The sequence below is a fragment of the Hemiscyllium ocellatum genome, chromosome 30 (assembly GCF_020745735.1).
Source record: "Hemiscyllium ocellatum isolate sHemOce1 chromosome 30, sHemOce1.pat.X.cur, whole genome shotgun sequence".
NCBI classification, from domain to species: Eukaryota; Metazoa; Chordata; class Chondrichthyes; order Orectolobiformes; family Hemiscylliidae; genus Hemiscyllium; species Hemiscyllium ocellatum.
This window is the reverse complement of record NC_083430.1, coordinates 52702554-52774642: the sequence shown is the minus strand read 5'-3', so window position 1 is coordinate 52774642 and position 72089 is coordinate 52702554. Positions and strand designations below refer to the sequence as shown.

The following is a 72089-nucleotide window of genomic DNA, read 5'->3' as shown; positions in this document are numbered from 1 at the left end:
ATTTTCTTATCCCTATGCCAATTGGCACGGGGCTTGGGCAGTAATCAGGAGATTATGACCCTTGAGGACCTGTACTTCAATTTCCTTCCTAGTGCTTGATAATCCCCAAACAGGTCCTCCACCCTAGCTTTGCCTATGTTGTTAGTCCCAACGTGGACCACAACAACTGGATCCTCCCCCTCCCGCTCCAATATCCTTTCAAGCCGGTCGGAGATGTCCCGCACCCTGGCACCGGGCAGGCAACACACCATGCGAGACTCCCGATCCGGCTTGCAAAGGATACTATCTGTCCCCCCTAATTATAGAATTCCCTATAACCACTACTTGTCTATTAGCTCCCCCCTCTTGAATGGCCTTCTGCACCATGGTGCCGTGGTCAGCTGGCTCATCCTGTCCAGAGCCCTTTTCCTCATCTGTACAGGGAGCAAGAATCTCATACCTGTTGGACAAGGTCAAGGGCTGAGGCTCCTGCACTCCTGAACTCAGGTTCCCCCTACCTGCCTCACACTCTGATGTCCCTGATCACTAACTGACTGTGAATTACTTAATCTCCCAGGTATGACTGCCTCCTGAAACAAAGTGTCCAGGTAACTCCCCCTCCCGAATGTGCCGCAGTGTTTGAAGCTCAGATTCCAGATCATCAACTCTGAGCCGGAGTTCTTCCAGCAACCAACACTTGCTGCAGATGTGGTCACTGCCATTCACAATGGGATCAGCCAGCTCCCACATCATACAGTGACAGCACATCACCTGCCCAGCCATCTCTGCTTAGTTAATTACTTTATTACTTTGTACAGGTTTGAGTTAAAATACTTTCTGATACCTCTCTGCTATAGTCTTTTCCTAAAAAAGAATTAATATATATATATATATATATACACAAAAACAAAGTTAATTTTTAACCAGTCACTGGTAAAGAAATAGAAACTCCTTACCCTAAAAACCAGAGTAGTTAAGGAGGTTAGAGGAGGAGGGTGGGTGGGAGATACTACAGGTGTGGAGTCTCGGGTTTAGCCGCCTTCCTGATTTATATACTCACTCCTTTCCTTCCCGGCTGCCCCTCTGGTCATCGTCACTTCCCCTGCTGCTCCCGCTCTTTCTGTGAAGAGAGAGAGAAAGAAAAACACCGCTGCCCGCTACAGGTAAGTAATTTTAAAACAAACTTTCTTACCTTAGCTGTAGTCTTCCGGGTTCATTTATACTCAGTCGCTGCTCCCACTCCTATATACACCACATCAACCGGTTTACTCTCATCTAACTGTTTGGTCACCTTCTCAAAGAACACAATAAGGTTTGTAAGGCATGTCCTACCCTTCACAAAACCATGCTGACTATCCCTAATCAAATTATTCTTTTCTAGATTATCATAAATCCTATCTCTTATAACCTTTTCCAACACTTTACCAACTGAAGTAAGGCTCACTGGTCTATAATTACCCGGGTTGTCTCTACTCCCCTTCTTGAACAGGGAAATCACATTTGCTATCCTCCAGTCTTCTGGCACTATTCCTGTAGATAATGATGATTTAAAGATCAATGCCAAAGGCTCGGCAATCTCTTCCCTGGCGACCCAGAGGATCCTGGGATAAATCCCATCCTGCCCAGGAGACTTATGTATTTTCACACTCTGCAGGATTTCTAATACCTCTTCCTTGTGAACCTCAATCCCACCCAGTCTAGTAGCCTGTATCTCAGTATTCTCCTCGACAACATTGTCGTTTTCTAGAGTGAATACTGTCGACAAATATTCATTTAGTGCTTCCCCTAGCTCCTCTGACTCCATACGCAACTTCCCACTACTATCCTTGATTGGGCCTAATCTTACTCTTGTCATTCTTTTATTCCTTAAATACCTATAGAAAGCCTTAGGGTTACCCTGATCCTATCCACCAACAACTCCTGGCTCTTCTGAGTTCTCTCTTTAGGTCTTTCCTGGCTACCTTGTAACCCTCTAGCGCCCTAACTGAGCCTTCACATCTCATCCTAACATAAGCCTTCTTCCTCTTGACCAGAGATTCCACTTCCTTCATAAACTATGGTTCCTGCGCTCTACAGCTTCCTCCCTGCCTGACAGGTACATACTTATACATACTTATCTAGGACACATAGTAGCTTTTCCTTGAATAAGCTCCACATTTCTTGCCTAATTGCATTATAATTGCCCTTCCCCCATCTATAACTCTTGCCCTGTGGTATGTTTCTGTCCCTTTCCATCGCGAAACTAAATGTGACCAAATTATAGTCACTCTCTCCAAAGAGCTCACCTACCACTAGATCAAACACCTGGCCAGGTTCATTACAGAGTATCAGATCCAGTGTGGCCTCCCCTCTTGTTGACCCATACTGTGTCAGGAAACCCTCCTGCACACATTGGACAAAAACTGATCCATCTGACGTACTAGAGTTATAACATTTCCAGTCAATGATGGGGAAGTTAAAGCCCCCCAAAATGACCACCCGGTTCCTTTCACTCCTGCTCAGAATCGTTTTGCCAATCGTTTCCTCCACACCTCGAGAAAACCCTCCCAGCAGTGTGACCTCCCCTTTCCTATTTCTAACCTCAGCCCATACCACTTCAGTCGATGAGTCTTCGTCAAATGTTCCTTCAGCCACCGTTATACAGTCCTTGACTAACAAATTCACACCTCCACCTCTTTTACTACCTTCCCTCATCTTAATGAAAGATCTAAACTCTGGAATCTGCAACATCCATTCCTCACTGTGCTCTATCGAATTGGCCACAACACGGTCCCAGGTATCTATCCATGCTGCAAGCTCACCTACTTTATTCCAGATCCTCCTGGCATTGAAGTAGACACAATCCAAATCAACTTGCTGTCTGCCAACACATTCCCCTCATCTCATCCTCCTGTGCACTGGAACTACACCACAGGTTCCCATCCTCCTGCTGAGCTAGTTTAAACCCACCCGAATAACACCAGCAAATTTCCCACTCAGGATGTTAGTACCCCTCTAGTTCAAGTGAAGACTTTCCTGTTTGTAGAGGTCCCACCTTCCCCAGAATGAGACCCAATTATTCATGTACCTGAAACCCTCCCTCCTCCATCATCCTTGCAGCCATGTGTTTAGCTGATATCTCGCCCTGTTCCTCACCTCGCTATCACATGGCATGGGCAACAAACCAGAGATAACAACTCTGTTTGTTCTAGCTCTCAGCTTCCACCCTAGCTCCCTGAAATCCTGCCTTACATCCCTATCCCTCTTTCTACCCATGTCGTTGGTACCTGTGTGGACCACGAGTTGGGGCTGGTCACCCTCTCCCTTCAGGACCCAAAAGACACAATCTGAGACATCATGGACTCTGGCACCTGGGAGGCAACACACCAACCGCGAGTCTCTTTTGTTCCCAACAAACTTCCTATCTGACCCTCTAACTATTGAGTCCCCAATGATTACTGTCCCAAGGGTGTCAGAAGGTGTGAGTGAAGTGTCAACAGCTGAATCACAACTGAAGGGATGATTTATAATCTGAATAAATAGGGCAGAGAGATAATTACAAAAAAATAAAAAAGAATGTGGTGCTGGAGCCAAACCAAATACCTGCAATAACGTGGAACACAAACAGAAACTGCTGGAAATAAACAGCAGCTCCAGCAGCATCTGTGAAGAAAAACAGAGGAAGGGGCACCGTCCCGAAACGTTAACCTTTCTTCACAGGTGCTGCCAGACCCACTGAGACCCCCACCCCACCCCCTTCCCCCAACAGCCCCTGCCCCTGCTCCTAATTTACAGCATTCGCAGTTCTTTTAGATTTGATAAATTGTTATGATCTCTCCACCTTAATTAGTTTGACAAAGTTAAAAATCACACAATACCAGGTTATAGTCCAACAGGTTTATTTGGAAACACTAGCTTTCAGAGCACTGCCTCTTTATCAGGTGACTGTGGAGCAGGATCTAGGACACAGAATTTAGAGCAAAAGAAGTCTTAGCAACTGAAGTCATGTAATGAACAAACCTAGATTGTTGTTAAGTCTTTCATCTTCTAGAATGGGTTGCAGGTTTCAGTTCATTAATATGTCATTCCCACAATTTCTTTGAAGTCACATTCTCAAGATAATAAAGTTTTACTTAAAAAGGTGACATCTCAGCTCAGACAATACATTGATGATGTGAGGTAAGAGACTGTCTGTATCCCAATCATGAGTTCAGACTGGTTCTATTTCCAAAGTGAAATTTATAAAATATTACTACCTGCAGATTGTGCACCTTTTGAGCAAAATAGTCTGTATCTGCAAATATAACTCTGCAAATGCAAATTTATGTGTGTGTGTCCATGACAGTGAGAGAGAGAGCGTAAGTGTGTGCATGTGAGTATGTGCATGAGTACGCATGAGAGAGTGTGGGTTTGCGTGTGTACATGCTTGGTAAAATGTGTGTGTACATGCTTGGTAAAGTGTGTGTATATGCTTGGTAAAGTGCATGTGTACACACTGGGTAAAGTGCATGTGTACATGCTTGTAAAGCATGAGTGTACATGCTTGGTAAAGTGTGTGTGAATATGCTTGGTAAAGTGTGTGTGTACATGCTTGGTGAAGTGTGTGTATACATGCTTGGTAAAGTGCATGTGTACATGCTTTGTAAAGTGTGTGTGTGTACGTGCTTGATAAAGAGCGTATGTATATGCTTTGTAAAGTGTGTGTACATGCTTGGTAAAGTGCAGGTGTACACGCTTGGTAAAGTGTGTGTGTACATGCTTGGTAAAGTGTGTATATGCTTGGTAAAGTGCATGTGTATACACTGGGTAAAGTGCATGTGTACATGCTTGTAAAGCGTGTGTGTACATGCTTGGTAAAGTGTGTGCACATGCTTGGTAAAGTGCATGTGTACATGCTTGGTAAAGTGCGCATGTACATGCGTGGTAAAGTGTGTGTGCACATGCCTGGTAAAGTGCATGTGTACACGCTTGGTAAAGTGTGTGTGTACATGCTGGGTAAAGTGCATATGTACATGCTTCGTAAAGTGTGTGTGTGCACGCTGGGTAAAGTGCATATGTACATGCTTCGTAAAGTGTGTGTGTGTACATGCTTGTAAAGAGCGTGTGTATATGCTTTGTAAAGTGTGTGTACATGCTTGGTAAAGTGCGTGTGTACACTCTTGGTAAAGTGTGCGTGTACATGCTTGGTAAAGTGCGTGTGTACATGCTTGGTAAAGTGCGCGTGTACATGCTTGGTAAAGTGCGCATGTACATGCGTGGTAAAGTGTGTGTGCACATACCTGGTAAAGTGCATGTGTACACGCTTGGTAAAGTGTGTGTGTACATGCTTGGTAAAGTGAGTGTATATGCTTGGTAAAGTGTGTGTGTGCACGCTGGGTAAAGTGCATGTGTACATGCTCGTAAAGTGTGTGTGTGTGTACATGCTTGGTAAAGAGTATGTGTATATGCTTTGTAAAGTGTGTGTACATGTTTGGTAAAGTGCGTGTGTGTACATGCTTGGTAAAGTGCGTGTGTGTACATGCTTTGTAAAGTATGTGTACACGCTTGGTAAAGTGCATGTGTACACGCTTGGTAAAGTGCGTGTGTACACACTTGATAAAATGTGTGTGTACATGTTTGGTAAAGTGTGTGTATATGCTTGGTAAAGTGCATGTGCACACGCTTGGTAAAGAGTGTGTGTACATGCTTGGTAAAGTGTGTGTATATGCTTGGTAAAGTGTGTGTGCACATGCCTTGTAAAGAGCACATGTACATGCTTGGTAAAGTGTGTGTACACGCTGGGTAAAGTGCATGTGTACATGCTTGGTAAAGTGCATGTGTACATGCTTGGTAAAGTGTGTGTGTTCATGCTTGGTGAAGTGTGTGTATACATGCTTAGTAAAGTGCGTGTGTACATGCTTGGTAAAGAGTGTATGTATATGCTTTGTAAAGTGTGTGTACATGCTTGGTAAAGTGTGTGTGTGTTCATGCTTGGTAAAGTGTGTGTGTACATGCTTGGTAAAGTGCATGTGTACACGCTTGGTAAAGTGCGTGTGTACACGCTTGGTAAAGTGCGTGTGTACACGCTTGGTAAAGTATGTGTACATGCTTGGTAAAGTGCGTGTGTGTACATGCTTGGTAAAGTATGTGTACATGCTTGGTAAAGTGCGTGTGTGTACATGCTTGGTAAAGTATGTGTACATGCTTGGTAAAGTGTGTGTGTGAATGTGATGGAGAATAAGGGTATGTGTGTGGGGTGAGTGTGGGGGTTGTACATGTGTGTGAGAGAGAATGTGTGTATGAGAGAGGGTCTGCATGAGTGTGTGAATATGTAAGAGTGTGTGTGTGTATGTGTGCTTGTGTTTGTGTGCATGTATGTGCGAGAGAGTGTATAGTGTAGTGGAGTCACTTGTAGTGTGACATGAACCCAAGGTCCCAGTTAAGGCCATCCTCATGGGTACCGAACTTGGCTATTAGCCTCTGCTCAGTCACTCTGTGTTGTTGTGTATCCCAAAGTCAGCTCTGAAGGATAGTCACACAAAGAGCAGAGGCTGAATGTCCCTGACTGCTGATGTGTTCCCTGAGTGGGAGGGGCCATCCCTGTCTGGCAATTGTTGCACAGTGTCCCTTCATCTGTTGTCATAGCATCTGTTGGTCTCGCCAATATACCATGCCTTAGGGCATCCTTGCCTGCAGCATATGAGAAAGACTTAACAACAATCTAGGTTTGTTCAATATATCATTTCATATGCATGACACTGTATTCTTTTGCTATAAATTCTGTGACCTATGATCCTGCTCCACAACTACCTGATGAAGGAGCAGCGCTCCGAAAGCTAGTGCTTCCAAATAAACCTGTTGGACTATAATCTGGTGTTGTGTGATTTTTAACTTTATAAATTCTGTATCTGTGCGCTTCCCTCTCACTTCACCTGATGAACAGGTAATATTCTGAAAGCTAGTGCTTGCAAATAAACCTGATGAACTATAACCCGGCGTCATGTGATTTTTGACTTTGTTCTGACTCTGGAGTGAGATTTGTAACACATGCTTTTTATTTGAATGGGGAATAGTAGGAAAAAGAATTAATCATTGAAAATGATCAGAACACGTGGGGCACCCACCACACATGGACCTAATAGAATATTTGTTAAAGAAACTACACACCTCATGTAAACCATGCAATTATATAATGTATTGATAGATCTTACACAGATATGAAGCTGGAAATGTGGTTTATTGTTCTGTTTTATGCCAATCAATCTCATTACTCCATTTAGTGATCCACTAACAGGTTTTATAGATCAGGTTATAAAATAATACAATTCTGCTGCCAATACTCTATTTTGTAATAAAATGTTATTATAAAATATAGCAAATTATTACAATATGAAGTTAGGAAAGTACATCTGGTGTAACAACAAGGAATGAATAATGAAAAGCATGTATTGAAGCAGGCTTCTAACATTTGAAATGCAGTAGTCTGACTAATATTTTGCTAGCCTGGAGCTATAATGCGCTGGCATGAATTTCAATCGGCACTTAATAAAACTTAAGTATTCCCGTGCACTGCTACCCTGGTAAAAGATAGCATTACAATAACACCAATTACATAACACTGTACATCTTCAGACCCACAGCCACTCTTCTAAAGTATTAATTAATCTCCTTACATCAAGTGCAATCTTCACTCATCACCAGATGAAGGACAGTATTGAAAAGAAAAAGCAGTGAGCAGCTAAAACTCCTTTCAGTAATAAATATAAATATTATCTTGTGCAAACTATAAAAGGGTAGGAAATGGCAGGCTGAGGTATAATTTGGGTTCCGATGAAGTTGAAAACCACTTGAGTTTCACTGTGGTGATTATAACATCCAGTGGAAAAGTCATTCAAAAATGTGACGACCACCATGGGATTTCTGTGTGACACTTATTGTTGTAGTTCAAGTTTAATTTTAATTTAACATCTGGAGGTTTCAGAACATGATACCTTCTTTATCCTATTTTACTATTCAAATTCATAATGTCTGAACAGTGCCCACCCCCTCCCCAAACCATCCCTCAATCTTAACCACAAGTCCCAACATCAAAGAACAACAGCACCCTGGGGGAAAACAGCAGAGGTACAGGGTTGCTAAGGTGACAAGATTAGCTAACTCCACAGAAACCCCACCCACATCCCAAATGTCAATTCAAATCCCTGCAATCTGCCACACCTCTGAATGTGTCATCTGCCAAACAAAATTTTAATCATTTCTGAGTTATATGCAAATGATAACACTGTATGTATGCAACCTAAGAATGGTGTATGTGCTTTTGTCAGCAAGTCAGTGTGACATTGTATAAGAATTAATTGGGTGATGATTTCTGTCTGCAGTTTAACATTACATTCCTTCCAGTGCCTCAGTGGTAATTCATCAAGTTTACACTGAAATTACAGTTCCATTTTAAGAGTCCCTGATTGCACTGTCAGTGAGGTATTGCATATTAAAATATGTGTCATTCACTTTTTTTAAAATCAGTAAACCAAATTCATGGAAAATATGGATGCTGCATTATGATAAATTCAGTATGGTTCTATAAAAATATAAATATAAATAAAATGGACAAGTGAATAGTTAATAATTGATAAACCCCTCCACTTGGTGGCTTTACAACTTGCTAAATCATTGATGACTGAGCTGAATTTTTGAATGCATTAAACCCTTAATAAACAAACCATGTGCCTGCAGCCAAAATGCAGATACCTTGTTAAATAATAGACAACAGGGTCTGGCAATGTAACTCCACAGAGAATTAAATTTACTTTGCATATTTCAAAATATGCAAATGTTATGCACAAACCAACATTGTCCAGAATCATTTCTTTTAGATTTTGTAACAGTGGAATTAGAAAATATGCAGAACATTCTTCATGTAAAATATTGTGGTTAGTGTTCATTTTAGTAAAACCTATGTTAGTTTAAAAAAGGTAAATTCAAATATCTCATCCAAACTCACTTTCACCAAATAACCTTTCATCTGTTTCGATTGCAAATTGAAATGAACAAACAGTAGCCACATAATTCCCTTCCCATTGTTTTCAATCAGCTTTCCCCTTCAGACTGGTCTTTTTTTTTGTCATTGTGTGCACCAGTGTCCTCAGCCTAATGGCCATGTTTCATGCGGGAGTTTTTAAAGAGAGTGTCAATGGAATATCTTCTCACTAGGGACATCACATTGTCTCTGTATCAGATATTCGCTATCTCTGTATCAGCTAGTATACTGCTGAAATATCTTTCGGGAGAGATTTGACCCAGTGACAACCCAGGAACAATTGTATTAATCCAAGGCAGGATTGTGTGAGACTTGAGAAGTAATTTGGAGGGGCTGGATTTCCTTTTGATTTGTTGTCCTTGTCCTTCTACATAGAGGGGTACACGGGTGTGCAGAGGTACTGTCAAAGATATTTGAGAAGACAAACATTCTGCAAATATTTCCCATAAGACATTAAAAAAAAATCAATGAAGGAATCAAGGGTCACAGGGAAAAGCCAGGGAAGTGGAGTTGAGGATTACCAAATCAGCCATTGAGTGGCAGAACAAACTGGATGGGCTAAATGGCCTACATCTGCTCCGAAGTCATATTGCCTTATGGTGACAGAGTCAGAGCATCCTGGACTCAACCCCCATGCCAGGGTCAAAAGCAAAATACTCCAGATTTGAAATAAAAACAGGAAGTGCTGGAAAAATTCTGAAGGTCTGGCAGTAGAGAGTGAAACAAAATGAATGCCTCAGGTCAATGGCCTTTCAATAGAAATTCTGCAACATGTCCACACCAACCTTTCAAAGAGCACCCCACCCAGACCCCTACATTTACCCCTTCACCTAATACGACGGGCAGTTTAGCCAGCCAATTCACCTATCCTGCACATTTCTAGTTTAGCCAGCCAATTCACCTATCCTGCACATTTTGGACTGTGGGAGGAAACTGGAGCAACCGGAAGAAACCCACGCAGATTGTTGCCTGAGGCGGGAATTGAACCCAGGTCTCTGTTGCTGTGAGGCAGCAGTGCTAACCACTGTGCCACCCATAAAATGGAGGTGATTTATTCACTATGGGGCATTAAATCAAAGCTCTGTCTGCCCTCCAGGTGCACGTAAAACTCCAGGACACTGCAGACTAACTAGAGTTTTCTCCTACCTGCCCTGTCCAATATGCATCTGAAAACAAGCACACTAAAATAATGATTATAATGATCAGCTGATCAGCATCAAATTGCTGTCAGTTGGGGCTTTACTGTGTCCAAATTGGCTGCCCTCTTTCCCATTTTAGATTTCTTCAAGAAGTACTGTATTAGCATAAAGGTCTTGGGAACATTGTGAGAAATGCTTTGTAAATACTGTATTATTTTATATTTTACAATCTATTGGTCTGCAGTGTACAGGAACTAATCAAACCAGCCCTTCCACACTTTCGGATCTGTCGCCTCTGGCCATCTGCGTTCATTGGACAATCTTCCTCATCAGTTTCCCAGCAACACATATTTAACCAACTTTTATAAATCACATCTATTGAAAAAGAGTACAATTTCTACATCTTATTGCCATCCTCATGGGCTTTGTAACTAACATTGCCCATTTAATGTAAAACAGTATTGTCTTCCAATAACCAGGCTGTCAACTAGAATGTCTTCTGATGCAAATGCAATATTTTATCCCCAACTGTGAGAGGAAATTAATCCTGTGAGGCAGTGAAAACCTGCCTCTCCTCATTACCATGGTGTCTGAGAGTCACTCCCATTCTCAGTAGATGTACTGCTTTGTTTTTTGCATCCCGTCCTTCAGCAGGGATGAAGGAACCATGTTTAAAAAATGAAACATGTTTATGGAAAGAGCCTGTGGGTCCATGCTCAGGGAAACATGGTTTCTGATCAAAAGCAGGAGCAACAGTATGGAACGTTGTTAGGTCCTGTCACACGTGTACTCAGTTAAGGCAGGGGCTGAGGAAAGTCGGATGCCATCTTAGGAGCAGGACACCTACCCTGCTACACATCACAGAGGAGCAGTCACAGGCTCCCTGCAGGAGCAACGAGAACTCAGTGTGTAAGAAGCAGCTGAGAAGGGCTGAGCTCTCAATTGGTCACAATAAAAGGTTTAACTTGTTTACAGCATGAGGCTGTATCTCTCTCCAATTAAAATATAGTTAACTATTTTATTGCAAGCAATAGTTACCAGGTTTATTTGAGTTAAAGGAAGAGAACTTGTATTATTATAAGAAAAATAATAAAGATACAATATCAAACACACGGCTTTCATTGTGCAGTTATTTGGGTACTCTCACAGTCACACACATACACAGAGATACACACACACACATTGACATGAACATGCCCACGCATGCATACACTGAGACACACAGGCACACACGCTCTCACAGATTGACACAAATACACACAATCTCAAACATAGACACATAACGGTACAAAAAGAAGACAGTTACGAAGTGATGTAATCCAAATATTGTTTTTTACAAAGATAACGCAGATCCATATAAATATATAAAGGACTTTCTTTTAACAAAGGGCACATTGCTAAAGAAAAGTACTGGTTACAAACCCAACAAAGTTGAATCTCCACAGAGATGGAAACCCAGAGACAGTCACCAGTCTGGCAAATTGTGGAAGACATGCGTGCGATCTGTGAAGGGAAGAATGTAATAATATTTTTTAGGGCAGTACAGTGGCTCAGTGGTTAGCGCTGCTGTCTCATAGCACCAGGGTCCCTGGTTCATTTCCAGCCTTGGGTGACTGTCTGTGTGGAGTTTGCACATTCTCCCCGTGTCTGCGTGGGTTTCCTCCGGGTGCTCCGGTTTCCTCCCACAGTCACAAAGATGTGTAGGCCAGATGAATTGGCCATGCTAAACTGCCTGTAGTGTCAGGTACATCAGTCAGAGGGAAATGGGTCTGGATGGGTTACTCCTTGGAAGGTCGGTGTGGACTTGTTGGGCTGAAGGGCCTGTTTCCACGCTGTGGGGGATCTAATCTAATCTAAACTCAGGGAAGCTTTGACCTGTCTGAAAAGAAACATCCGACTGCTCCCTCATTCTTTGCAATTCCTCTCAGCAAAATGTATGAACTGAGAATCCACCAGAGGCCATCTGTACAATTTGGGGAAAGTTCCTATAGAGGATGTTCTTGGGAACTATCCCACCATCTCTACTAAAGGGAATTCAGCTCGCTATAACTGTTCCAGGGAAACAGCCAGTGCTAACAGTTCGTGTGCAGAACAGCTTTGGACACAGGACAATCCAGCATTTATGTTTCTCAGGAGTTTAACTTTTCCTTGACCAAAATCCTTGTGTGCACAATGTCAATATGCAGTTATTTATTTATTTATGTGTATCATCCAAGCTGTTCTTCATTTATCTTTGCACATTTGTTTGAGAACAAACAAAGTTTTTGTTGTTGATTAGAAAAACCTGCTGACTAGCCTTAACACTGAAAAAAACCCAGAAATTGCTGGAAAAGCTCAGCAGGTTTGACAGGATAAATTACGTATTTTTAGGTCAGCAATTCTTCAGATCCTGGAGGCATTTGGAGAGGTCACAAGGTTACAGATTTGGGCTGTTGCTTTACCCGAAACGGGACAACTCTAGTAATTATAGGTTAGTGAGCCTTACTTTGGTTGTGGGTAAGGTATTGGAAAAGGTTATAAGAAATAGGATTTACACTCATCTAGAAAGGAATAATTTATTAGGGATAGTCAACATGGTTTTGTGAAGGGTAGGTCATGCCTCACTAAGCTTATTGAGTTCTTTGAGAAGGTGACAAAACAGGTGGATAAAGGTAAAAAATGAGGTCTGCAGATGCTGGAGATCACAGCTGCAAATGTGTTGTTGGTCAAAGCACAGCAGGCCAGGCAGCATCTCAGGAATAGAGAATTCTTTTTTTTTCTGAGATTTTTCTATTCCTGAGATGCTGCCTGGCCTGCTGTGCTTTGACCAGCAACACATTTGCAGGTGGATAAAGGTAAACTGGTTGATGTGATGTATATGGACTTCAGTAAGGTGTTTGATAAAGTTCTACGCAGTAGGCTATTGCACAAAATACGGAGTTTCGGGATTGAAGGTGATTTAGTGCTTTGGATCAGAAATTGGCTGGCTGAAAGAAGACAGAGGGTGGTGGTTGATGGGAAATGTTCATTCTGGAGCTCCGTTACCAATAGTGTGCCACAAGGATCGGTTTTGGGGCCACTGCTGTTGACATTTTTATAAATTATCTGGGCATAGAAGGATGGGTTAATAAATTTGTGGATGACACTAAGGTAGGCAGAGGTGTAGATAGTGCCGAAGGATGTTGTAGGTTACAGAAGGATATAGATAAGCTGCAGAGCTGGGCTGAGAAGTGGCAAATGCAGTTTAATGTGGAAAAGTGTGAGGTAGTTCACTTCGTAAGAAGTAACAGGAATGCAGAGTACTGGGCTCATGGTAAAATTCTTGGCAGTGTAGATGAACAGATTGATCTCGGTGTCCAGGTGCATAAATCCCTAAAGTTGTCACCCAGGTTGATAGGGTTATTAAGCAGGCAAATGGTGTGTTGGCGTTTATTGGTAGGGGGATTGAGTTTCGGAGCCACGAGGTCATGCCTCAGCTGTACAAGACACTGGTGTGGCCACACTTGGAGTATTGTGTACAGTTTTGGTCACCACATTATAGGAATTTGCAGAAGTTTTGGAAAGAGTTCAGAAGAGACTTACTAGGATGTTACCTGGTATGGAAGGAAGGTCTTTGCCAACTTTAAGTACATTTAAGTCGTCATTAGACAAACATATGGACGCACATGGAATAATGTAGGTTAGATAGGCTTCAGATTGGTCTGACAGAGCGACGCAACATCGAGGGCCGAAGGGCCTGTACTGCGTTGTAGTGTTCTATGCCTTACAAGGAAAGGCTGAGGGAACTGAGGCTGTTTTCGTCAGAGAGAGGAAGACTGAGAGGTGACTTCATCGAGATGTATAAGATAATCATGGGGTTTGATAGGGTGGACAGTGAGAGCCCCGACTCCCCTTCTTAAACTAGGGAACATTTGCTATCCTCCAGTCTTCTGGCACTACTCCGTCGACAATGATGACATAAAGATCAAAGCTAAAGGCTCTGCAATCTCCTCCCTGGTTTCCCAGAAAATCCGAGGATAAATCCCATCCTGTCCTGGGGTCTTATCTATTTTAGATATTCCAAAATTGCTAAAACCTCCTCTTTGTCAACCTCAGTCCCACCTAATCTTGTAGCCTGTATCTCTGTATTCTCGTTTTTCCTTGGCTGGTGATGGCTAACATGAGGGGACATAAATTGAGGGGTGATAGATTTCGGACAGATATCAGGGGTAGTTTCTTTGCTCAGAGAGTAGTAGGGGCATGGAACTGCCTGTCTGCAACAGTAATAGACCCGCTGACATTAAGGGCTTTTCAATGGGCATTGGACATACATGTGGATAATAATGGAACGGAGTAGGTTAGATGGGCATCAGATTAATTTCACAGGACTGTGCGACATCGAGGGCTGAAGGGCCTGTACTGTACTGTAATGCTCTATGTTCAATGTTCTATCTGCAGAGAGAAATCAGAGTTAACTTTTAGGTGAGGTGACCCTTCTTCAGAATTCTGCCCAAAACGTTAACTCTGATTTCTCTCCACAGATCTGCCAGACCTGCTGAGCTTTACCAGCATATGCAGTTTTTTGGGGTTAATTTTAACACTAAACTCTTATAGTCTGAGATCTACACAATTGCCTATATCACCAAACTGGTTAAATATAAAATTTGTTGTGACCAGCAGAGGAATGGGACTAAAAAAGGAAAGACTAACCCCTCTAACCTATGGCTGAGCAGGCTACTGCCCAGTATAAAGGAATCCAGATGAATACTCAGTCCCTTGGTTATCTTTAAAGTGCAAGGCTTTAACCTGAGACCAAGGCTGGTTTGCTACTTTCTGCATACAGCACTTAAGACTGTTTGCTGCTCAACCAATCACATATTCTTTCCATCCCACTAATGAGGCTATTATCAGCAAGCACAGGGAAATACCAGCCTGTGATTGGAGGAGAGGTTCCTCATTATTTCCTTATATTCAAATTAAAGGAGAACTCTTCTTCAATTGGTTGTCTCAGTGAGGAATTTATTCCAAACAATTTTGGGAGTTTTGGAGGCACATTCCCCTAACACCCTCACGTGTTGCTCCCGAGTGTGATTTGCTCATTCTCTCACCTGGTGATGGCTTTGTAGTTTTAAGCAAACTGCAGGGTGGCTCAGTGCTTCTCAGTGCCAGGGACCTGGGTTTGATTCCAGCCTCTGACAACTGTCTGCGTGGGTTTCCTTTGTGTGCTCCGGTTCCTCTCACAATCCAAAGATGTGCAGGTTAGGGTGAATTGGCCATCCTAAATTGCCCATAGTGTTCAGGGATGTGTAGGTTAGATGCATTAGTTAGGGGAATTGGTCAGGGTGAGTTAATCTTCAAAGGGTTGTTGTGGACTTGTTGGGCCGAAGGGCCTGTTTCCATACTGTAGGGAATCTAATATTGCCTCAGCTCAATTTGCAATAGTTAAAAGCTTTAAAAATCAAATTTTTAAAGACAAAAGGGGTATACACCTCATGAGAAGTGGATTATGCTGTAGGATGGATGACAACTTTATTCATGGAGTTAAAGTGACCAATGCCTGGAATTCTATTAAGCTGGGTTTTTATGTCCAGTTGGGTAGTTATGTTCAACAGCAACATCAGTCATTTTGCATCAGTGAAAGATACAGGTGACCGGCTGCCTTGTTTGCTAGAGCAAATAGTTACATCAATTCTTTTCCATGGACCTCAGGAGCAGCAAGCCATGGTTTCTTAAAATGAGTCGGGTTTTGTAATGTTGTGGGGGGTCACTGATAGCACCCATTTACGTGGCATATTCAACCAAGTAGCAATTTCTCTTTTATGATCTGCAAGAATTTCTCCTCAATCAATGTCCAGCCTGTGTGACCATTAACATCAAATTCTGTGGCTTAATACTCGATCCCTGGGCAACATGATTTATTCATTGTACAACAGTGTTTGTTCAAAGTCGGCAAGTTAAAGACTGAATTCGGAGTGACTAGGAACACTTGCTGCTGCCTTGAGTTTCTGATTCCTATCCTGATGGAAGGGCCTGTGGACACTTCCTTCTACCTTATTTGCTGAGAAAAGGATACAACATAGTGAGCTGATCCTCAGGAAAATTTACTCCACAGGAGTTTTCAGCCAAACTGCTGATGTAGAACTTGACAGATGCAGCCATGTACACTTCAATGCTATTTGATTAGATTACTTACAGTGTGGAAGCAGGCCCTTCGGCCCAACAAGTGCACACTGACCCGCCGAAGCGCAACCAACCCATACCCCTACATTTACCCCTTACCTAACACTACGGGCAATTTAGCATGGCCAATTGACCTGACCCGCACACCGGAGCACCTGGAGGAAACCCACGGAGAATGTGCAAACTCCACACAGTCAGTCACCTGAGGCGGGAATTGAACCCGGGTCTCAGGCGCTGTGAGGCAGCAGTGCTAACCACTGTGCCACCGTGCCACCCTATTTGATCCCATTCAAACAATCACTCATATTGTTAAGGAGGACCTACTGACGAACCATGAGGGCAGGCTTAAAGAGCTATCTAGACACTAAATAAAAACCGAAAGATCTGCGGCTGTAAATCAGAAACAAAAATAGACATTGCTGGAAAAGCTCAGCAGGTGTTCTGAGGAAGGGTCACCGGACATGAAAGGTTAACTTTGATTTCTCTGCACAGATGCTGCCAGACCTGCTGAGCTTTTCCAGCAACTTCTGTTTTTGTTTATATCTAGCTACTGTCATGGTTATTGCTTGACTCTGTGACCGTGCACACGCTAAATTAAAAAAAAAAATATGCTGCGTGAATAAACAGAATGGAGACTAAAGGAAACGTGCAGATTCCAAACAGCAGTCAAAATCACAGACTCAAGGTGCCAAACCACCCAATCGTGCTCCTAGTTTGTACATTTGGAAGGTCATATTCAATCAGGTCACATCAACCACAATCTCCAACATCGCAATCACAAAGTTACACAGTGCAGACGCTCCGAAGATTTCAGAAAAGAATTGAAAAGATTGTGCTGAGATTTCAAAGGGTTAAATAAAAATTCAGCTAAATTGCTCTTCAGTCATTTGTTGCCTGTGGTTTTCTGTCTCCCTGAGCTCGCCCCTGTGGAATTAATATTCGAAGGCTACATATGGAGAGAGTGTGGGGCACGCTATATGCATCTATTGTGACGATATCTAGAAACCTGCGAGAGGAAATGCATTCCTTTTATATTTACCCAGTCGGCTGTGTCAAATAGTACTCTGTCTCGTGGTGCCAGAAAGAATGAGGAGGGATTTTTGGAGAGAACACTTACATTTCATGATCAATAAACGTTTTTTTTAAATGAAGAATCACAATGTCAATTCAATGATTAAACATTATTGCTATCTAAAACTTGTCTGTCCAGGCCACAAAGATGGAAATTATACATTTTTATTACATTTCCTTAAGAAAATATTGTCTTTATCAATACTGTGTGATTATATTTTTTTATTTAAAATACATTTTATTTATAAAAGCATCTATATGTACATACAAATGTTCTAAATCAGTTCTGTACAGTCCTTATAGAAAGAAATAACAAACACGACGTTGAAATTATGACATTTCTCAGAGCTTTTCAACAGTTGCACTGCTATCTCATAGTGCCAGGTGTGATTCCAGCCTCGGGCAACAGTCTGTGTGGAGTTTGTACGTTCTCCCCGTGTCTGTGTGAATTCCCTCTGGGTGCTCTGGCTTCCTCCCACAGTCCAAACATGTGCAGGTCAGGTGGATTGGCCATGCTAACTTGTCCATACTGTCCAGGGATGTGTAGGTTAGGTGGATTAGCCATAGGAAATGCAAGGTTACAGGGATGGAGTAGGGAGGAGGGTCTGGGTAGGATGCTGTTCATAGGGTCAGTATGGATTTAATGGGTTGAATGGTGTGTTTTCAAACTAGGAATTCCATGATTCAATAATTTTCTACTAATGCAGGAAACCACTTATGTTCATTTGGAGGCACTGAAAGGCTCTAACAGTTGAACAGAACCCTGTTATACATTAGTAGAAAGACCTCAGACAGTGGTCTTTCCCCACTGTGCCTACTGCATCCCTCAGCACGTAGGCCTGGACCTTAGAATGTGCAAGTCTGCAACACTCAGTCAAGGTCGACTCCTTGTTCTGGAAGACCAACAGGTTTCGGGCAGACCAAAAAGGGTTGATGGTCCTCCAGGGGCAGTCGATATTTGTCTCAATGTGCATCCTCAGGAACAGCACAGAGCCCTGCCCCACAGAGCTGCTCGGGTCAAACCACAACAAAAACCATGGCATCTTTCTCTAGGTTTTCTTTATAAAAGCATATTCCAGCGGGAGGTGAGTGACAGTCTCACCACAGCACAGCCACTTCGAAGGCAGCATGCGGTGGCACATAGAGACCGGGTTACAGAAAGGATCTAATGAGTAGTGCCCCTCTCACCACCAGCCATGCTATTCCTTGGTGCTTATTGGAAAGTTCTGGTGATGAGGCATTCTGCTAAATGACACATGTTCCTCTCCACTCCTTTGTATGATTTGGAGATGCCAGTGTTGGACTGGGGTGTACAAAGTTAAAAATCACACACCAGGTTATAGTCCAACAGGTTTAATTGGAAGCATATTACCTTTCAGAGCATCGCTCCTTCATCAGGTGGTGAAGGAGTGACGCTCCAAAAGCTAGAGTGCTTCCAATTAAACGTGTTGGACTATAACCTGGTGTATGATTTTTAACTTTGTACACTCCTTTGTAAGCATTCTGCAGGACTATTCTCTCTGAGACATCTTGGTCTGCTCCTCCTCCACTCGCAACCCCACCACCCCCTCCCCCACCACAATCCCATCTTTCCCTGCAATTGCAGAAGATATGACACCTGCCTGTTTACTTCCTGGCTCCTCATTATCCAAGGCCCCAGACACATCTTCCAGGTGAAGCAGTGATTTACCCACATTTCACTCAATCTAGTCTGCTGTACACTGGGGAGGCAAAACGTAGACTGAGTGACCACTTTGCAGAACACATATGTTCTGTCCACAAAAAAGACCCTGAGCTTCCAGTTACCTGCCACTTTAACAGCCCCACCCTATTCCCTGCCCAACATCTCTGACTCAGTCTTGCTGCAGTGCTCCAGTGAAGCTCATCGTAAGGTGGAAGAAAAGCACCTCATTTTTCACTTGGGGACCCCGCAGCCTTCAAAACTCAATATCGAGTTCAACAATTTTAGGGACAAACATAGAAATTATTGGAAAAGCTCAGCAGGTCTGGCAACATCTGTGGAGAGAAATCAGAGTTAATACCTGGGGTCAAGTGACCCTTCGTCAGAATGATTCATTCTGCCAGGATGACCTTTACCCAGCCCTTTGTCTGCCCAAATGCTTTTCTCTCTCTCTGGGCTCAATCTCCACCTATTGCTTACTCCTCCCACTGTCCCTTTACCTTACCTTCAGGATATGGACCAACCTTTACCAATCACACATCAGTACTGAAGAAAGGCCATTGGATCCAAAAGGTTAACTCTGCTTTCTCTCCACAAATACTTCCAAACCTGCTGAGTATCTTTTTTGAGCAATTTCTATTTTTGTTTCTGATTTCCAGCATTCACAATTCTTTGGATTTTTTTTTGTTTAGTTCTAAGACAGACATTTTAAACCTAAATAAAATTAATTATACCTAAAGTGAACTGGGAAAGTAGGTTAAAAGGTGGGACATTAGATTGTATGGTCAGGCCTTTAAGGAGATACTTAATAATACCCAACAAAGCTTTATCCCCAAAGAGAAAGAAACTCTTTGAGAAAGATGCTTAATCTATAGTTTAATAAAGAAATGAAGGATCGTATATAATTGAAAGGAAAACTACAATTCTGCAAAGGTTACTGGTACATCAGAAAACTAGGCAGATTGAGGACAAGAAAAGTTTAAATACAAAGTGGGTCAAAATCTTCAAATTCCCACACCACTGGGCGACAGCAATTAAAGGACAACTCAGCCACATTAGGGAGATTTAAAATAATTCTTGGATAAGCACATGGATGATGATGGGATAGTGTAGGGGGATGAGCTGAGAATAGTTCACAGGTCGGCGCAACATCACGGGCCAAATGGGCCTGTATTGTTCTATGTTCTAAGGTAGCTCACCACCACCTTCTCAAGACCTCCACACAGGGACGAGACCTCCATGCCGTGACAAGACCACCACTTCTCCTCCTTCAGGTACTTGGGCCTAACTGAGGACCTTGAGCCTTGGCCTAAACTCCAATTCCAGGCATGGGGAGTCAGCCCAGGACCTGCTCCTCGCTCACTGGGAGACCCCGGGCTGGGTGGAGCTGTGTCCGGCTCATCCTGGTGTTGCTGTTACTGCCACCAGAGGCCTCTCTTTTCACCTGTCCCTCTCCCCCGGAATTAAACGAAAGAAATCAAATGAAAAGAGAAAGAGCAAAAAAAAAGAAGGGGAAAGAAAGCCAAAGGGATGAGATGGGCCGCGGGCCCAGCCCAACTACTCTGCTGCGATATTGGGGAAAACAAATTTGGATGGGCAAGTTTCAAGATGGATACAAACAATTTCGGAGAGATATTGATAGGTTAAATAAGTGGGCAAAAAGTTGGAAAATGGAATATAATGTGGGAAAATGTGAAGTTGTTCATTTTGGAAGGGCAAACAAAAGAACAGTGTATTATTAAATGGAGAAAAGCTGCAGAACATTGCATTACAAAGGGGCTTGTGCATGAAACACAGAAACACTACATTGGACAAACAGGTGCTGAAACCAGAAAAGGGAATTGGATACATACTTGAAAGGGAAAAAAATTGCAGTTATAAAGGAAAGAGCTGGGGGTGAAACAATCAAGTTTCCTCTTTTGAAGAGCTGGCTCATGCACAATAGTCTCCTTACTTCTGTATCTTATCGAGAGGATCAGAGAAATACTACTGCATTGACTGTGTAACAACTATGTTTTGAAATACAAAATATAAATCTAACCTCAAGCATACTGCATACTTTTGATGAATTTCGGGAAGAAATTCTTATTTTCAATGTTATTTAAATCACATCTTGGTTTGTAGAATCACCGCACTCCATTGTAGCTATTTTTAATTAACTGGTTTGATCATGTTATCACACATCTCCAGGGAAGTCAGGAATTAATCTGGACCCTTTAGCCCAGAGAGGGGGACATTACCACTGAGTCACTAGACATTTTTTGCACTCCATTTACACTTCACCTATTGACAATTTTGACCATTTCAGGAAGTATTGGATTTGGCTCAAGTCTGCAGAAGATTTCTTCAGTTGAGCTGGATGGTTAGCAATTATGTGTAATATTATTATCAAAGATATCCAAGTTAATACTTCTTCACACATAAAAATACATAGTTTCAAATGATTCAAGATGTTTTGCTGCTTAAAATAATTATTTTATAATGGATACGTAAAAAGGTGATCGGCGTGCAGCCTAAAATCAATTTAAATCTATTCATGATTTTCTAGTTTGGACGAAAGACAAAATTAATAATATTCATTTAATGAATGTTGGGTATCACAAGACAGTTCTAAACGCAAGCAATGTGCTTCAAAAATGCACTACACTCAAGAGGACCTTTCTCTGACATCCACTTACACAGTGCAAATCGACATAAAAACCAGTTTAAACCGGAGTGGACTTGTTAATATTATTATTGCATGGGCATTTCCCAAACCTGCAGCCAATCTTCATTCAAATTATACAGAATAAAATTAAAAGTCAAAAGAAGCCAATAGACTTTAGCTTTTAAATCTCAGTCTCAAAACAGACATCTGCTCAGATTATGATTGAAAATTCTTGCTCAGAACAGTTTGTGAATGACCCAGCAACACTTAGTGTCACAAGTTGAACAGCAAGAGGTCTTCAGTGACCTCTGAGAGACTAAATGACTCTTTTGTGATTTAGGTTTTCACAGGCACATCTCTGTCACCTCAGAGATATTTATTAAGATAGAAGCCTTTGTGAAAGAGCATACATTACTGTTTCAGTCAGCTGTAGAGAAAGATACGAGTTCAAAATGCGACCACTGAGAGATTTCAGTGAAGCAAAATATACACTGAATAATTATCTACCTTGAAAAGAGAATGTAGGGCTTTTCACAGGATGTGATTCACACCACATGTGACGCACTCTATAATTCATTGAATTTTTGGTGGAAAATATGATGGGCAACTTCTCCATTTTACTCTGAAAGTATAGGTACAGAGCTATACTTGAACTATATTTAATTAGACGTCTCAGCCCACACTGGGTTTATGCTTATAGATAATACGCTAATAAAAATGGTCTTTCCTATCATTCAATGCTATCAAAATCAGGAGCATTATTGATGCCTTGTCACACAAACGATTGCCTACATTTTCCTTTCACACCTCAATTTCTTAAATTTTATGCAGGGGTAGGAGGAAATTAGAGAAATAAAACAAAAGAATTCTTTCTCTCACTCGCGAGAGTTCTACTAATTAAAACTAAGTTTTGCAATGAGCAGATTACTTGTTTAAATTTTGCAGTTAGTCTATCTTAATCCCAATCAAGAACAGAAACTCATCTCCTTTCTCCATACTGTTTGAAGTCACACAGCATCAGGTTACAGTCCAACAGATTTATTTGAAATCACAAGCTTTCGGAAAAGCACCTCCACATGAGCTTCCCAAAGGAGTAACTGCATATGAACTGAGATACTTTCCATCTGTGCTTAGTTATGTGATGTTCTACTAAAAACTGTAATATAGTCCAAGGTTCAAATGTCAATTAAAATAGGCAGAAACCTGTTTTTGCATTGCCCCAGGAGGCTGAGCTGGCTCTACAATGGCAGAAGGGACAGGCCCAATAAAACACTGGGGACAGGCAGTGGGATGGAGTAATCTCACCAGTTTACACCAAACAATCTTGTGCAGAAACAATGTCAGGGATCCTCGGTGCAACATGATAATGCAACCAGATAGTGGAAGTCTCCTAACTGAAGCATCTGGTGGGAACCAAATGAAACCAGAAGCTGATAAATTATTTCAATTATTCATCCCTCGAAGATCTTGATCTGATTGCAGAAAACTTTGCTACAGAGGCCTTTCGCTGTTACTGAAGGGGAAGGTTTGGGTTTCAGGAGGTCATTTGGAGCATGCCTTGGAACATTTAAACCCCAGAGCTTTCTTCTTAAAAAAAACCTCTCTTATCAGGGTCTTCTGTTGAAGTGTGCTTCGTGATTCAAATATCGCTGAAAATCTCACAACATCAGGTTACAGGCCAACAGGTTTATTTGTAGTACTAGCTTTCAGAGCACTGCTCCTTCATCAGGTAGCTGTAGAGCGGGATCATATGACACAGAAATTTAGCTGATCATGCAACGCTGTATCCTGTTTTAGCTTTCTCCACATAGCCTTTGATCTTTTTAGATCCAAGTCCTATATCTAATTCCTTCTTGAAATTGTACATCATTGGCCTGGAGAAGCCTAATCACTCCCAGAACTATAAAAGAGATAGAAAGCTCACACCACAGTTGCCTGTCAATCTTACTGTGCATTAAACATCTTCAATAAACTTTTCAGAATTAAGAAACCTTTAAGCAAATCAAGCCTCTAGAACATGACACATAATCTGCATAAAGCACATTTCTTGTTTCATCTACTATTGTGAACAGAATCAGAGCCCAAACATGAAAAGCTGTCAAATGTTACATTTCAAATTTTATTCAGATCTATGCAGCTTAAAGACACAGAATGGAATTCAGTTAGATACACGTTTAAGAGTTTAATGCCTGTAAGAGAAAGACAGCTTGTGAATACTTTGTAGAGGTATATACTCACTTGTATCAACAGAAGAAGGTGTTTTTAGGATTGTTCAAACATTAACCCTAGTAAGTTTGTTTGGCTAGCACCATTGGTTGGACAAATGACAGGGTTAGCAGATTTACAAACAAGACAGGAGGTGGAACTTTGCTTTTGGTGTTCACTTGTGCACTTGAGTGGCAGAAAGAATTAACAGTTTGATTAACAGGCTGTTGAGAAATAATCTGGTGATCCTTTAAAGACACCTGGCTCCTCTTGATAGAAAGGCCGGAAACCTGCTGTTAACACTCCATCTATTTGAATGGCTGCATTGATTACTGCATGCCTGCTGGGGAAAGAACTACTTTGATCTGGGATGCTGAACCTAGCATTCATTTGGAACAGCAAACTCATTTCTGGTTTCTCCATATCCTCGCTTTCTTGTTTTCATTTGTACCTGGAAGTAGGGGTAGGGGTAGGGGCTTCACAAGTTTGAACTATTTATAGTCCATCCACCAAAGACTCAGACAAGGACACTAAGATATTGGACATATTTACAGTTCAATTTTAAATACTGCAAGTATTACTGATTGCTTGCTGTAACCGTTTCTTTTTTATTGATTAGTATTCCCAAGAGCAGTACAAAACTGTCTCATAATTATAGATTATCCTGAAACACAAAGATTACCACCTCATCAGAGCACACTGTTAATGTTAAAGACTTTTGTTAATTTTAATTTTCTGCACTGACAATATGAACCAACAAGGTGGAATCTTTGTGTATCAGAATGATCTGGAATTAATGAACAGTTCTGACAGAATGAAGTTCATAAAGTACTTGATTTAGGCTAGTCAACTGATTGATAGCAAAGCCAGCTGTGCTCCAGATAGGCTCAGGGCTGTGTTCCTGGGCCTGGAGAAACAAATATAGGGCTATAGGGAAGGTAAGAATAAAACTTTTGTTTGGTGTAGTTCAAAACAAATAAAGACTCTAGAATCAACATGGCAAAACAGAAAGCCAAAGTTTTACATAAAAGAAGTCTTCACAATTCCATACAATGGGACTTGTCTGCCAATGGAAGTCATCTTCATCATGTTCAAGAGTAGCTGGTAGACGGATTAGAGTGCTGTCATTGATCAGGTAAAAATTGCAGAAATGGGATTAGAGAGACCAAAGTCCTACAGCATGGAAACAGGCGCTTCGATCCGACCCGTCCATGCCGACCACATTTCCTAGATAAATCTAGTCCCATTTGCCAGCGTTTGGCCCATATCCCTCTCAAACATTCATACTTATATTCCCTTTCAGATGCCTTTTAAATGTTGTAATTGTACCAGCCTCCACCAATTCCTCTGGTAGCTCATTCCATCCACACACCATCCTGTGTGTGGAAGAATTGCCCCTTAGGCCCTTTTTAACTCTTTCCCTGCTCACTTTAAACCTATGCCCTCTAGTTTTGGACTGCCCTACCCTGGCAAAAAGACCTTGTCTATTTTACCCTATCCATGCCCCCCATGATTTTATAAACCTCTATGAGATCATCCCTTACCCTTCAATGCTCCAGGGAAAACAGCCCCAGCCTAGTCAGCTTCTCCCTACAGCTCAAACCCTCCAACCCTGGCAACATTCTTGTAAATCTTTTCTGAACCCTTTCAAATTTCACAACATCTTTCCAATAGCAGGGGGACCTGAACTGTACACAGTATTCCAAAAGTGGCTGAACCAATGTCCCGTACAACCTCAACATAACCACCTAACTCCTATACTCAATGCACTGACCAATAAAGGGAAACATACCAAACATCACCTTTACTACCCTATCTACTTGCAAATCCACCTTCAAGGAACTATGAACTTGCACTTAAAGGTCTCTTTGTTCGGTAACACTCCTCAGCAACTTACCATTAACTGTATAGTTTCTGTTCTGATTTGCCTTTCCAAAATGCAGCACCTCATATTTATCTAAATTAAATTCTATCTGCCACTCCTCAGTCCATTGATCCATCTGACCAAGATCCTGTTGTAATCTGAGGTAACCTTCTTCACTGCCCACTACACCTCCAATTTTGATGTCATCTGAAAACTTACTAACCATACCATATCTCCTATGATTACATCCAAAATATTTAAATAAATGACAAAAAGCAGTGGACCCAAAATCAATCCTTGTGGCACACCACGGTTCACAGGCTTTCAGTCTGAAAAGCAACTCTACAACAACACTCTCGGTCGTCTACCTTTGAGCCAATTCTGTATCCAAATAGATAGTTCTTCCTGTATTCCATGAGATCTAACCTTGCTAACCAGTCTCCCATGGGGCACCTTGCCAAATACTTTACTGAAGTCCATATAGATCACGTCCACTGCTCAGCCCTCATCAAACCTCTTCGTTATTTCTTCAAAAAACACAATCAAGCTGGTGAGAAAAGATTTCCCACTCACAAAGCCATGTTGACTATCCCTAATCAGTCCTTGCCTTTCCAAATATATGCAAACCCTGTACCTCAGGATTCCCTCCAACAACTTGCCCACCACCGATGTCAGGCTCACTGGTCTATAGTTCCCTGGATTTTTCTTATCACATTTCTTAAATAGTGTCACAAGTTAGCCAACCTCCAGTCTTCCAGCTAATGATGATACAAATATCTCAGCGAGGGGCCCAGCAATCACTTCCCTAGCTTCCCACAGAGTTGTAGGGTACACCTGATCAGGTCTTAGGGATTTATTCACCTTAATGCATTTTAAGACATCCTGCATCTCTTCCTCTGTAATATGGAGAAATGAGAGCTTGCCCAGGAATTGAAACTGGAACTTCAACATGTCAACAATGTACAAGGCCTGAAGTAAGAATCATACCCTGAGACCACCGAGCCATCCCCATTGCAGTATTTTAAACCCAAGCCTTAATATGCATCAGGACTTTCTTCACATTGCCCAATTAGCTGCTTTGTAGGAAACCCAAGGAAAACATGTAACCCGGGTTTTTCCAAAACTACCAAAGGCAATTAAGAAAATGTCCGTGAAAAGTTCCAGCAATCAACCACTAGACCCCGAAGTAATAACTTAAATTTCCCTCCCCCATCTTTAAGTTTTATTTTACCTACTACATTAAATATTCACAATATTCATAAATAAAAATGTTGATCTTATTTAAAAGTTTATATTATACATTAGTTAATTCAGCGGAAATGATCAGAACACAACAAAAGTAGTCATACTTTTGTTTTACTGCCCTCTGGTGGTTACCTTCTTTATCATTCAGATGCCTCATTAATGTCTGATGGAGGAAATGATTAAAGGAATGAGAACAGAACATTGACTAGTTATGTGGTATGCAATGGGAATATCAAATTTAACCAGACAACAAACGAGGATGGATGTTCTTACTGCAAGTAAACATTTTACACCTTGCCGAAAGTAAAATTTATGAAAAATCTTTAACTCCTGACTCATTGCGAAGCTCTTTGCTGTTTCTGAGGCATGTCTTCAGCCCATTTTTCCCTGGGCTGCAGTCAGGAATGGCAATCCTGAACATTTGGTCCCAGCTGCTTTCACCCCAAACCTCACATTTCTCAGAAATATCCTACCAATCGCAGCCAATCACAAAGCAAATGGTTGCTAAAACAACTGTTACACTGATTTCCTTTCTGAAGAAGGGTCACTAGATCTTAAAACATTAACTCTGATCTCTCTCCACAGATGCTGCCAGACCTGCTGAGACTTTCCAGCAGTTTTTGCTTTTTAGATTTCCAGCATCTGCAATTTTTTTTGTTTTTTTTTGTCTGATATCCTTTCTTTCAGGCTGTGCTCAAGTCAAAGATTAAAGATGGCCCTTCCGTGTGTGTGCAGCAGCGAAGGATTCCATCATACATTTATCCACGAAATCAGGGCTTGGTCTACCACACACTGAAATGATATTAAAAATAAATATTAAAAAGAATTATTCAAATCTGCAATCATATAGTGTCAATTACAGCCATCATATCACAGTTTCAAGAAAAATAAGGAATTTTAAAAATTGATTGAAGGAGTAAGGTGCAATGGCACTGGAGATAAACCCTCACAATACATGCTTGACGTTGTCCAGGGTTACTGATTACTATTGTACTGACCTTAATAAAGTATTCTTGGTCAGATTTTTTTTCTCCTGTGTGTTATTTGTCAAATCAAGCAAAATTATTAATAAATAAGCATGAAGTACAGTTTGACAGGGCTTAGTCTTTCCTTGAAATTGCTTTGTGCTAACTAAATTATTGCAAAATTAAATATGAGAGTACACCCATACACCCAACCAAATTTGTTCTTTATATACATTTATACATATTTGGATCTACAAACAAACACAGATGCAAATGATAGCAAGCTCAGTATTGTGACAGAGCTGACAAACTGTAATTTATGGACAACACCAATAGGTGTCACTTGGAGTTTGCAAACTGAGAGTTATAGAGTCATAGAGATATACAGCATGGAAACAGACCCTTCGGTCCAACCCGTCCATGCCGACCAGATATCCCAACCCAATCTGGTCCCACCTTCCAGACCCAGCCCATATCCCTCCAAACCCTTCCTATTCATATACCTATCCAAATGTCTTTTAAATGTTGCAATTGTACCAGCCTCCACCACATCCTCTGGCAGCTCATTCCATACCTGTACCACCCTTTGTGTGAAAAAGTTGCCCCTTAGGTCTCTTTTATACCTTTCCCCTCTCACCTTAAACCTATGCCCTCTAGTTCTGGACTCCCCGACCCCAGGGAAAACACCTTGTTTATTTATTCTATCCACGCCCCTCATAATTTTATAAACCTCTATAAGATCACCCCCTCAGCATCTGACACTCCAGTGAAAACTGCCAAAACCTATTCAGCCTCTCCCTATAGCTCAAATCCTCTAACCCTGGCAATATCCTTGTAAGTGTTTTCTGAACCCTTTCAAGTTTCACAACATCCTTCTGATAGGAAGGAGACCAGAACTGTTTGCAATATTCCAAGCGTAGCCTTATCATCTTAAGAACAGTAATTACCTGCACAGTAACAGCCAGAAGTGGCAATATTACAGAGCGAAACAAGAACAATTTGAGGATTCAGTCCAGCTCCCTGCTTTCAGCAAAGAGCACGTGACTCGGATTGAACATTAAAAGGAGTGTTTCCCTTCAGAAAATGCTATGAACAGAGGTTGATTCCCACAGAATCAGTGCACTGGGTACAAACACTTGAAAAGTTTAATTGTAAATGATTATTCAGCTGCATCACCAAGTGCAAAATATGTGGTCTGTGAATTAGATACCAAATCTTAAACCAATGAAATGCTTTGATCAGACTGTAAGCTTCATTTTTATTCTGATTTCAAAATTGTGGATGTATGATAAAACTTTGGCATTTTTTAAAAATAACCCATTTGGAGAGAAATGAGAACTTGAAATCAGTACATATTTGCATTAAATTTGATGAACTTTCAGCTTACATGGTAAGTGCACAATTCCATAAATGAAGAAATAATTCCATAATGTTACAAATTTTCAGCAGAATGCATAAGAAATCATCAGACAGTATTTTAAAAAGAATAAACATATTACATCACAGAAGTTCATATTTCGATTGATGGTCATTGTGATGGAAAGGTCCCAGAAAAGCTCAGGCTCTGTTTATTTCTTGACAATGTGGAGACTTAAGTGCAATAATACAAAAAGATAACTCAATTGATCAACATGTATTTCTTTATCCCAGCACAGTCAAATAGTTAAAGCATATCCTGACAAACTGGTGAAAAATGGATCTGATTAGCAGCATCTTGGCTGGATTCCAAGATTAGCAATAGTTGCACGTTCCACTGGCCAGGATGCCAGTCATAAGTAAATAAATTGATATATTAAATATGAAAGGATTATTATTTTCTGAAATAAACAAAACAGAGCTATAAGCTTAACAGAAGTTTGACACAGCCTTATACTGGAACATACAAACTGCAGTATTGCTCCAAGGAATGCATTAAGTTAACTGTTAGCATTCTTTTAACCTCATGTTCTCTGTGAAGAGTTTCCATCAGGTTCCATTTCACTGCATTTACCACACACAGATTTCATCTGTGATATAATTCTTCTTGCATCTTCCAATGAAGAACATCTCCATGACTTGTGGATCAGCTTCTTGGTGATTCATGTAGTGCTGCCAATTCTGAAACCACATTTTCATTCTGGAGTTCTCAATTGTTGCTTCAGTATCAAATACTGTTAAAATAAATAAGGTCACCACAGTGAAAGGGTAAATCTCTCTCTCGCACAAAATACATACAGTCAATTTCTTATAAGATTACACCAGGAGCCTAGATTATTTCGGAATCATAGCATACAGATACGATACATTCCTTCAATCACATTCCAACTCGATACTTACATTTTTACGACTAGCAATGGCCTGTTGCAGCCACAAGAGTTCCATTGCGAGGCTGCTTCTGTACTTCTGTATCCCTTCGAGTGTTGTTGGCATTTCTTTCCTTTGCCACTTACACAAATGTTCTACAAATTCAGATATGTACATTTGTGAGTATGTAGCCTTTCATCAGTTTGTTCTTCTATTTAGTTAAAATTCAGTGTTAAAATGAAAAGGAGTGTTTTTATTCAAAACTTACACCCATTTAAAATAAACCATATACATTCATTTCATATTCACAGTTTTTTAAATCAAAATAAGTGCAGCTGAATCTGTGATAGACACATGGTTCAAAACAGCTTTCTAGTAGTGCAATTAATCCGATCCAAACAGGAACACACTCAAACATGAATACATGCAGAAGACAGCAGAAACAGCATTTTAAGATTTTCTATAGAAAGCAACTGTTTCCTCCCCAAGCATCTAATGTCTCTGAATAATTCCAGAACTTCAAGACCCATAATCAAAGCTAAACATCTATGCTAATTAACTGCAGAACTTACTATTTCAAAACAGCCCCTGATCATTAGTACAGTATGGGGAAAAAAAGTTTAATTTCCCCTTCAGGGTGCACATTACCTGTACTGAGAACAGCGGGTGAATCCTCCAGTACTGTACTGTTCCAAACTGAGGTTACATCAGTAAAGTTCATTGTAGTATCAGAGTCCTTCTTCTCATCACCACTTGCAGAGGATGCTTCAATTTTATTGGATGCCTGTTCCCATATCACAGGACCTCCAGTCAAAATGCCAGGAACATCCAGGTGCTCAGCCACTGCAGGAAAATTTCCTGTGATTGAGGATGCTCTGATTTCACAATCATCTTTTTCTGGTTCATCAGCCTCAAATATTCCACAAATTCCATCTTTTTTTGCTTCAGGACAAGATGTTTCACATGGTTGCCTTTCAATTACATGGTTCACGCCTTTTCTCTTTGCATTCTGTCAAAGAAGTAAAAAGAATTCCAATCACACCAAATTCTAGACTTAATCTTTGTAATAAAGAAAGCTGGATTGTTGCTAATGCTTAAAGCCACGATCCTTCAATTTAGTTTAGTCAGGAAACAGTGCCTACTGAAGTCTCCACAAAAATAAATGTATATATTAGATGTGTTTTTTACAGAAGTTACCATAATGGTCACTGCAGCTGAGAACTTTCAATACTGCTAACACTCAATAAAACTTTTCTGCTGTTCTATCAAATCTATAGGTTCTAAACTTCTAGCTTTAGGCTTTCCAAAACCAACAACTGAAAAAAGATTTATTTTATTCAGTCATCTACACTAGATCATCAATTATCTTTTTAGAAACAATATTTCAATTTCCACATCACCTGTGTCTTACAAATAGGAATCAATTATTGCACTTGTTACCCAGCACCCCTTTAAGCCTGGACTACACATCTCCAGACAACATTTCACTGTACCTGGTACACCTCCAATCTCACCCATGTCATCAGCACAACATTATGAACAAAAATTGCTGCAAATACTCAACAGTTGTGGGCACAGAAGTAGAATCAGTGTTTCAGGTCTGTGACTTTTCTTCAGAATGGAGAACATGTTGAAATATAATGAGAAGATATTGCTCATATTTAATCAAACATTAAGCTGTTTCAGTGGTTTGGGGAGGAGCAATGAACATCAGAGATTTTCCAAGTCTTTCAGTGAGCAGGACTGGTATGGTCGATATTTATTTATGATTTGATTTTATTGTCATGTGCATTTTACAGTGGAAAAACAGTAAATTATAGCAATAAACTTTTCCACCATCGCCGTGATCCAGCGCTATTTTGAATAGTTTTAAGAAGTTAAAAAATTGAAAGATATAGCTTAAAGAGAATCCATCATCAATGATGCCTGGGCTGCCATTCCTCCTCCAGCGCTTCGCCAATATTGAAGGGACCATTCTTCATGCACCATCTTTCATTCTTGGGCCAATTTTCCTCTTGCCAATGTCTCGTCACTTGTGCCAGGCCCACCAATATCAGAGTCGTATCTCTCGCCACTGAGCCTACCTCAACATTGTTGCTATGATTCTTCTCCATCACTACTTCACCGCCACCAGCGCTAGACCCAACCAATCACAAAGATGTCTATCCTCAGGCTCCATCTTTCACCAGTCGGCCTAACTAGCCAACATCACCTCCGATATAGCAGCTGCTGATTTTGTAAAAATGTATTTGTTGGATATGGGCATGACAGGCAGGGCCAGTATTTATTGCCTATCTGTAGTTGTTCTTGTAAGGCAATAGTGAGCTGCTTTCTTAAACTGCTGCAGTCACCTGCTATGGGCTGACCCACAATGCTATTAGAGAGGGAATTCCAGCATTTTGACCCAGCAACAGTATTTCCAAGTCAGATGGTGATTGGCTTGGAGGGGAACATGAAGCTGATGGTGTTCCCATAAATCTGCTGCCCTTGTCCTTCTCGATGGAAGTGATCATGGGTTTGGAACATACTGTTGAAGGATCTTTGATGAATTTCTGCAATGCATCTTGTAGTTAGCACACACTGCTGTTACTAAGCATTGGTGGTGGAGGGAGTGGATGCTTGTGGGTGTAGTGCCAATCAAATGGGCTGCTTTGTCCTGGATGGTGTTGAGCTTGATTGCTGTTCGAGCTGCACTCATCCAGGGAAGTGGGGTGTATTCCATTCTGACTTGTGCCTTGTAGATGGAGAGCAGACTTTAGGGAGTGAGGAGGAAAGTTACTCGCCACAGTATTCCTAGCCTCCTACCTGTTCTTGCATTTCAATGCCAGGTCCCATATTTGTCCTGGAAAAGTAAAAAGGGACCCTGTCGCTGCCACCACAAGGTCGACGTTGGCCCACTCAGGTCCATGCTGGAATTCCTCACCACTGATGGTGAGTAAAGAGAAGTAAATAAAGTAAAAAAAAAGAGAGAAAAAAAAAGTGGTTGGAGCAGTCGAGTTCTGGCACAAGAGCCTGTCTCTGCCACCATCGCTCTGATACGTGGAGGTAGTTCCTGACCAATTTATGACTGTTCTCTATTGCCCTTTCAGAAGGTGGTGATGAGCCACTTTCCTGAACTGCTGCAGCTCATTTGATGGAGAATCAACCGTGCTGTTGGAGACAGAGTTTCAGGATTTTAACCTGGTGACAGAGATGGGATGGTGATATATTTCCAAGTCAAAATGGTACATGGCTTAAAGGGGAACTTACAAATGGTGGTGTTCCCACATGCATACTACCTTGTTCATCTAATCAGTAAAACGTTGCAGGTTTGGAAGGTGCTCTCAAAAATGCATATGGTATGCTGCCACTTTGTACAGGTGTTGGAAACACTAACTATTTAAAGTGGTGGGTGAAATACCAATCAATCTGTTGTTTTGCCTGGATGAGTTCAAGTTTTACAAATGTCACTGGAGCTGCGTTCATCCAGCCGAGTGGAGAGCATTCCATCACATTCTTGATTTGTACCTTATCAGTGATTGACTGGCATTGAAGAGACAGTAGCTAAGTTACTAACTCATGATTCCCAGCCACTGACTCACTTTTGTAACTAATGTTTCTTGAGCTAATGTAGTTAAGTTCCTGGTCAACAGGAACTTTCAGAGTATTGATGTAGGAGATTCAATGATGGTTATGCCATTGATTAAGAATGAAATGCGTTTAGAAACTCTCGGAGATTTCCAGACAGCAAGCTTAGTAATGCTGGCACAGAATCTGAATGAGATTGATGGAGCAACCCTAAAAATTAAAAATGGAATACCACTAAAATAAGCTTGTGCTGAAGGTAACTAAGTATGGTCTGAAGTTGAAACAAAAGCATGTGGCAAAGCTAAGTTGCTTGACCAGTCATGTGCAAAGATAAATTAGATTCAAACAGACATTTTTCTTTACAGACTTAAAGGTAAACGGTGCTCAGCAGAACAGTAGTTAGGGATTTCTTTCAGCTAAAAGAAACAAAAGTAGTTCTTAACAGCAGTCAGCCAGTCAACTTGGTGATTGGAAGCGACTGAAGTAGTTAGCTCATAACTGCTCAAGATAACAAACATTTATTATATTCAGGTTTTCCCAAAGCAAATCAGACAATGAACTATATATTTATTTGTAACCATTGTTGTAATTCAATGGAAGCAAGAGTCAACTTGAGAGCAAGAGAAACAAATAGCAACAAAATAAGAACTAGGAGCAGGAGGAGACCATCTTGCCCTTGGAGCCTGCTCTGCCATTCAATAAGATCATGGCTGATCTTTTTGTGGCCTCAGCTCCATTTACCTTCCCCCCCCCCTCACCATAACCTTTAATTCCTTTACTGTTCAAAAAAATTACCTTAAGAACATTTACTGAGGAAGCCTCAACTGGAGAGCTAAAAATCACACAACACCAGGTTATAGTCCAACAGGTTTATTTGGAGGCACTAGCTTTGGGAGTGCTGGTTCTTCATCAGGTCCTCCACAACCACCTGATGAAGGAGCAGTGCTCCGAAAGCTAGTGCTTCCAAATAAACCTGTTCAACTATAACCTGGTGTTGTGTGATTGTTAACATTGTACACCTCAGTCCAATACCGGCATCTCCAAATCAACTGCAGAGAGCATGATGATGGCTAAAGAACAAATATGACTCAAGATACCCAACATACTTGCTGTTGTTACAATTATGGTAGGTGGCTGGGTGAGAGTGAGGCGTTGGGGCAGGAGAGAAAGAAGTAGAATTTAGAAAGACTTTCTAAGTGATCTCCCCAAAAACTTTGGGGCATTGAGGTTTATGTTTTATGCATCTTGCAATGTGGGTTTTCGATAGATAGCTGATTAATTCAAAGTATACATCATTTTGCTATTAAACTGCAGGCTTGTGCCATTTTTCAAGATTATTTGATATAATGCATACAATGAGTAACGTCATTTGAAGGTTACGTGCTGTTCAGAGCTTGGATCAGATTGTGAATTGGTTTGTGAAAAGGCTGTGGCTACAACACTTATATGTCTGGAGATGCACAAAAGATTGACTTTATTTCTTAAAATTTGTATCGAATGTTGTGACAGGCAAGGTGCTCAATAACGTAGTCGTATATACAGAAATAAACACACGCGCTGTCCAGTGAAAGGTACCTGCTCCTTAAATTTAGGCCTCGGTAACTCCTTGCCGTCCCACTCCAACAAGTCCACACCTCCTTCGATTTCTTTTACAATATTTTCATAGTCTTGGCGCAAACGCTGGAAGCTTTTTCTCACCAAATAACCTCTAACGTAAGCCTACAAAGGGGACAGGGTGGAGAAATAGTTTTAAAAAATAAATGCCATGTAGCAGCAAGAATTATAGAGTTTTTTCTAAAATAAATAAAAGCTTCACCAATACACTGGCAGAAATTTGTACGGAATTTGTCACTTACACTGGGCATTGCCCTTTCATCAAAAAGTTAAAGCAAGATGATTGTAAGACTTTTAAAATAACACTCAGCTTTTTTGACTAATGCTTCGATGCAACCCATCCAATTGACACAATAAATAACAACATTGACAATTCACTGACTTTACATTAAAAAATTTACTTTTTAAGCAAGTAGCTCCTGATGTATTATACAATTCTTAAAAAGAAAACAGTTCACTGTCAGTACCTTAATTAAAGTACTTCTACTTAATTTCAGTGTTAACTGTAAGCTTTGAAGATTACTTCTTCTTCCCTTTGACAGTAGCACACAAAGAGTTCTTTGCTTCGGGTAGGTTTTATTTTCAGAGTATCAATGTTCAAAACATAACTGAGAATAAAATGACGTGTCAGCTTTGCTAAGGAATTGCACTCTCCTCAGAATCTTGTAGGTTACAGCTTAGAGCTACAATCTTGGGCTCAAGTCCAGGTTTGACACTTCAGTGCAGTTTTGCTGCCTTTTTGGTGGTGGAGTTTTTCAACCGAGACATTAAACAAAAGTTGCAACTGCCCTCCCAGACATGAAGGACCTGACCAAGCAGAGAATTTGTCCACTGCTCAGTACAAAAACAGATTTCTGAAGAAGGGTCACTGGACCTGAGATGTTAACTCTGTTTCTTCTCAACAGATGCTGCCAGACTTGCTGAGTTTTTCCAGCAATTTGTTTTTATTTCTAATTTCCAGCATCTGTAGTTCTTTGTTTTTTCCATTAAAAAAACAGCGTAATTGGCTGCTTAAAACTTACTATTAGTGACCTTACTACCTACAAGTTAACTGTTGGACCTTTCTGCAAGGGGAAAGCTTATTTCATGAATTAATTCATATCTTGGAATTTTGAGCATGTGAAAAATGTCACATCAATTAAGTCTTATTAGAGAAACAAAACAATTCGTGCGCCTGTGTACAGAGTCTCATTTCATTATTCCAACTTATCAACAAGCTTAATTTTAATGCTTTTAAAGAGAGAGGCAAACAAAGCATTGGCGTTAAGGTGTATACTTTTGTGCACAATGGTAGTGTCCCGTACCTCCAAGCTAAAAGGGCTGGTTTCATGTTCCACGTCAAGATGTTATGGTCATAGATTGTGCAATAACATATCCAAATGGATTGTTTTTTAAAAAGGGTTCTTTTTATTGGAATAGAATTGAAATGCAAGAACATTACCATACATCTAACAGAAGTTTGGTTGGACTAACCACATCTAAGTAATTCTTGTCACGATATTATGAAAAGGATTCTGAGGCAAAACAAATGATTTTCTTGAATAACACAGGAACGATGAGATTATACCCATCAGAAAAAAAAATGAATGCGGTGCAGCTCTTTGCAAAAACAGCTACACTTTCCATTCAGGGATTATGTCACATTATCTGAGGAAGTGTTGCAGTTTAAAATAGTGGCAGAAAGCCTGAAGAAGCTATGCATCCTGCAAGGCTGTAACCCTCAGCAACTTTCTGGTGTTTTTATTGTATAGTTATAAGGGGATACATACAGATTAAGTGAATGGGCAAGAATGTGGTAGATGGGACATTATTTGCTTATCCATTTTAAGCAGAGAAAGTAGAATATAGCATATGTTTCCAATGTTGAGAAATTGGGAAGTGCTGATATTCACAAGAACCTGATTAATTTAATGCCAGAACACTAATCTGCAGGCATTCCAAGCTTTTGGGAGAGTAAACACCTTCAGTGCATGAACTTTTATAAAAGAGATTGGTGCATAAGAGTAAAGGACTCTTACTATCTATAGCCATGTTCTGTCCAGACCAGGAGCACTGCTCCTCATACAATACCTTGTATTTATGCAACAGGTTTAAATGATCAAAACAGCCCTTCTAAAATTCTTTCTTGAAATGTCATGATGTGGAGGTTGAACTGGGTTGGACAAAGTCAAAAGTCACATGACACCAGCTAATGGTCCAACTGGTTTACTTGAAAACACAAGCCTTCGGAGCCCCACTCCTTCTTCAACAAACCTGTTGGACTTTAATCTAGTGTTGTGTGATTTTTGACCTTCATGGAATGTGGGTATTCCTGGCTTGACAATAAACTATTCAGGATAAAGAGGAAGCTTGGGCTCAGTAGTCCATCTGTGCAAATATGCCCAGTGTTCTTTAACACAACTTCCACAATATGAAGCCAGTGACAGTGAAAGAACAAGGATAATAGTTCTAAGTCCGGGCTCTTGCTCTTATCAACTCAATCCTGAATGCTGTACAAAGTGTGGTGCTGGAAAAGCAATCCGAGGAGCAGGAGAACCAACATTTCAGGCATAAACTCTTCATTAGGAATGAGGCATGTTGCTGCAGTGCTTTTACACCACCTGCTGTGCTTTTACACCACCACACTCTTGTCTCTGATCTCCAGCATCTGCAGACCTCACTTTCTCCTTCTGAATGCTGTACTGGCCTTGCTGCAATTGTATGTGGACAGGTTTAATATGTGAAAAGTTGCAAACATCACAGAACGTTAACGAATGTACACGAACGCCCCCATTTCTGACTGAAGGGAAGACATTGATGGTTAGGCCAAGAACACTACACTGAGGAACTCCTGGGCGGACTCAATTAGCACAGTAGTAATATGCCTATCTTACATTAGGAAGCCTGGGTTCAAGTCTAAACTGCAGAGGGGTCATAAAACATGTGAACTGAAGAACCAAGGCTAAGATGATTACTGTGGTTTTGTGCAATCATCTTTTGTGATGTATGACTTGAACCAGTGGTGAGATCTGCCTCCCACCCACCCACCCACCCCTGGCAATATTTGATTTATTACTTTCATATATATCTAGATACAGTGAAAAGTTGTGTTTTGTGTGCAGTACAGGCAGATTATACTATTCAAAGATCATAGCAAAGATGACGCATAAAAAGCAAGATCAATGTTAGAATTGAAATTTTTAACAACTGTGGGGAAGAAGCTGTTCTTGAATGTATTGGTATATGTGTTTAAGCTTTTGTATTTCTTGCCTGACAGAAGAGATTAGAAATGTTTATAACCAGGTTAGGAGGGGTTTACACAATCGAAGTCAGAGACAGAATACCAACCTGGACCTGCTTCTATGGGTCCAGCAGCTTTTTCCACACTACTGCTAAAAACCAAACCAGAGAAAAGCTGAGCTGGGGAAACTGGCCGCTCCCCTTTCATTGTACAAGTGTGTTTTTTTAACTTGAAAGCCTTCTACCAGAGGCAGTATCTGTAAGCTATAATCAAACTGGTCCTAAAACACTGACCCCAGATTTTTCAGAGTCTAGGTTGTTAAAGGAGCAGCTTTGTCATAGTACCAACTGATTCAGGTACAGCTTCCCTGTTACCAGATTTTTGAAAGGACATTTAATATGGTATTTAAGTTGATATTTCTCTGCAGCTTCAACACTGCATTCACTTCTATCAGCTGCAAATGTGTTGCTGGTCAAAGCACAGCAGGTTAGGCAGCATCTCAGGAATAGAGAATTCGACGTTTCGAGCATAAGCCCTTCATCAGGAAGATCTCCAGCATCTGCAGACCTCATTTTTTATTCACTTCTATCACTCTGATGTACTTGTATAAGGTATGGTTTGCCCATATCACAAAAAAAATTATTTTCACTATCTCAGTACATGACAATAATAATTCAAATGCTAAAATATTATGTATGCAAAACTGTTCCAGCAATCAGTGAAATAGATAGTTAGAGTTTTATAGCATGCCCCTTCAGCCCACCATGTCCAAACCACTCATTACTGGCAAAGGGCTTGTGCCCAAAATGTCAACTATCCTACTTCTCAGATGCTACCTGACCTGCTGTGCTTTTCCAGTGCCATGCTCTTCGACTCTTGATTCTCCAGTATCTGCAGTCCTCACTTCCTCCTATCAACACCTACCTACATTTTCCAGTACGTGGCCTGTAGCATTATTTGCTGCAGCACTTCAAGCGATCATTAAATACTTAAGATTGTGATGATTCTCATCTCTACCAGACTTTATAGTAATGAGTTTCAGTAACCCTATCCCTTCGACCCTCTGGTTTTAAAAAAAACTCTAAAATGCCCTCTAAGTTCTATGCTCCTTGCTTTAAATCTATATCCCCTGTTCATTCATCCCTTCACCAAGGGGAAACATTTCATCCTAACTGCTCTGTCTCTACCCTTCAAAACTTCATACATTTCAATCAGGTTCCCCCCACATCAGCCTTTGCAGTTCTGAAAATCACAGCCCCAGCCTCTCATCAGAGGTGAATGGCTCTAGCCCAGAGGAATCTCCTCTGCACCTTCTCCTGCACCATCACATCCATCCTCTCTCATCAGCATCAAGTCTCTGAGCTCTATCCGAGTGCCTGGGGATTCACAAAGTCCAGTCTTGGAAAGGTGCTGAGTTGTTACCATGGTAACCACCTGGCATCATTGGGAAAACAACATTTGAATATTCAACAATCGACAGCATCCAGACCCTCCGTCACAGGAGCCCTCATAGATTTCACTGAAGGGACAGATGATTCCAGTGAAACTGGGGGGAGGCTGCACTCACCTGGAGAACACACAACCCACGGAGATCCTCACTCACCGCCATCTTGGTAAGGGCAGGAAGTGACGGTGGCGGTGGGCAGGAAGTGACATTTACGTTAGTGATGGACAGAGTAGTCATCCAATCGGATGCCGCGCAGTGAGCCAATCGGCGGCAGGGGGAGGCGGGCGCTCGGTCCGAGCATGCGCGGACGCTGTCGGAGGGTCGATGGACGATCGGGAGTATTTCCTGACCGCGGCCCAGAAAGCGGTGAAGGAGAAATACCCGCCCGTTAGCAAGAAGTACGAATGTGAGTGTGAGGTGGGGGAGGGGAGTGACGGACCCTGGGCCCGCAGGCAGTCTGTACAGGGGGAGGGGTGAAAGGGAAAGGGGGAGGGGTGGAAGGTGGTGGTGAGAGGGAGAGGGAGAGGGAGAGGGAGAGGGGGAGGGGGAAGGGGTAGGGGTGGTGGTGGAAGGTGAGAGGGGGGGGAAGGTGGTGGTGCTGAGAGGGGGAGGGGTGGGTGGTGAAAGGGAAAGGGGAGGGGAGAGGGAGAGGGGGAAGGGAGGGAGTGGAAGGTGAGGTGGGGGATGGTGGTGGTGAGAGAGGAAGGGATGGGTAGTGGTGGTGGTGAGGGGGGTGGAAGGTGAGATGGGGCTGGAAGGTGGTGGTGGTGGTGAGAGGGAGAGGGGGAAGGGGTGAGTAGTGGTGGTGGTGAGAGGGGTATGGGGGTTGGGTGAGGAATGACAGGGGTAGAGTGGGTGGAAGAGGAGTTTGAGGTTGGAGTCTGGCACGCACGTCCTTCAAGATTCAAATCCTAATCACCCTGCTGAAAGTTCTCACCATGACTCAGTGACTCTCCCATAGATCCTGCCAGACCTGCTGAGTTTGTCTCGCATTCTCTGTGTTTTTGATTTTTAACCAATGTTGTCAGCTCTTCTCAGCCAAATTAAAAATGGGAAGGGTGCAACTGGGTCTGGAAAAGTTAAGGGAATTTTTCTTTATCCAAGCTTCTCATTGCAGTCCAGGACCTGACCTGGAAAGTGCATATTTAACTGTTCACTAGGTAAAAAGCAGAATGTGCTAATCGCCACCCAGCATGTTCAGCCCCTCGTGTACCATCAGACAGTAAAGTATGACATAGTCAAAAAGTATGGTGCTAGAAAAGCACAGCCGGTCAGGCAGGAGAGTCAACGTATCAGGCATAAGCTCTTCATTCCTGATGAAGAGCTTGTGCTTGAGATGTCAACTCTCCTGCTACTCAGGTGCTGCCTGGCTGGCTGTGCTTTTCCAGCATCACACCTTTTGACTCTGATCTCCAGCATCTGCCATCCTCATTTTCTCCTAGTAAAGTATGTCCACTAGAACCTTGGCCACTATTTCGAACAAGATAAATCGGTCATGGTGAGCAATTAAGACACCCATAAGTGAGCAAATAATACTCAATTGCTTCCAGTATTGTGGAGTAAACTAAACAAATACAGATCACAGTCTAATTGTTTTATTCGATATAGTGAGTTATCTTAGTTGCTGTACATTGCACCCGCATGTATTGTAAGTCCTTGAAATGACAAAGTTTATAAAATGATTTTCAATTCCTGTAATTTTCTTTTTTTTCTACTTAGATTTGGACCACACTGCGGATGTACAGTAAGTTCTTAAAATAACTACTTTTATGGAAACAGTTGTTAAAAGCGAGTGCCAATTTAGAATACAGTTCTTTGATATTTGGAAAATAACCTCAAACATATGAATTTTACACTTCATGTCAGCTTTTATGCAACTTTGGGATTCCGTGCTGATATGAAGTTTTCCTGTTGTTGCATCACTTTTCTCATGGCAAGTGTCTGATTATTTGTGTTCCAGTACAATTATTGGTGTTTTTTGAGCTTTGTTTTTTAAAGTATATATAAGCTGCTGTCTTCCAAGTATAAAGTTTTTAATCAGCACATCAGCTTAAGTTTTTTATTTAATTGATTATTTTTAATTTTAAAACATTCAATTCTATCAATCATAGTGATGAAATTATGGGGTTAGGAATTCCAAAGTTTATTCTTGTATACGTTCAAGAGGATTATCAAAATGAGACGCACCTTTAATCCAGTGTTGTAACTGAAACTTTCTTTCTAAGCCATGCATATAAAATGTTCTGTGTTTTCTACTTGAATTGTGGAACTCATGCAGCACCATACTTATATTCTAACTTTGCAAACTGGAACTAATTGTGAATGAAATGTTTTAAGAAATATCAACATTGGAATGTTTTCAGGCCTTGCTATTGTTGGTACTGGGGAGATATTGATATATATTGCCTGTTATACATTTTTTATACTGATTCCTATTAATAGTAATTGGGAAATTTCCAGACATTATGTTCAGGTCTTTCTGCTATAGCACACTTTTCCTTAACACAAGTTCACTGTAATGCATTTGATGAATTAAGGACACTGTTTACACCGGCGATTACACTGTTAACACTTTAAGCGCTGTTTCTAAAACTACAATTTTTCAACAATACGGGGTTGCACAAGAACACAGCCATCGTGTTATAAAAGAACTATCTGTATAATGTTTGACTTGTCTTATTTGTGTGCTATATCAACTGATATACAAACAGTAAATGTTAGAAGCTCTGTGAGCTCTTAAAATTTTGCTCTTCAAAATTAATTAAAACCGGGTCTTGTTACTTTGCAGTCTTTTTTTCATATTATTCTATGATATTATTTTACTTTTTCCTGAATGATTTCTAGCTGATCCTTTTGGGATTTGTGGCTGAAAGGAATTGATAGCCACTAACTTCCCAGTTTGTGATTAGTATAACAGAGTTGGCAATCTGTGTTATATTTATAAAGCAGTTAACTTCCAGTGCTGTAGTCCTTGAAATTACTTCTTTTTATAGGTTGCATTCATGGGGCGATACATTAGAAGAGGCATTTGAACAGATTGTAATGGCTATGTTTGGCTATATGACTGACATTGAAACCGTGCAACCATCAACAACAATTGAAGTAGAGGCTGAAGGTAACCATTGTGACATTCTACGTACCTACATATTTATAATTTTTCAGTAGACAAGACATTTCCATGAAACATTATCCTTTAAGTTAGTGTGCTTGAGTGTCAGGGCGTTTAGATCAACTGCTTCGGTTTCACATTAATTATTTTGTAAGTATCAAATTCCTGTAGGGTGAGGGTAAGGATACAGGATATAAGTTACTTGGGTTAAGTGTAAGCCTTGAAAGACTGTTGCTACCCATGAAGTTTGAGAAGGGGAGAAATGTGAAAGATAAAACACTATATCAAACTTAGTACATTTTAGATTAGAGAAGATTCTTTGTGCAATCAAAACATTTTGCTAAAATACAAAGAATGAACTTTCTGATGCAAATACTTGACACAATAAGCTGATATGATAAATAAATCTTTGTTTTATTTGTTATGAGATAACAAAAGGCTTAACTATAATTTCAAGAGTCTGCCATTCACTATATCCCTGCTTCCTCAGAATGTTAAAACCAGTTTGCTGTGTTCTTGAACTGAGATTAAATTCCTGGCACGGCGTACTACAAGCAGTGACGCAGCTGTTTATTCTACGTTGTGTTTACATCAGAAATTTTAAAGTTCATTGAGGTGCTCCCTACAGATATTGATCATGTCCTATTCATTTAAAGACAATTAAGCAGATAGTTTATGGGCACTGACATTTGGCAGTATGCGTATTGTGTTGCCCTGCCCTGTTTCAAGTATAGTCATTGAAATATGTTAGGTGTGGTTCTTTAGGCTGTTGGGCACAACAAAGGTATTCATTTAATTGAAGATGTGAAGGTTGAAATGCTTTGGTAAGTAGATTCCAATTAAATCTACTTACTGCTTTGGTAAGTAGATTCCAATTAAAATTTATTCTCTGACAATAAAGAGTATTTTGAGAAAGGTAATTAGTTACAAGGATTTACTCTAAAATCAGGACTTTCTTAATTCCTGGGACTGGATCTAGGCCTGTTTTCAGGTTATATTTTCTGATCAAACATTTTGCTTCATCTTCACTAGAGATGATACAGTAGCATCCTAGAAATGGCTATAAATCAGGAATTGAAAAAGGGAGAGGAACTCAAGAAAATATAATTATAATGAAAATAGTACTGAGTAAATTATTGGAACCACGACTTGACAAGGACCCAGGTCCTGATAGGATCTTAAAAGAAGTAACCAGTGAAATATTGATGTGTTGGATTTAAATGATGAGTTTGCAGAGTTCTGAGATGCACAGGAACCCGAATGTCCTAGTGCATGAATCACAGAAGGATAGTATGCAGGTACAGCAAGAAATCAGGAAACCTAATATTATGGTTTATTGAGAGGAGAATTGAATGAAAGAGAGATTATGTATGGCATTGGTGAGACAGCATCAGGAGTACTGTGTTAAGTATTGGCCATTGTACTTGCAGAAGCACGTTAATGAATTGGAAGCAGTTCAGAGAAGATTTACTCACCTGGAATGAAGGAACTTATGAGGAAAGGCTAATCAGGGTAGGCCTGTATCGTCTAGAATTTAGAAATGAGTAATTGAAATATAAAAGATCCAGAGGGGACCTGACCAGGTGGATATTAAAAGGATGTTTCTTTTTGTGGACGTCATTTGGAGGTGCCAGTGTTGGACTTTGGTGTACAAAGTTTTTTAAAAAATCACAATACCAGGTTATACTCCAACAGGTTTATTTGGAAGCACTAGCTTTCAGAGCACTGCTCCTTCATCTCATAAGACACAGAATTTATAGCAAAAGCTTACAGTGTGATGCAACTGAAATGATATATTGAAAAAGCCTTTTAGAATGACCATGTTGGTTTCAGTTCTTTCATATCTTTCAGAACTTGTTTTAAACTTACATTATACAACTTACATTTGTATAATTATAACTGATTTATTGTTGGTTATGAGACAGTCTTCAAAGCTCTAATCCAATATTCTTTGTGGATTTTATTATCTTAACTAACTGGTGTTTAGAGAACCACAATTAAGTAGGGATGCTTCTCAGGACATCATTTGAACAAATAGGCATTGTTTTTCTCTGGCAGGCAATTTTTGTGTAAGTACATATCCAAAAAAGGAACTACTGGAAGCATAGAGGAAGTCAAATCAGCATCTGTGGAGAGAGTAGGCAAGTCACTGTTTCAGGTGTAGGAACCTTGCTTTCCATCATTTACATTTTGTTGAGTTGATGCATTGTTTGACTTTGTGAAGTGACTAACTCTAATATTACCCTGATCACCAGAGTTCAGTATATTTTCTAGCTTCAAAATCCTGGGAGTGCTTGCATGATATGAAATAAAATCACTGCTGATATTGCAACTTTACTTTGGTTTTGTCTGTTTTCTCTTAGGCCATGACATGATGTCCCTGCTCTACAACTTTATGGATGAATGGCTGTATCAATTCAGCGCAGAAATGTTTTTCATTCCAAGGGTCAGTAATTTGCTTTAAGATTGAATTAAGACAGATGTGAACTGACATTAAAATTTATCTCATTAAGCACTTTGGAATGATTCACAAGCTTTCGACTGCGGCTGTGATGGGTGCTGTGACATGCTTGTTTTAAACATTGCCTGAGAAACAGTCCAGTAGAGGATATAATAGAAATATCACATCTTGTGTTAAGCTTATATTTTACATGTCATAATGCCAGCAGGAATGGACAGTACCTCACATAATCCTCATAACCTGTTTATCCAAGCTGTTTGACTTGGCTTCTAAAGGTCAGTTCTTTGCTCCTATCAATGTAGCTCTGCTGGCCCCACAGTATCTGCCAGGGTTTTACTTAGTGTGAAAGATACTATACTGGCCAGCAGCTTACACACCATTAGTTCACTGAACTTGCACCACAACTACACATCTGAGCTTTCCACTCTTATATCTTTGTATGAGACACAAATGTTGCTGAACAAAGAGACCTTGGAGTGCAGGTTCATAGTCCCTTGAAAATGGAATAACAGGTAGACAGGATAGTGAAGAAGGTTTTTGATGTGCATGCCTTTATTGGTCAGCGTATTGAGTGTAGGAGTTGGGAGGTCATATTGTGGCTGTACAGAACATTGGTTAGACCACTACTGACAGACTGCATGCAGTTCTGGTCTTCCTGCTACCGGAAGGATGGTGTGAAACTTGAAAGGGTTCAGAAAGGATTTACAAGATGTTGCCAGTATTTGAGCTAAAGGGAGAGATTGAATAGACTGGGGCTATTTTCCCTGGAGTGTCAGAGGCTGAGGGGTGACCTTATAGAGGTTTATAAAATCATGAGGAGCATGGTTAGGGTAAGTAGACAAATTCTTTTCCCTGGGCTAGGGAGTCCAAAACTAGAGAGCATAGGTTTAAGGTGAGAAAGGAAAGATTTTAAAAGGGACCTAAAGGGCAACTTTTTCACGCAGAGGGTGGTGCGTGTCTAAAATGAGCTGCCAGAGGAAGTGGTGGAGGCTGGTACAATTACAACATTTAAAAGGCATTTGGATGGGTATATGAATAGGAAGGTTCAGAGGGATATGGGCCAAAAGCTGGCAAATGGGACTAGATTTATTTAGGATATCTGATCGGCATGGACAAGTTGGACTGAAGGCTCTGTTTCTGCGCTATACGTCACTGATTCTATGACCACAAGTGATGGCAATTTGAGTTCAACCCCATTTGCTTGCTCAGGTGGTTTGCTGATGTCAAGCGGTGTGGTTGCTCCTCTTGGACAAGCTTATTGGCTTGGGCAGGCATCACCTCAAACACTGTTTAACAGCAAGAAGCCAGACTGAATACAAGTGAAACTTCTTATGAGTTGATCAACATGGAGAGATTTCACTTCAAACGCTGCAGCATTTGCATCTTTGTTATGAAGGGGCCAAGTTACTGATGAAGCTCTGAAGCTTCCATCAGAGCTTGAAGGAAGCCATCTAACTGCCAGGTGGTGGTGGTTGTTGTTGTGCACACACACCTTTCCTGTTTTTGGCTATTATAATTGCATCCATGAGCCTAATCCCAACAGGTTGGGGGATGTTAATGAGAATTTGTGACATGCTAATGAACCCAGAAGAGGTTCCCCACCATGAAAGACAGAAAAGCTGACTAACATGAAAGATTCAGTCTCATTATTTGCATATGGGATGTGGGGGGAGGGGGGTTATCACTGGCTGGATCAGCACTTACTGCCCATCACGAATTGCCCCTTGAGAAGGTGACGGTACTTGGAATATTCAGACATCCATGGTGCTGTAAAAAGGCAGTTTCACAATTTTGACCCAGTGATAGTGAAGGAACTTGACATGTAAGAACTTAATAGCAAAATAATAAACCCAGTCCCATCAGGCACCAGAATGTTTGCCTTCGATTCAGTTAAGTTTCGTTGTCCGCCCTACATTTAAGGTGAGACTGGAAAGGTTCACTTCAGGTATTAGATTAGATTACTTACAGTGTGGAAGCAGGACCTTCGGCCCAACAAGGTATGAGTCACGTGAGCCTGTAGTGCATTTACCTTCTTAGGTAAGGAGAACCAAACTGCACACAACACTCCTGATGTGGACTCTCAAATGTTATATACAACTATAGCAAAACATCCCTACTTTTAAATTCCATTCACCTTGCAATAAATAATGGTATTTCATTTGTCTCTTAATCACTTACTATATTTGCATTCGCATTTTTTGCGAGTCATTTACCATGTACTCTGATCCCAGTATGCCTATATAGTCTGCAACCTAACCATTGGGTTAGTTTGAAATTACCCGTTAGTGTTCAATATTCACATGAAAAAGCATCCTGGAGGATATGCACTAAAGAGCAAAATAGTTCAAAGAAGCAAAACAAATTGTTCTTGAAACAGCAACTTGCATTTAAAAGTTGTTTGTAAAATTCTGCACTGTTTCAGAGACATAAAAAGTAACTGTCGCTAAACCAAAGAAGGGGATTAGGAGGATAATTAGAATGTGTTCAAAGATGGCAACCTTAAGGAAGAGAAGGTGGTGAGTAAACAGTAAGATTTAGAGATTGAATTAGAGTGTCAGCCCCAGGCCCTTAAAGTGTATCCCCCAAAAGAACAAAGGAGTTGGAGAATGGTCAAGTACATTTATAGCCTTTGCACTAGCATTAGTTTTATAGAACATTGCATGAGGTTGTTGGGATTTAATTTCTAATCTGTTTCTCTGCACTGATTTACTATGTGAACTCAAGATTAAAACTTAAATGATTCTACGGTTCGACAAACAAACTTTGCAGAGGAACATAGATACTTTAAGTGAGTGGGCAAAAGTCTGGCAGAATGAGCACAATGTTAATTAATGTGATGTCATCCATTTTGGTCAGAATAACAGTAAAATGGACTATTACTAGAATGGGAAAAAGTTGCAGAATGCTGCTTTGCAGAGAAACCTGGTTGTCCTTGTGCATGGATCGCCGAAAGTGCAACAGGTAATTAGGAAGGCAAATGGAATTTTGTCCTTCATTGCTAAAGGGATTCAGTTTAAAAGCAGGCAAGTCATGTTGCAGCTGTATAGGGTGTTGGTGAGGCCACACCTGGAGTACTGTGTGCAGTTTTGGTCTCTTACTTGAGAAGGGATGCACTGGCACTGGAGGGGGTGGAGCGGAGAGGTTGATTCCTAAGTTGAAGGGATTGACTTATGAGGAGAGACTGAGTAGACTGGGGTTATATTCATTGGAACTTAGAAGAATGACAGGAGATCTTATAGAAACATATAAAATTATGAAGGGAATAGACAAGATAGAAGGAGAGAGGATGTTTCCACTGACAGGTGAAACTGAGACAAGACAGCATAGCCTCAAAATTAAAGGAAGCAGATTTAGGACTGAATTGAGGAGGAACTTCTTCACCCAGAGGGTTGTGAAGCTGTGGAATTCCCTGCCCAGTGAAGTAGTTGATGCTGCTTCAGTCAATGTTTTTAAAGCTAAGATGGATTTTTTTTTGAACAGTAAAGGAATTAAGGGATACGGTGAGAGGGCGGGTGAGTGGAGCTGAGGCCGTGAGAAGATCAACCATGATCTAATTGAATGACAGAGCAGGCTGGATGGGCCGGATGGTCTACTCCTGCTCCTAGTTCTTATGTACAAAGTACTATTGGAAAAAGTAGTTTTAAAAAATGTTTTTTTGCAAACATCTGAGCTAAAATTTCACTTTTTTGTGAACTTTAAGGTTTGGCTGTTGGGAATGTATTGCATATGACGATGAATGCAAATAACATTAAGAAAACTATAAAAATCCTCCAAATTGCAAATACTTGAGCAATGCTAAAAGTGAAAGTTTACAGCATGAAAACGAACCTGTTCTGACATGCTCGGCTGGGATAGTGGCATTGCATTCCGCTTTCTGACGAGATCTTATGAAGTGTTTTTCTCTCAAGTCATTGCCTACTTGCTTGAGGGAGGTTGTATGGGTGCCTTTGGTCACCATGTTTCAGTTCTAAATTTAAGCAGCATTGGCAGGTTGTCATATTTGACGTTATTTCTGTTCTCAGTTGATCAGGCACAAGCTGCCCAAGCAGAGGCTGTTAAATGGCAATCAACATTATTTTCCCCGTCCACCTTCTGGGGCTGCTGAGGCCATTTGTAATCCTAGATATCTGAGCTGCAACCATGTCTGTGATTAGCTCACTCAATACAAACTGTAACTGGGATCTGGAGCCTTCCTGATCTAGTTACTGCTTTGATTAATGTAATCCTTAGAGGAGCTAACATAACTATAAAGTGGAAAATCCTTTTAGTAATGCAAATGTTGACTGTTCAAATAATTCAACTAGCCACAAAATAGCTGTGCTTTCCTTTGTAAATGTTGGTGATATAATAGTCTAAGCTACTGATTTCAACTACAAATTAGTTACAGTTTATCAGAAATTGCTGATTCCTAACTGTTGATTTAAGGTTTTTTACAAGTTGCTATTCTTACTGTCTTGGGTTTCTCTTTCAGGAGATGAAAGTGATTCACATGGATAGAGTTAATTATAAGATTCGATCAATCGGGTATGTACGATAACAAAACTTGAACAATTTGGTATAAGAATCATTAATCTTAAATACTGCAGATTTAGAGAATTGACCATCTGAGCACAACTGGTTATTTAGACTGTGTGCACTGTCAGTGAAATATTACATTCTGTTTCCATCGTGGACATTAAAATAATGTAATATATCATTTAATGTATAAAGTTTTACTTTTCCCTCAAAGCATTTCGTTACCTGTGACTTATAAAGTGACAGGTTCCTGCTGCAACTCCATTACCAGTGGGAGAAGCATTAACCAAATGCTTGGAAGGAAGTTCCTGATCGCAGGCCTGACTTGTCTAACTGCTTTGTGACCAGCTTGAGTAACATTTGCATAAGTCTAAGATTGGACTGTCTGGTTGTTGCTTCAATAAGGGGAGACCTAAAGACAGACAGACAATGTAGAGTCCTAGCTGGTTATTAATTTTATATTTGTTCAAATTAGTAATATATTCAACATTTAAAAATTAGTACAGTAATGTGCGCAGTTTTATTATTTCAAGCATAATTCCAATGTAAAGCATTCAAAGAAATGTTTTGAGCACAGAATCCCTTTTTAAACTGATTAAAATTTTGAAGTGATCATATTCGATTGATGGATTGAATTGTGTCATCCTTGTTTGTATTTGTTTAATCCCGAGTATCATCAGTTCATCAGGGAAGAAGGAAGCAATCTAATGGGGGGATTGAAATTAGATTTTTCTTTTCATTTTAGCTTTGGGATAAGTATTCCGAGTATTGAAAATTAGTTGAATGTCAAATACAAACAACCACAGCATGTGTTTAGATTCTAAGTTAATATTTAGTTAGTACAATTTAATAAATATATGTGTAAAAGTTAAATGGTGGTTAACACTATTGAAGTTCATTTAAATGTGCCCGCTTAACTAGTGCTTTTGGAATACTCAACCTTTTATCCTTTCCTTAATAGCAATTAAGGTGGACCTACAAAGTGTATTTCCTAATGGGAGGTGGATAATAAGATAGTTGTTTGTAAGTATGCTTGATTCCTAGTAACTCACTTGAAATCTAACTAAAGGTGCTTTATTTTTCCTGTTAAGGTGGGGAGAACAGTTTGATTTGGAAAAACATCCTCAAGTAAGACTAGGATCTTTTACTTTTCATTTTACACCATCTCCATTTATTATTTATTAGTTGAGGAATTAAGTAAAATTGATCCAGCTATTTCTCTGCTTTTCCAGGGCACTGAAGTCAAAGCCATCACATACTCAGCAATGCAGATCCACGAAGATGAGAAACCTCAAATTTTTGTCATAATTGATATTTGATTTTCATTTTAAATGTTTCTTGTGTGTTTTGAAATGTGTACAGTGTATACTTTGACATTTTCTTGAAATAACTGATGAGAGTGTGAATGTAAGATAAGTCCCACTACTAGAAGAACAGCCTCTTCTATTTACGTTTAAAATGCACTCCTTTTAATTTATTAAAGAACTCCATAACAGAAGGTACCAGATTCCCTACAATCTGTCTTTATTAGTGAAATATAATCAGAATGACTGACTGATGGATCTACCGATTGCTGTGCCCCATCTTCTAAAAATACTTGTCTGACAAATCAAGAGCAGTTCTGAATTTCAGCATAATTTTAACCCTTTTGAAATCGATGAATTCTTAAAATTTCCTTCTGAAGCTGAAAGAACTCGCAATGACTGTGCTGTTGGATAGATCTACTTGAAGATTGACTGTTTGAAGTTGCAGTTATTGCTAGTGAAAATTTACATTGTTTTTATTGGATATGTAGCCTTTGCAAATTAAAAGACAAGACTGAGAAATCTGAATGTCACTTACAGTGAATCCCAAATCATTTCATTGGCAGTGTAATAGGGATTACTCTTCCACAGAGCAACGCAGTGTTTTAATGAGACTTGTACTCACACTACTGATTGTTTGTTTTTAATCCTGAATCATGTAACGCATCCTCAACTTTTTCTGTACATTCAATGTTAAACATAGTCTTAACATAGGTTTGGGAAAATCATATGACAGTAGTAATAGACAAGCTTCTTTTGTGTTGATAATCATGGGGCAGTGAGGTAGAATCTTTAATTATTTGTTAATACATAATTAAAATTGAGTTCCTTTAAATAATTTTGTAACTTTTTACAGAAGTTCTATGATCCTACTAATTTACAATATAATTTAAAATGAAGAGTTGCAAATGCTAGAGATCTGAAACAGGCCAAAACAAATTGCTGGAGAAACTCAACAGGTCTGGCAGCATCCTTAGAGAGTAAACAGGGATAATGTTTTGAATCCAGGGACCCTTTATTATGATAGTTCTGAAGAAGGATCACTGAACTCCAACATCTAATGTTATCCCTGTTTACTCTCTAAGGATGCTGCCAGACCTATTGAGTTTTTCTAACAATTTCTATTTTAATTTGTTACAATACAATTTGATATTTTGGATTGCTTCATCCAATCCTCAAAGAATTGGCTTTTACAATTGTGCCAATTTATTACTTAAGCTTTGCTGGGTTTTTCAGCTTTACAAAAAATATTTTTGATTTTAAATTATATAATAAAGCTTTAAAATTAATGTCTGCAATCTCTAAATGATCTTGTTCACTTAGCTATAACTATTGTGCTTGCAGAGTAGAGTGTTTTATCACATTTACATAAGAAACTTGCTCCTTTTCAATTGTAATCCATTGGTGATAAACACTTTTTGTCCTGAGGCATGATGGGACTGCAAGCTTTCAGTTATTCTTTCAGAATAGTGGTGTTCCACTTCAAGACAGTTTCCAGAAAGCAAGATGGAGTTAGTACAATTTCTATCCCATACACACTTCAGTTCCTGCCCTCAGTGAGGTTAAAAATTTAGTCAATGTCTCCAATCAATTCCAGTATTTATCTGACAGCATTTTCTAACATTAAAATCTTCAATGATACTCTGGTTTCCTCATATGAGCATACTCGATTGGTGCAAGAGCAGCCCATTTGGTCCCTCAACCTTGCTCTGCCATTGGATGATTCCACATTCTCACCCATCCTGCTTAACTTTAGAATGAGAGAGATTCTTGTTAGGGAAGTGAATCAATCTGAAAAATATTTAATGGCTTGAGACAGCAAGTTCTAAAACTGCACACTGTCTCACTCCATCTGTTTCCTGGTTTTAAAACAGTACATTCTAGTTCAGGACTGACACAAAAGAGGAAACATCCTTTTCATATTCACCATGTCAAGACCTTTTAGACTCTTAAATATTTTAATTCAATCACTCTTCACTTTTCTAGACTCCAGTGGAAATAAACCCAATTTTCCCAACTTCTCCTCAATCAGTCATTCCAGCTATCCGCTCTGAACAGCCTCCAATGCCTTATGACCAAAGCTGCACTCTGGTATTTAAAATATGGTCTCAAGAATGCCCCATACCCCTTTTAGAATGTGTTGCAGGTTTCGATTCATTAATATGTAAATCCCAGAACTACTTCGAATTCACATTGCTGAGACAACTTAAGGTTTCATTCAAAAAAAAGTGCCATCTCAGCTCAGCCAATGTGTGAAAGGTGTGAGGTTAGAATCTGTATGTATTTCAATCTTGAGTCAGACTGTATCCCTGAAGTAAGATATCCTTACTATTTTGAAAACTTTTTAAAGCATACCTTCACACATGTTTTCCACTTGTGGAACATTGGGGAAATTGCTCGCAGCAATGCGTCGGCACCTAACCTCTCTACAGTCAGCCCTGCCTCAGCTGAGGGCCACACTCTCTCAGAATTGCAAAGGACCCACTCTGTACTACATCCTCAGGAGAATTCATACTCTCAACAAACAATATTTCAATTCCATCTCAAATATCAAAACTGTAAGTACAACAAACTTTTATCTACCCACTTCCATTAGCAGCGCTCCTCAAACATTCAGAAGATTCCCCTGGTCTCGGAAACTACTCAGACGCCATTAGCCATGCGGCTGATGCAACTGTCACCCCCATCCTGATTGATGATGTCACTTCTGCCCCCATCACAGCCACTCCCACGACCACTTCCGCTTCTCACAATTCCTCATGCATCGTCATGACATCATTTCTGCCCCTCACGTCATCGCTGATGCCACACGCTCAGTGACTTCCACCATCACTTCTGCTCCCACCAGCGCTACTCACCTGCATTCTGCTGACACGCCCCCCACAGACCCCAGTGTCACTATCCCCAACCCCAGAACCCCGAGGGGAACACTACCCCGGTCATGACTCCACTCCCATTCCCCCCACCATCCCACCCACTCCAGTTACTGGCTCCGACCCCACTCCCAGCTCCACACCCACAACTGATCCCAGCTCGCAGCCCTGCTGAGTTTTCACCATCTCCCCAGATCTCCCCCTCACTGAGGATGAACGATCAGTCCTCAGCAAAGGACTCACCTTCATCCCCCTCCGTCCACGCATCAATGAATTTAATACATGCCGTGACGTCGAACAATTCTTCCGTCGCCTCCGCCTCCGCGCTTACTTTCACAATCAGGACTCCCGCCCACCTTCCGAGAACCCCTTCACTCCCCTCCAACACACTGCGTCCAACTAGACACCCCGCGCTGGCCTATTACCTGCCCTTGACCTCTTCATTTCCAAAAGCCGCCGGGACATTAACCACCTCAATCTGTGTACCCTCCTCCCCCACTCCAGCGCCTCACCCTCACAACGCGCAGCCCTCCAATCCCTCTGCTCCAATCCCAACCTCACCATCAAGCCAGCGGATAAAGGGGGCGCAGTGGTAGTCTGGCGCACTGACCTCTACACCACTAAAGCCAAATGCCAACTCGAGGACACCTCTTCCTACTGAGATCGGAAAATCTGGGTTGATTCTTCTTAAAGGAGGTAAAAGCAATGACTGCAGATGCTGGAAACCAGATTCTGGATTAGTGGTGCTGGAAGAGCACAGCAGTTCAGGCAGCATCCGAGGATCAGCGAAATTGACGTTTCGGGCAAAAGCCCTTCATCAGGAATACAGGCAGTGAGCCTGAAGTGTGGAGAGATGAGGTCGGGGGTGGGGAGAGAGTAGCATACAGTACAATGGGTGACTGGGGGAAGGGATGAAGGTGATAGGTCAGGGAGGAGAGGGTGGAGTGGATAGGTGGAAAAGGAGATAGACAGGTGGGTCAAGTCCAGACAAGTCATGGGGACAGTGCTGAGCTGGAAGTTTGGAACTAGGGTGAGGTGGGGGAAGGGGAAATGAGGAAACTGTTGAAATCTATATTGATGCCCTGGGGTTGAAGTGTTCCGAGGTGGAAAATGAGGCGTTCTTCCTGCAGGCGCCTGGTGGTGAGGGAGCGGCGGTGAAGGAGGCCCAGGACCTCCATGTCCTCGGCAAAGTGGGACGGGGAGTTGAAATGTTGGGCCACGGGGCGGTGTGGTTGATTGATACAAGTGTCCCGGAGATGTTCCCTAAAGTGCTCTGCTAGGAGAAGTCCAGTCTCCCCAATTTAGAGGAGACCGCATCGGGAGCAATGAATGCAATAAATGATATTAGTGGATGTGTAGATAAAACTTTGATGGATGTGGAAGGCTTCTTTAGGGCCTTGAATGGAGGTGAGGGAAGAGGTGTGGGCACAGGTTTTGCAGTTCCTGCGGTGGCAGGGGGAGGTGCCAGAATGGGAGGGTGGGTTGTAGGGGGGCATGGACCTGACCAGTGGGGCAGGAGCATGCTGAGGCAATGGGTCGGCCAAAGTGGTCAGGCTTGTGGATCTTGGGAAGGAGGTAGAACCGGGCAGTGCGGGGTTCCCGGACTATGAGATTGGAAGCTGTGGGTGGGAGATCTCCTGAGGTGATGAGGTTTTGTATGGTCTGGGAGATTATGGTTTAGTGATGGGGGGGGATGAGGTCATAGTCGAGGGGGCGGTAGGAAGAGATGTCCTTGAGTTGACGTTTGGCTTCAGCGGTGTAGAGGTCAGTGTGCCAGACTACCACTGCGCCCCCTTTATCTGCTCCTCTAACTCTGGTCGCTTGTGCATCCTTAATTGTAACCATCAGATGCCTGAGCCCGAGGCGTTAGAATTCCTTCTCTAAATCTCTCTGCCTCTTTATTTCTATCCTCTTAGCACAGACGTTGAAACATTTTTCTTTGATGATGGCAAAGTGATGGCCTAGCGGTATTATTGCTGGACTGTTAATCCAGACAATATTTTGGGGACCCATGTTTCGATCCTGCCGGAGTAGATGATGGAATTTGAATTCAATAAATATCTGGAATTAAGGATTTAACGATGACCACGAATCCATTGCTGGTTGTTGGAAAAATCCATTTGGTTCACTGATGTCCTTTAGGGAAGGAAACCTACATCTTTACCTAGTCTGGCTTACATGTGACTCCAGACCCACAGCAATGTGGTTGGCTCTTAACTGTCCTCTGGGGAAATAGGAATGGCAATAATTTCTGGTCTAGCCAGTGATGCCCTTATCAATGAACTAAAAAACATTTTTTGAACATTTGCCCAATATCTCCTTACAGGGCCCTATGTTGATTTTATAACACTTTCATTCTGTTTGAGACACTAACAAAACAAGTACTGTAGTTGTTGTTGTCGTGCCCTTCCCCTTCCCCTGTCTCCTTATTGAGTTGGATGTTTTCATGATCATAACGAATGGTGGAGCAGATCAAAGGGCCTATTCCTGTTCCTAATTTCTGTGTTTCCATGTTTATTTATCCATTCATCTGCTATCCAGGCATCATCTACATCACCCAGACCTCACTGGTGAAGTGTGGCATTCCCATGGACACCATCACTGACCCAAGACCGTCAAACATGGAGGAGCCTGAAGAAGGCACATTGGTCTGTACAGCCAGCTACAGACCCACCCTGAGTGTGGAAGGAGTTATCCTCCTTTGTGAGGGACTGCCAATGATGATGAGGGTCCAGTTATCACCTCTTGTTTTCACTTTTCCAAAGACAAAAGGTCCCAAATTTACAATCATATAGTACCCATTGACATTAGGCCAGATTTCTGCAGCAGCAAGGCATCTGGTCTTACTCCCTCACTCTTTACCCAGACCATTTGCAAAAGTTGTTCCTTCAGTAGTTCATTTCCCTTCTGAAAGACTGAATGTTTGCACCACTCTTTCAGGAAATTTGATCCAACTTATAACCACTCCTACATCACAATATTTTTTTAAAATCTTTTAATTCTTTTACATTATTTTAAATTGCCTGTCCCTTTGAATAGCAACTCTTCTGCCCATGGAGTTCACTATCTCTCTGTAAGCGTTCATAATACATTTCCCCAGTAATCTCTCAATTGCGATACAGTTAATTTGCTGAAGATTATTAAACTGAGTGTAATTAATGTTTCTCCCTTGAAAAGTTTGACTGCAGATTTGCAGCTAAAAGATAAGGTTCCACCGAGATTTGAACTCGGATCGCTGGATTCAGAGTCCAGAGTGCTAACCATTACACCATGGAACCATGCAAACAAGCTCGAGTTCGCTGTGTAACAAGCATTGGCTGTTCACACTGGGGGAATTCCTTTCTGTTAACAGCAAAACCCAAGGCTCCTGCTGGACGGGAGTCCCCTCTGCTCGAACTCCGGGAGCGGGCTTCTCAGCTGGGGATTGCTCGCTCGATCAGTCCCCCCGCTCCCCGGAGCTCAGTGGGACACAGGGAAGGGCAGAATATTCTGCAGCACTGAATGTCAGGAGAATCAGCTGATTGAGAGGTGGAAGAAAACCTCATGATGAACTGCTGTTAGTCACCCGACAGAAACCAAATTTCAGGAAGAAAGTGAGGAGTCCAGACGCTGGCGAGCAGAGTGCAGAGTGTGGGTGGTGCTGGAAAAGTACAGCAGGTCAGGCAGCATCCGAGGGGCAGAAGAATCGACGTTCAGGCAAGAGCCCTTCATCAGGAATTTCAAGTTTCACTATCCGGAACAATACTGAGTAATTCTGAACTGTTTTTATTAATACGCACCAACATGTAAAGTAACAGCAGGTGTAGTGGAGCAGACTATCGGGCTCCTTGACTCAATAATAACATCACATTGCAAATGTGATTGTGTTTTCAGCATTCCCAGTAAACTCTCATTTTCTTGCATGCCGGGACTGTCTGTCTGATGTAATACTCAAATAATGTTGGTGGAACTAGTTAAAATTTAAAAAATATTTATCTTCTTACTTGTTACTGATACGTGATTAATCATGAGTCATAAAAATGGAAGGGGATCAAGTGACATATGAAATTGCTTTGTCATTTCACGTAATGGCAGAAGGAAAACAAGTGACTCTGTGAAACTGCTTTGTCATCTATCTGATTTGACAAGTACTGGACAGTGAAAAACTTTGCAAGAGTTTCAGGCAGATCTCGGCAAACGGACACACCCAGTAACGCTTCTGTTCCATTCTCCTTTTATTATCAATTCTAAAGTGCAATATATTTCACGCTTGCTTACAGTCGAAGGCTGACCTCCTATATCTATGTGGGGGTGGGGATTGATTTCCAGAGCTACACAATCCCTTGAGTGAATGTCTTCCTCCTCATTCCAAATGGCCAAACATCATCCTGATGTTGTTGTTTGCAGTCCTCTGTTCCCCAGCCAAGGGCAAACAGCCTCGTGGAATGTGCCCAATGTACAATAAATATTTCGATGGCCTCTCGTTCTTCTAAATTCCTCAGACTACTGGCCCATTCTCGTCAATCACTCCGAAAGAAAGTGGCCCTGGAGAAAGAACATCCAGTATCCATGGTCCTGCTCATGGTCCCCTGTGATCAGTAGGCACTACAATCTGCAGATACTGAATTGACACAGGCAACTTCTGATTTGAATTTATAGGTACCTTGAATTTGACTTGATGCACAAACGGTATTGGAGATAACTCTTTAACAGGAGACCTTTTGGGTAAATATTCAGCTGGTTAATCAGGAGCAAGCCAACAGAGTCATAGAGTCAGAGAGCTGCACAGTATGGGAACCAACCCTTTGGTCCAACTTGTCCATGCCGACCAGATATCCTAAATAAATCTAGTCCCATTTGCCAGCATTTATCCCATATCCCACAAAATATTTCATATTCATACACCCGTCAGATGCCTTTTAATTCTCATAATTGGACAAGCCTCCACCATTTCCTCTGGCAGCTCAAAGTTGCCCATAGGTCCCTTTTAAATCTTTCGCTTCGCAACCTAAACTTATGCCTTCTAGTTTTGGAATCCCCTATCCTGGGGAAAAGACCGTGCCCATTTACCTGTGCCCCTCATGATTTTATAAACCTCTAAAAGGCCATCCCTCAGCCTCTGAAATTCTAAGAAAAACAGCCGCAGCCTATTCAACCTCGCCCTATAGCTCAAACCCTCCAACACTGGCAACATCCTTGTAAATCTTTTCAGAATTCTTTCAAGTTTCACAGTTAAAAATCACACAACATCAGGTTATAGTCCAACAGGTTTAATTGAAAGCACACTAGCTTTTGGAGTGACAATCACCTAATGAAAGAGTGTCGCTCCTCTAGCTAGTGCTTCCAATTAAACCTGTTGGACTATAACGTGGTGTTGTGTGATTTTTAACTTTGTACACCCCAGTCCAACACTGCATCTCCAATTCAAGTTTCACAACATCTTTCCTATTGCAGAGAGGCACAAATGGTAACAATATTCCAAAAGTGGCCTAACCAACGTCCTGTACATCCACAACATGACCTCCCAACGCATTTCCTCAATGCATTGACCACTAAAGGCAACTCCACCTCCTCCATGATTTTCTATTCCCCGGTCCCCAATGCCTTATCTTCACCATGGACATCCAGTCCCTGTACACCTCCATCCCCCATCACGAAGGACTCAAAGCCCTCTGCTTCTTCCTTTCCCACCGCACCAACCAGTACCCTTCCACTGGCACCCTCCTTCGGTTGACTGAACTGGTCCTCACCCTGAACAACTTCTCTTTCCAATCCTCCCACTTCCTCCAAATCAAAGGAGTTGCCATGGGCACCCGCATGGGCCCCAGCTATGCCTGCCTCTTCGTAGGATATGTGGAACAGCCCATCTTCCGCAGCTACGCTGGCACCACCCCCCACCTTTTCCTCTGCTACATCGATGACTGTATCGGTGCTGCCTCGTGCTCCCACGAGGAGGTTGAACAGTTCATCCACTTTACCAACACCTTCCACCCCGACCTCAAATTTACCTGGACCATCTCAGACTCCTCCCTCCCCTTCCTAGACCTCTCCATTTCTATCTCGAGCGACCGAATCAACACAGACATTTACTACAAACTGATCGACTCCCACAGCTACCTAGACTACACCTCCTCCCACCCTGCCCCCTGTAAAAATGCCATCCCATACTCCCAATTCCTTCGTCACCGCCGCATCTGCTCCCAGGTGGACCAGTTCCAATACTGTACAACCCAAATGGCCTCCTTCTTCAAAGACCACAATTTCCCCCCAGACGTGATCGATGATGCCCTCCACCGCATCTCCTCCACTTTCCGCTCCTTTGCCCTTGAGCCCCGCCCCTCCAATCGCCACCAGGACAGAACCCCACTGGTCCTCACCGTCCACCCCATCAATCTCCACATACATCGTATCATCCGTTGTCATTTCCACCACCTCCAAACGGACCCCACCACCAGAGATATATTTTCCTCCCCATCCCAAACAGCATTCCCAAACACTCCCTCTGTGACTCCCTCGTCAGGTCCACACCCCCCACCAACCCAACCTTCACTCCCAGCACCTTCCCCTGCAACCGCAAGAAATGCAAAACTTGCGCCAACACCTCCCCCCTTACTTCCCTCCAAAGACCCAAGGGATCCTTCCATATCCACCACAAATTCACCTGCACCTCCACACACGTCATTTACTGCATCCGCTGCACCCGATGTGGCCTCCTCTATATTGGGGAGACAGGCCGCCTACTTGCAGAATGTTTCAGGAACACCTCTGGGACACCCGGACCAACCAACCCAACCACCCCGTGGCTCAACACTTCAACTCCAACTCCCACTCCACCAAGGGCATGCAGGTCCTTGGACTCCTCCATCGCCAGACCATAGCAACACGACGGCTGGAGGAAGAGTGCCTCATCTTCCGCCTTGGAACCCTCCAACCACAAGGGATGAACCTAGATTTCTCCAGTTTCCTCATTTTCCCTCCCCCCACCTTGTCTCAGTCAAATCCCTCGAACTCTGCCTTCCTAACCTGCAATCTTCTTCCTGACCTCTCCGCCCCCACCCCACTCCGGCCTATCACCCTCACCTTGACCTCCTTCCACCTATCACATTTCCAATGCCCCTCCCCCAAGACCGTCCTCCCTACCTTTTATCTTAGCCTGCTGGACACACTTTCCTCATTCCTGAAGAAGGGCTTATGCCCAAAACGCCGATTTTCCTGCTCTTTGGATGCTGCCTGACCTGCTGCGCTTTTCCAGCAACACATTTTCAGAAACGCCTTCTTCACTATCATATTACCCATGACTCAATTTTCAAGGAACTATGAACCTGCACTTAAAGGTCCCTTTGCTCAGTAACACTCCCCAGCACCTTACTATTAAGTTTATAAGTCCTACCCTGGTGTACCTTCCAAAATGCAGCACCTCACAGTTATCTAAATTAAACTCCACCTGCCGCACCTTAGACCATTGGCCCATCTGATCAAAATCCTATTGTTCTCTGAGGTAGCCTTTTTCAATGTCCACTTCACCTCCAATTTTGATGTCACCTGCAAACTTACTAACTATACCTTGTATGTTCACATCCAAAATACTTATATAAATGACGAAAACATTGATCCTTGTGACAGTCCACTGGTCACAGCCCTCCAGTCTGAAAGCAACCCTCCACCAACACCCTGTGTCTTTTACCTTTGAGCCAATTCTGCATCTAAATGGATAGTTCTTTCTGTATTCCATGTGATCTAATCTTGCTAACCGGCCTGCCATGCATTTACTCCATCCTGAATGTCAGGAATATCAGCTGATTAGGGAAAAAAAGCTCACGATGAACTGCTGTTAGTCACCAGACAGAAACCAATTCCGGTCCACATCATTTAAGTTTCACTTGTCCAAAACACAACCGAGTAATTTTGAACTGTTTATTAATACACACCAACATGTAAAATAACAGCAAGTATAGTAGGGGAAAACCATTTGGTCCCTTGAGCCTGATCCTTGAGTTAATAAGATCACATTGCTGATGTGTTTGTGTTTTGAATTTCACGCTCCCATCTATTCCCAGTAAGGTCTCATTCCATTACATGCCAAGATTATCTGTCTGATGTAATACTACTCATCTTAAATAATGTTGATGAAACTAGTTAAAATTTTAAAATATTTATCTTCTTACTTGTTACTCATAAGTGATTAATCATGAGTCATAAAAACAGAGAAGGTAAGAGAAGAAAATCAAGTGACCCTGTGAAACTGTTTTGCCAGCGATTTAGTTTGATGTATTTTACTGTAGTTACATGTATCTAGGTACAGTAAAGCACTTTGCAAGAGTTTCAGGCAGATAGTAGTAAACAGGGACACATCCAGTCATTCCTCTGTTCCACTCTCCCACTGGATCCTCTTGTTATCAATTCTAAAATGTAATTTATTTCACGCTTGCTTACAGTCGAAGGCTGAACTCCTATATCTATGTGGGGGTGGGGATTGATTTCCAGAGCTGCACAATCCCTTGAGTGAATGTCTTCCTCCTCATTCCAAATGGCCAAACATCATCCTGATGCTGTTGTTTGCAGTCCTCTGTTCCCCAGCCAAGGGCAAACAGCCTCGTGGAATGTGCCCAATGTACAATAAATATTTCGATGGCCTCTCGTTCTTCTAAATTCCTCAGACTACTGGCCCATTCTCGTCAATCACTCCGAAAGAAAGTGGCCCTGGAGAAAGAACATCCAGTATCCATGGTCCTGCTCATGGTCCCCTGTGATCAGTAGGCACTACAATCTGCAGATACTGAATTGACACAGGCAACTTCTGATTTGAATTTATAGGTACCTTGAATTTGACTTGATGCACAAACGGTATTGGAGATAACTCTTTAACAGGAGACCTTTTGGGTAAATATTCAGCTGGTTAATCAGGAGCAAGCCAACAGAGTCATAGAGTCAGAGAGCTGTACAGTATGGGAACCAACCCTTTGGTCCAACTTGTCCATGCCGACCAGATATCCTAAATAAATATAGTCCCATTTGCCAACATTTAGCCCATATCCCTTGAAAGCCTTCATATTCATGTACCCATCCAGATGCCTTTTAAATGTCATAATTGTACCAGCCTCCACCACTTTCTCTGGCAGCTCTTAGCACCCTTTTAAATCTTTTCCCTCACCTTAAATCTATGTTCTCTAGATTTGGACTCCTTTAACCTGGGGAAAAGACCTTGTTCATTTATCTCAGGCCTTCATGATTTTATAAACTTGTATAAGATCACCCCTCAGCTCCAACACTCCAGGGAAAAAAGCCTCAGCCTATTCAGCCTCTCCCTATAGTTCAAGCCCTCCAACATTGGCAATGTTCTTGTAAATCTTTTCTGAATTCTTTCAAGTTTCACAACATCTTTCCTTTAGGAAGGAGACCTGAACTGTACACAGTACTATATTCCAAAAGTGGCCTAACCAATTTCCTGTAAAGCCTAAACATGATCTCCCAACTGGAGACTCAATGTACTGACCAATAAAGGCAAGCAAGCCAAACACCTTCTTCAGCATCCTATTACCTGTGACTCAATTTTCAAGAAACTATGAACCTGCACTCAAAGGTCTCTTTGTTCAGTAACACTCCCCAGCACCTAATCATTAAGTATATAAGTCATGTCCTGATGTACCTTTCCAAAATGCAGCACCTCACATTTATCTAAATTAAACTCCACCTGCCGCACCTCAGCCCATTGGCCTATCTAATCAAAATCCCATTGTACTCTGAGGTTACCTTCTTCGCTATCTACTACACCTCCAATTTTGATGTCATCTGCAAACTTACTAACTATATCTCTTATGCTCACTTCAAAATACTTACGTAAATGATGAAAAGCAGTGAACCCACAACAAACCCACAGTGAGTCTGACTTCAGTGGTGGGCAAAGTCTTAGAGAGAATGGTAAGGGATAAGATTTATGAACATCTGGGTAGGAATAACGTGATCAGGGATAGCCAGCATGGTTTTGTGAAGGGCAGGTCGTGCCTCACAAACCTTATTGAGTTCTTTGAGAAGGTGACTAAGGAAGTGGACGAGGGTAAAGCAGTAGATGTTGTGTATATGGATTTTAGTAAGGCGTTCGATAAGGTTCCCCATGGTAGGCTAATGCTAAAACTACGGAGGTATGGCATTGAGGATACATTAGAGGTTTGGATTAGGAATTGGCTGGCTGGAAGGAGACAGAGGGTAGTAGTTGATGGATTATGTTCATCTTGGAGCGCAGTTACTAGCGGTGTACCACAAGGATCTGTTTTGGGACCATTGCTTTTTGTTATCTTTATAAATGATCTAGAGGAAGGACTTGAAAGCTGGGTAAGCAAGTTTGCGGATGACACAAAAGTCGGTGGAGTTGTGGATAGTGAGGAAGGAAGTGGTAGGTTACAGCGGGATATAGATAAGTTGCAGAGCTGGGCGGAAATGTGGCAAATGGAATTCAATGTAGCTAAGTGCGAAGTCGTTCACTTTGGTAGGAATAACAAGATGATGGATTACTGGGCTAATGGTAGGCTACTTGGTAGTGTGGATGAGCAGAGGGATCTTGGTGTCCATGTACACAGATCTCTGAAAGTTGCCACCCAGGTAAATAGTGCTGTGAGGAAGGCATATGGTGTACTGGGCTTTATTGGCAGAGGAATTGAGTTCCGGAGTCCTGAGGTCATGTTGCAGTTGTATAAGACTCTGGTGAGGCCTCATCTGGAGTATTGTGTGCAGTTTTGGTCGCCATACTATAGGAAGGATGTGGAAGCTTTAGAACGAGTGCAGAGGAGGTTTACCAGGATGTTGCCTGGAATGGTAGGAAAATCTTATGAGGAAAGGCTGAGGCACTTGGGGCTGTTCTCATTGGAGAAGAGAAGGTTTAGGGGAGATCTGATAGAAGTGTATAAGATGATTAGGGGTTTAGATAGGGTAGATACTAAGAACCTTTTACCGCTAATGGAGTCAGGTGTTACTAGGGGACATAGCTTTAAATTAAGGGGTGGAAGGTATAGGACAGATGTTAGGGGTAGATTCTTCACACAGCGGGTTGTGAGTTCATGGAATGCCCTGCCCGTATCAGTGGTGAACTCTCCTTCTTTATGGTCATTTAAGCGGGCATTGGATAGGCATTTGGAAGTTATTGGGCTAGTATAGGTTAGGTAGGATTCGGTCGGCGCAACATCGAGGGCCGAAGGGCCTGTACTGCGCTGTATCCTTCTATGTTCTATGTTCTATAAATCTTGTGACACACCACTGGTCACAGGCCTCCAGTCTGAAAGGCAGCCTTCTACCTTTGAGCCAATTCTGTGTCCAAATGGCTAGTTCTCCCTTTATTCCATGTGATCTAGCCTTGCCATCCAGCCTACAATACCTTTTAAATGTTGTAATTGTACCAGCCTGCACTACTTCCTCTGGCAACTCATTTCATACCCACACCATCCTCTGCGTGGAAATGTTATCCCTTAGGTCCCTTTTAAATCTTTCCCCTCTCACCCTAAACCTCTGCCATCTAGTTTTGAACTCCCCTACCCTGGGGAAAAGACCTTGTCTATTTACCCAATCCATGCCCCTCATGATTTTATGAACCTCTATAAGGTCCCCTCTAGCATCCGACTCTACAGAAGAAAACAACCCCAGCCTATTCAGCTGCTTGCTATAGCTCAGACCCACCAACCCTGGCAACCAATGTTACCCTTTATTGCTGTATTTCAAAGTAAGCAAGATTTGCCAAACCCTGGTATTGTTAAATTAAGCCTTAAAGTGTAATTGTGCCTAAATTCAAGAGAAGCCAGGACCCTGTCCTGCTGTTTGTTCCTTCCACATCCTTCGCTTTGAAGAAATCCTTTAATTATAACCTTTTCTTCACTGAGCAAAATTAAAACTCACACAACACCAGGTTATAGTCCAACAGGTTTACTTGGAAGTGCCAGCTTTCAGAGCTCCGAAAGCTAGTGCTTCCAAATAAACCTGTTGGACTATAACCTGGTGTTGTGTGATTTGTATCTCTGTCCACCCCTGTCCAATACCAGTGCCTCCACATCTTCACTGATCAAGTCAGCCATCTATCACTGGTAACGTTCAGGAACACCCTGTGCCAAAAATTGCTGGGGGCCAACACTCAATTCTGCCCAGCAGGATGGGAGGAGCTAATTGCAAGCTTTCCAATAGTTCACTCGGGGGTAGGGGTGGGGTGTCATTGAAGAGCAGTTCAAAAGATTGCAGACGGGGATGGGAAGTCAGTCTGTGAAGGAGGTAGGGCGTAGACTCCATGGGCAGAACTTTCCGAGCCCCTGAACAGTGTGGACAATGATGAGTCAGTTGGAAAAATATGGTGAGATTGGTCAAATTAGATTTGTGATATCTAGAAAAGAGATTCCTTGCATTACCTGCATGCTGGCTTTGTGAAATAAAACAAAGAACTCCAAATGCTGGAAATGTGAAACCAAAACAGATATTGGTAGAGAAACTCAACAAGACCAATTGCATCTATGGAGAGAAATCAGAGTCAATATTTCAGGCCCTGTGACTGTTCTTCAGAACTGAATGCTTTGAGCAGGTCTTCAGTGCAGTTTACTGTTTCTGGGGTGGGAGATGAATGATTTTACAACAGTTTGGATCATTGGTGAGAGGACGTAATGTTGTTTGTACAATTCTTGTACAACTAAGAGTGTCAGTTGTTGACACAATGAAGAATTTGTTTCGCTTATACGCTAGAGGTGGGGTGACACCTGATGCACTGCTTGTAAAACCAACAGATGAAGATAGTTTGAGTCATCTCCTAATGAAGAAATCCCTCCGAATGGAAGATGAAAAATTGTTTCTAAGAATGGACTTCAGTGGTTCAGTCATGAGGAGGCATATACAATGAAGCCTGTTATTGTTAGACATTGGACGGTTAAGGGGTAATCTGATCAAAGTCTTCAAGCTATTAACTAGATAGATAAGCCATTTTCCATTGTTTGGAGATTCTAGAACTCGGAGGCACAGTCTGAGAATTAGGGCCAGAATGGTCAGGAGATGTTAGGAAACAGTTTTACACACAAAGGGTAGGAGGGGTTTGGAACTCTCTTCCAGAAATTGCAGTGGATGCTGGGTCAGTTGCTAATATTAAATCTTAGAGAGATGTGTTTTGTAAAGCAAAGGTATAAAGGGATATGGGCTAAAGGCAGGTACATGGAGAGTTAGACCACAGAGTGATCATGTTTCTCATTGACATTGAAACAGGCTCGAGGAGCTGAATGGCATTCTCCTGTTCCTATGTTCCTGTATTGAAGGAATTGTTCTGTGGCACAATATTGGCATGACTTCAGTGGTATAATCCCTCTGAGATGCAGATCAACATAACATCTCTTCAGAGACAGAAGAATGTACCTGAACTAACAACTTTCAAAGGAGCATACACCCGAGATAAGACATTTCTGAGTTCCCTTTGTTGTTGGTTAAGCATTCATAAAATCGATCTATTTGATTCATAAATCTTGGTGGTTGCAGGTCAAGTATATGGAGGACCCCACTGAGTTTTTAAGAAAAAACATTTCATACCTCCCTTTATTTTAAAATTATGCCACTCTCTCCCTCTATTTCTGGAGTACACAACTGGGCCATTGCAAAATGCACCTGGTTCAACTTTCTAATTGGAGTGGCTGTTTCATTCCCTTAGTGTCCCAGGCTGGCATAGGAATAAGTCAAGGGAAAAAAATACTCTTGTTTTTCAATGCTCCGCAGATGCTTTCTGTTTTCATTTTTGATTTCCAGGATTTGCAGCATTTTTGTTGTATTACTAAGGAATCTAAGCCTGGTTTGAGCTACCCAGTGACCATGGAGAATTAATATTCCACCCAACAGCTCTGCTCACAGTTTCTAAACAGACAGCTCCTGCTGCTGCCCCACCCCCCTCCCAGCCTTGGAATGAGACCGTGTAGGAAAAGGAGAGGGTGGATCCTGTTGGTTGGTTCCCTGAGCAGACTGTCAAAGTCCTTTGGCAGAATGCCTCATCACCAGAACTTTCCAACAAGCTCCAAGACATTGCTTGGCTGGTGGTGAGAAGGGCACTGCCCGCATGCTGCCCTCATAGCAGCTGTGGGACGGGGGTAGACTATGTGACACATCTCCTTCTGAATGTGCTCTTGCAAAGCGAGTCTGAAGGAAGATGCAGTGGTTTTTTTTATCGAGGTCCATCCCGAGCAGGTCCATGACACGGGACTTCATGCTCCACATTCCCCGAGATGCACATTGGGACAAACATCAACTGCACCTGGAGGACCATCAACTCGGTGAAAGACATTTTTTGTGTACAGTTCTGGTCACCATGCTGCCAGAAGGATGTGGACGTTTTGGAGAGGGTACAGAAAAGGTTTACCAGGATGGTGCCTGGTATTGGGGATTTTAGCTCTAAAGAAAGTTGGATAGACTGTGTTTGTTTTCATTGGAATGCAGGAATTGGGGGGGGTGGAGGGGGGGTGATCTGATAGAAGCTTATAAGATTGCGAATGGCATGGATAGATTGGAATATGTTAGGCCTTTTCCCAAGGTGGAGGGGTCAATTACTAAGAATATGAATTCAAGGTGCGAGGTGGGGGAGATGTTTAAAAGAGATGTGCATGGCAAATTTTTCACACAAAAGGTGGAACACACTGCTAGTGAAGGTGCTAAAGAGAAACAAAAAATACTGCAGATGCTGGAATCCAAAATAGACAGGAGGCTGGAAGAACCTCAGCATGCCAGGCAGCATCAAGAGGTGGACAAGTCAACGTTTTGGGTGTAACCCTTCTTCAGGTGATGGAAAGCAGACACAAAAGCGGCATTCAAAAAACACCTGGACAAATACATGAATAGGAAGGGAATAGAGGGATACGGATCCTGTAAGGGAAGGCAGTTTTAGTATGGAAGGGTAAAATGTGCCAGCGCAGGCTTGGAGGGCTGAAGGGCCTGTTCCTGTGCTGCATTGTTCTTTGTTCTGTCCGAAATTTGTTGGTCTTTCAGAACAAAGAGTTGAACTCAATTGAATGTTGCAGGCTGGCACATTCCAAGGTCCAGGACTATGTGCTGAAGGACCCACTAAAGCCTGGGGCAGTTAATTGAGGGCCCATTCTGTTATTAGACCCACATGTAAATATAGTCTTGTATATGTAAGGGAGATCTTTAGTTTGTTTGAATTGTCAATTCCAGTACTTGTTTCTTTTCTTGATCGGCTACTGTATGGGAATCGAACGGCATTTGTGACAATGAAGATGTTTTTATGAATAAAGTATATTCTTGAAATTAAAAAAAAGTCATCAATGAGCCAAAAGATGAAAGGGCACGCCTATTGATGGCTATAATGCACTGCAGGCAGCTAAAGTAATGTAAAGTCGAAGTTCTGCCCCTCAGTCATGGGACATTCACCCTGTAGATTGGCCAGGGAGGAGACCTAGTGGGAGCCCAAGCTCAGTTGATCAGGGGCTTGGTGAAAGGATGTTTTGCCTGCCTTTGGGAATAAGGGGGCAGGTAGCAACAAAGGTAATGTTCTATCTTCTCAATGAGCAATGGACATCCTCTGAAAATAGTACCTCATTTTCATGGAGTCATAGAGATGCACAGCACAGAAACAGATCCTTCAGCCCAACCCGTCCATGTTGACCAGATATCCCAATCTAGTCCTATTTGTGCCATATCCATCAAAACCCTTCTTATTCATGTCCACATCCAGATGCCTTTTAAATGTTTAAATACCAAAAAAAGGCTCCCACCTGACTGTTGATGCTAACCATATGATGAAGCAGGCAGTGTAATATGGTGCACAGTTCAGCTTTTAACCAGCTCCATTAACTAGTTATCTCTGCTGGTGGGGCAGACTGCTAGCTTCAGCACCTACTCAACCCCACCCCATAACCACAGGGGTTTGTGAAAGATCTGTCACTTTAAAAAAGCTCACTTTATCCTGGATTTTATTTTGAGCAGTAATTATAAAGGCAGAGTGGCAACTGAAGACAGCTTGAGTCTATGACTTTGATGTTCTTTAATTTTGTTTACAGAGTTCGAACAACTGAAGGGGATTGGCCAGTTCTCCCAGATCAGGCTCTCTCATTTTTTTTGAAGCTGTAGCAGACAGAAGTTCTTTCCAGAAGAGGAGGGTCTTTTGTCAATGATTCCTAGCTGCTACATGTGAGAATCTGTGTCTGAATTTACCTTTTTGCCAAGGGTGTGTTTATGGGATGTTACTATACTGGAACAGTTAATTAGCAACAGGTACTGTATCTATTATTTGGTTAAGTTTTCCAGTAGTTACATTATTCTAAATTCCACATTCTTTAGTTTGTATTTTATCTATGGTCTTTAAATAAATTGTGTTTTGCTTAACGTCAAGTAGTTTAAATTGTCACATCACATCTGGGGCACAGCACTTCACATCTATCTTTAAAATAAGAAAATAATTTAGAGTCTAGGCTATCTTCTTAAAATATTCTAAAGGGGTCTGGTCTGGTCCATAACAAGGTGAGTGAGAAGCTGGTGGGATAGCCACACATCCAATCTTAGCAGCCCTAGCCAAAACAAAAAGCACCCATAATATAAATATACAGGAATATAATCCCCAGCCAGCAGATTAACTTAAGAAGCATGGTTTCCAAAACCAAGGCGTCTGGGTAGAAGGAGATCATGCTCAGTTTAAAGCACTAGGCACACAAAGCATGACATTAACAACAGTACAGCTGTGGATTGTAATAACATTTTATTACATTTTATCAGACGGTAATTATTATGCTCATATATAAAATTTTATTCCAATTAAAGGCATTAAGACATTTCAATAAATCTATTTGAGCATTCCTTATTCAAAATCTCAAATGTGTGATTCTCCAATGTCTCCCTCTTTTACCATCAGGTCCTGAGGACAACATTTCTTGCCTACCTTACTAAATCCATCATTCGCATACTCCTATGTCAAATTTCTCCTCAGTCTTGTATGTCCCAAAGGGATCAACTCAGTTCAACCTTACTGATAAAATTCCCTTTCCTGGAACTGCTGGCATCTGATGAAGAGCTGTTTAAAGAGTTAAAAATGATATTTCAGGGCTGCGTGAGCCAAGCAGAAACTTTACACATTCTCTTCCTGAATATTCCATCATTTCACGCTGCAGAATTGTTTTTGTTTGATTTTCAACTGAAGAACCAGAATTAAAATAATTATAAATTCAGTCAGAAGGAGAGGGACTGTAATCGACCATCGGTTTCTTGTACAAACTTCAGCAGTTTTCGTTTCTGTAAAAAAATGAAAGATAACCACTGAACATTGTAGCAGTAGTTTCAGTGCTAGTTTGTTTTTTCATTTGCTGATATTTTAAAATACACCCCATCATACCAAATTGATCATATTGATGGGTTTAGTTTAAGATATTGTTTATAGATACTACAATACTTAAAAGGCATCTGGGAAGGTATATGAATGGGAAGGATTAGAGCAATACGGGTCAAAATGCTGGCAAATAGGACTAGATTAGGTTAGGATATCTGGGTGGCATGGACGAGGTGGACCAAAGGGTCTGTTTCTATGCTCTACATTTCTATGATTCTACGACTAAAATCAGGAACAAAGACAGCTGCGTTAATACAGCACCTTTAAATGTAGAAAACAAATCCCAAGGCACTTCAGATTGTACAATCAGCCAGAAAGGCATTTTGTTTTTATGGTGTTTCTCATTATGAAAGCATATTTTCAGCTAACGCAGTGTTATTGATGTGCAATCACTTGTGATTAAGGAAATTCAGTGACCAGTGTGCATACAGCAAGTTCCCACTAACAATGGTTAGATGATGA

At 41.5% G+C, this 72089-nt stretch overlaps 3 protein-coding genes and 1 non-coding gene across 5 annotated transcripts in view; 1 reads left to right on the top strand and 3 right to left on the bottom strand.

Annotated features, from left to right (window-relative positions):
- Positions 1-29222: 29222 nt before the first annotated feature.
- On the bottom strand, positions 29223-40223 carry iqcc (IQ motif containing C). Its single transcript, XM_060847533.1, has 5 exons — positions 40181-40223; positions 35355-35498; positions 30861-31221; positions 30246-30367; positions 29223-30079 (listed from the first exon to the last, which is right to left on the bottom strand). Exons 1-5 carry the CDS (start codon positions 40220-40222, stop codon positions 30041-30043), a joined length of 708 nt encoding a protein of 235 aa, XP_060703516.1. The 5' UTR covers position 40223; the 3' UTR covers positions 29223-30040.
- A 116-nt stretch (positions 40224-40339) lies between these two features.
- zbtb8os (zinc finger and BTB domain containing 8 opposite strand) lies at positions 40340-52738 on the top strand. Its single transcript, XM_060847159.1, has 7 exons — positions 40340-40466; positions 41780-41804; positions 43054-43175; positions 45533-45615; positions 50102-50154; positions 51237-51273; positions 51378-52738. Exons 1-7 carry the CDS (start codon positions 40385-40387, stop codon positions 51462-51464), a joined length of 489 nt encoding a protein of 162 aa, XP_060703142.1. The 5' UTR covers positions 40340-40384; the 3' UTR covers positions 51465-52738.
- Positions 52739-57528: 4790 nt separating this feature from the next.
- On the bottom strand, positions 57529-57600 carry trnaq-cug (transfer RNA glutamine (anticodon CUG)). Its single transcript has one exon. It is a non-coding gene; the product is annotated as a tRNA-Gln (tRNA).
- A 13384-nt stretch (positions 57601-70984) lies between these two features.
- Positions 70985-72089, bottom strand: part of LOC132829926 (CD276 antigen-like) — an 11283-nt gene continuing 10178 nt past the window's right edge. For both annotated transcript variants that reach the window (XM_060847346.1, XM_060847347.1), the window contains exon 5: positions 70985-71533. In XM_060847346.1, the coding sequence (XP_060703329.1) occupies positions 71397-71533 (137 nt within the window). In that variant the 3' untranslated portion in view covers positions 70985-71396. The remainder of the gene's footprint in view (positions 71534-72089) is intronic.

Bases quoted from the DNA above. Each gene is read 5' to 3' on its own strand.
- zbtb8os (XM_060847159.1), top strand. From the start codon at position 40,385: ATGGACGATCGGGAGTATTTCCTGACCGCGGCCCAGAAAGCGGTGAAG. The intron at 40,467-41,779 runs GTGAGTGTGAGG...TTTTCTACTTAG, and splicing joins CGTTAGCAAGAAGTACGAAT to ATTTGGACCACACTGCGGAT. The intron at 43,176-45,532 runs GTAACCATTGTG...GTTTTCTCTTAG, and splicing joins AATTGAAGTAGAGGCTGAAG to GCCATGACATGATGTCCCTG.
- iqcc (XM_060847533.1), bottom strand. From the start codon at position 40,222: ATGGCGGTGAGTGAGGATCTCCGTGGGTTGTGTGTTCTCCAG. The intron at 35,499-40,180 runs GTGAGTGCAGCC...TCCCCTTTGTAG, and splicing joins GTGGGTTGTGTGTTCTCCAG to GCTTACGTTAGAGGTTATTT. The intron at 30,368-30,860 runs GTAATGTGCACC...CTGAATTTGTAG, and splicing joins ACCCGCTGTTCTCAGTACAG to AACATTTGTGTAAGTGGCAA.